Raw genomic sequence first — 72,089 nt, 5'->3', positions numbered from 1 at the left:
TCATGGGTTAATACATTTGATATCCATTGATAATTTTTGTGTGATTTTGTTGTCAGCACATTCAACTATATAAAGAACAAAGTGTTTAATAAGAATATTTCATTCATTCAGATCTAGGATGTGTTATTTTAATGTTCCCTTTATTTATTTGAGCCGTATGTATATATATATATATATATATATATATATATATATATAGTCTAGTGTGGGCTGGCACTCTCTCCAAACGGCAACAAATGACCCAGGTGCCTCCTGAAAAAGTCTAACGACTGTATGTAGCAAACGGAAGCAGTGGCACTCTCAGGCTTTACACAAAATAGAATACAGGACACGGCGGTCTCTTCTTAAAGTTTAACGTTTCGATAATTTAATATCGTCATCAGGATAACAAGATATGGATACATACACATAATATATACATACTCAATCCACCTCGTGCAAACCCTCACCGTGGGCGCCGGGTCCTCTGACGACACCCCCTTGCGTTGCGCACTTCCTGTGCGCCAGGCAGCTCCCGCGGTAACCTAGCAACAAAAACAACACATCGTGATTTACTGAGCATAATAACATACACAATATCCCACAGAGAGACGTCCAAACATACTCTGTAGTGAAACACAGTCAAGAGACACTGCAATAATCAAATGATCTAATATATATCAACATAACCTCCAAATGCACCCAGTCATGCAAAAATTATATTGTCAAATTTTACATTCTGAGCAAAGAATGATGCAGAGACAGACTGCACAGTCTAACTGTTACCACCGGTGCATGTGAATAAAACTGATGATATGCTGGCTACCTCGCTGAGAACCCACAGCGCTAAAACCCAGGTCATGCACCCACTCCAGGTTAATACATCACCCAGGGTGGTATGCACGGGCTGGATCCCAATGGTGTAGGCTATCAAGGACACACAGGGCATTTAAATAAAGCAATTCAGCGGAAGATACTCATTAAGTCCTTTGGGTGCAATCGTGTTGAGCCGATGTATCCAACGTGAGGGAGTCGCTCAACACGATCCAGCCCGTGCATACCACCCTGGGTAATGTATTAACCTGGAGTGGGCGCATGACCTGCTTGAACTTTAAGCAGAGACCGCCGTGTCCTGTATTCTATTTTGTGTAAAGCCTGAGAGTGCCACTGCTTCCATTTGCTATATATATATATATATATATATATATATATATATATAAGGAATTAGCAGAAACTCTCTTTGTAAACAGCCACCAGGGTGCCCTCCTAAAAAAGGTATATATGGATAATATGGTCCCCTGGTTTGGACTAGCAAGTCTTCTCCACAGTATAGGGACCAGGCGGCACTCCATGGATTTCTGAAAAAAACAACTTATATATCTTAAAAAATTTAGTGTATCATACAAACAAGCATTGTCCAGAGAACCCAATGTTTCAATGCCTCACAGGCGTTTTTCTTAAGGTGCTCAGGTGCTCAGTGCTGCAAGATATATATATATATATATATTTATTAAAACTCACAGCTTGGTACAAACTGGGGCTTTGAAGCACACTAGGATAAAGGGCACATAACATTACAAACAATAGATCTATATATTTGATTTTTTTACCATAAACAAACTACTTGGATTCACAGGGCTTTGAAAATAGTGCACCAGGGTTAAGCACACCAAACAGTATAATCAATAAATCTATATAATTTTTTTTAAACTAGGAGTTCAGTTCAGACTGTGTGAAGTGACAGGTCTTTGAAATACGCACACCATGGTAAAGTGCACCAAACAGTAGAAACAATAGATCTATATATTTTTCTTTTTTAAGCCCACATCTTAGATTAAACTTTGTGGAGTGACAGGGCTTTGAATATAGTGCACTAGAGTAAAGCACACCGAACAGTACAGACAATAGATCTTTATTTATTTTTTTACTTGCAGTTCGGTCACAAAGTCCTGTGGAGTCACAGGACTTTGAACAAAGCACACTAGGGAAAAGTGCACCACACAATACAAACAATAGATCTATATATTTTTTTAACTCGCTGCCAGTTCAAACTGTGTGAATTGGCAGGGCTTTGAAATAGGCACACTAGTGTAAATTGCACCAAACCACTTTTCCTTATGGGCTTTACCAAGAAGTGTGTGTATTTGAGTGGCAACGTGTATATTACTGTACTTGCTGTGTTTTTTGGCCAGAATCAAAGTTATGTTAATTCAGTACAAAGCAAAGCAGAGTTGGTTGTCCCTTTAGAGGCACTGACCCTATTTTGGGGTGTCCACACTTCCCTAAGGCTTCCAGTCTTGGGGTGACAAGTTTGGGAATCATTTCCATCATATGCCCTTGATTGTTCAGCCTTTTGCTGGTTGTTGGAAAATAGTGGGACACAATGCATTTGTCCCTTATTTTTCAATATCAGCCTAGGAGCTAGTTACTGATATTGGTGGAGGACGCCACAATATTTATTCAAATATTTTGTTATTCTTCCAATAATTAATAATTACTATAACAAAGCCTCTACAGATCATAGTGATCTGTACAGTGCTATAAATCTTCTGCAGGTTGATGGTGGATTCTATTAGTAATGGGTTCAAGTTGCTATCTAGTTGTATTAACTCTCAAATCTGGTGGTTAATAAATCCAGTACCTTTTAGACAGTGATGGCCAGCAGTAAAAGACAGCAAAATGATTCTTAGTAAATTTGCCTCCATGTCTGGGAAGACAGTTTTTTAAGAAGTCACATCTACTGTAATGATAGTGGCATGTGCATTAGTGTATTACTTTTTACAGTATTTTGTGTTTCTGTACTATTAAAATAAAATTAGTTATTATTGGATGTAAATGCAAAATCATATTAGTAAAACATATTTAATAAGAAACAAAATGTATATACAGTAGCAGACAGAGTATAACATTTTAGCAAGCACTTACAGATACCTATACTCAAGCAATTGAAAATTATCAATTTGTTCTTTGTGTGCCAAGTAGATTTATTCAAATCCAATACAGAGAGGTTACAAATGATAATTTTTATTTTTTGTTAAGAGTCCATCATGGGAACACTAACACACCTTCAAAAAGTATGAAAGAAAAAAACAGTTTTGTCCATCTTCTATAATAAATTCCATGTGGCTTGTAACTAGTTCTTCTTGTGGTCACTTATAGAAATGCATGCTACAGTATGCTGTTCTGTTTGTGTCTATTAAACAGATGTACTGTTCAGGTCAATGTGACCAGCATCATAAAATTATGCTTTTCACTATTATTAAATCAAGGAGCTATTCTCTAAACTTTAATTTTGGGTAAAATAAAGATATTATTCTTTAAAAAAAATTAAAATAAAAACAAAATATAAAAGTTTTGGAAAAAAATGTTTAATATAGGTATTTAGTAATTTGTATATTTAGATCAGTAATATGTATCAAGGGATTTACAGATATTTTTGTTGAACTTGGTATATGTAATGTCTGTTTTATTATAATTTTTTGGCAAACAAAATATGCATTTGGGTAATTTGACTGCTCCAACTCTCCCTGCAGAAATTCCTGGTTGAGTATCATAAGTAGTTGATTGGGGTTCTGTAGGGAATGCCAGGTGTAGGGATGGCAGCGGTCAGAATACTGACCATGGAATACAGATGATCAGAATCAGGGCCACCATCAGGGGGGTGTTGGGACAAAGCTGTCCTGGGCCCAGCATCTCTGACGGAGAGAGGAGGGCTGGAGATGCTCATGCAGCCACCTGCCCACCTGCCCGCTGCCGTATCCACCATTCTGCTGCTGTCCTCCAACCCTTCAGCAGCTCTGTATTGAAAAACTTCCCTCCCAAAATGGCCACTGCCACAGAGGAGACAGTTATTCAAGATATTAGAGGAGCCCTCTAGTATCTTAAATAACTGTTTTCTGTGTGGTGGTGGCCATTTTGGGAAGGACATTTTCAATACAGCTGCAGGAGGACGTAGAAGAGCAGCAGAACAGCAGGGATGAAGGCGGGCAGGTAGAGGCATCAGCATCCCGGGCACTATGGACAGCGCATATGTATGTATTGTATTACACACACACACTTAACTGGTGCTATTGTACAGTGGGGTGGGGGGTTCCTGCCTTTTTTGTCTATCCTGGGCCCCCGCAATTTCTGATGGCAGCCCTGATCAGAATTCTGACAGGGGAAGGTAAGTATACTTACCTTTTCCACCTGCTCACTAACCCTCCATGGTGGTGCCTAAACCTAACCCCCATTCCCTCAGCCTAAACCTAACCCTACCTCCCAGCAGACTAAACCTAACCCCCGGGCCACAGCCTTACCTTTCCCACTTGGTTAGCTTCTTATCATTACAGTTGGGGTGTACAGAAGTTCACAGGACAAAGGCATTGTACAGTATGCAGTTACATCAATGATATTATGAAATAGTATCATTGGACTTTGGTTCATTTTTAAATTGCAAGTGTACATGTTAACAAGTTGATCTATTGTATCCACTGCACCTTTTGTCATGTTATTATAAAAAATTACATTTAGATACTTATCTGACCTATCACAAACTCCTTTTTCAATATGTAAGGTGCTCAAAAGTATGATATTCTATTTTTTTCAGAACGTAATTCATTGTCAATGTGTTTTTACTGAAATAAAAAATTTAACTGCTGATTTGTGAATTGCTGAGGTTTTTCAGTAAAAAAAAAAAGTTAGTACCAAATAGTCAGGGGTGGTCTTCTGTATACCGGCGGTCGGGCTCCCGGCGCTCAGTATACCGGCGCCGGGAGCCCGACCGTCGGTATACTGACACTTATTTTCCCTCGTGGGGGTCCACGACCCCCATAGAGGGAGAATAAAATAGTGTGGCGCGCGTAGCGCGCCACCGTGCCCGTAGCGTGGCGAGCGCAGCGAGCCCGCAAGGGGCTCATTTGCGCTCGCCACACTGTCGGTCAGCCGGCGGTCGGGCTCCCGGCGCCGGTATGCTGGGCGCCGGGAGCCCGACCGCCGGCCAGCCGTAGTGAACCCATAGTCAGGGCTGTATTTTTATATGGGCTCATTGTGCAGTTGCCCAAGGGCACCGGAAGTGTAAGGTCCCTATGCTGATAGCCATAGGTCCCCTTTTTCCAAGGGTGCCAGATTTTTTTAAATCAGTTCTGGGGATCCAGAGATGTCTGATTTCAAAACAAAGGTCCTCATCCGAGCCTGTTAACTGCACTTCCCAGCCAGATATCTCAGGGTCTGTCTAATGTAGAGTTTTTTTATGAGGGTATATTCCAAAATCTGGGATTCTCATCTTTACATGGACAATGACATGTGTCCACTTTGCCCAGAACCAGAGATATCAGATTCCAATGAATATTAAGCCCACTTCACTACCTACCCTTCCCCTGCATATTAAAGACCCCCTTTCCACCCTGTAAATCATGTACTGGGGCACCTTTCTTCAGCCCAATGACCCCTTGTACAGTTTACTGTTCTCCCTCCAGTCACAGCTCCCACATTCTGTGCAGTAAAAGAGTAATTAGCAGAAATTACTGCTCCAGGTCCTACATGCTGAGTTGAAGATAGAACAACCACTACCAACTGCAGGACATCAAAGCTGCCACTGATAGCACACCCCACCCCTACCGCTGAAGCATGGGTAGGGGCCCAAGAGCATTGCTTTCCCAGGGGCCTACACTGCTTTTAAGACATCCCTGGAGGGAGGGAGGGTCAGGGGAAATCTGAGGAAAAGTTTTTTCATGGAAAGGGTAGTGGACAAGTGGAATAGGGTCCCATCAGCAGCAGTAGAGACTAAGATAGTTGCACAATTTAACCATGCATGGGATAGACATAAGGATATCCTTTCATAGAAATTAGGATTAAATTGGTTTTGAGTTAACAGTATCATACCTTCCAACATGTCTTTCTCCAGGAGGGACAGAATGCTCTGTTCCAGGACTTCCCTCTTAATTTATGATTCCCAGCACCTGTAGTGAAACACCTTTCTTATCCATTCACCTGTTCATCACAGGTGTCTGCAATCATAAATTAAGAGGCAAGTCTAGGAGAAGAGAATGCTGTCCCTTCTGGAGAGGGTCATGTTGGGAGGTATGCAGTATAATTAAAAAAGAGGGTCAAGTGGTTATTATCTGCTATAAATTCAATGTTTCTGTGTAACACTACAGTGATTTAGACTTATTTGTTTAACAGTAAATAATTTATATAAACAGAATATTTCAATACTTAATCAGAGTTAAGTTTAAGCAATCTATAGCCTTGCTGTGGGTAGATAGTTTATTGTGTGTCAGCTGATTTAATGATGTTCATTTGTTTTTTTGACTATTGTGTTGTAGTACATTTAACTAATATTGAATAATCAATTATCAACATGACCCCTTACATCAGGTAAAAAATGCTCTGCTGCTGGCCTTCCCTCTCATTTCAGGATTGCATTTAGCTGTGTTGAACTTGTTAACTGAAGGGAAAGATGTTTTAACACAGACAACTATGAGAGGTAATTCCAGGGGCAGATCATTTTGAACCTGACTGAATGGTCATGTTAGAGGGTCTTGCATTGTCCTTTGTCCTATAACAGTATATAACATGTTTGTTGCCTAGTAATGCCTTGTATTATATTTAGAAATGGACTGCACATGAACTTCATGACTTTCTGCTAGTCAGGAGCTGTGAATATTTGGTGGACCCCTCGGGAATACTTTGTACCATTGAAGATTTGAGTCTTCTCTGAAGTAGAGTATAAACATGATTTCCTTTTATATTGTTGTAATCTTATTTATCTTGTTACCAAATGTAGTGCAAAATGGCTGTTCCATGGATTGGTGAAGCAAATTTAAAGCTCAGAGGTTATAAAGAAGGTACATTTTGCCCCTAGGAAATATCTGAAATTTACCACAAACTCCAGTTTATTTTTATCTTTTGGGTAAAACTTAGACATTATCAATGAATGTGCTTTTAAGAACTATTATTAATATTTACATTATTCATAAATGCCATGTAAAAGATTAAATCAATTAACTGAATAAATTAATCCACAAATGTATAAAATAAAATTGATCACAAATTGGTTCCAATTTATAATAATAAGTGCAGGATAATTATACTCCTGGGTCATTGAGCTCTGCATAAATAAGGAACAGGATTCACATAGAAAAGAAGCTTTGTAGATCTGGGATATCATCTAAATAAAAATACAAGACAGGAAACAGGTGTCTGACATCAATAGCCATTTATACTCACTGATACCAGGAGCTCAGGCCCAGGTTCCAACATCTCAAGCAAAACACCCCGGCTTTCCAAACCACTCACAGTCCAGGTACTAAAGAAATCCATGCATGAGCATATGGTGGTGGTGGTGAGGGGGGGGGGGGTTAGGGGGGGCATATTTATTTCCTCAGTTAGTTTTATTTTACCAATCTGTGCTAAAGCAGGAAGGTCCCTAATGTCTGGACTGGACTGTGAGTGGACCATGAGGACCAAACATGGGAAACTATTATTTCCTTATGTTCTAAGCACAAGTTGGGTGGCCAGAGTTATGGTTTTTGAGAACACCCTACAATAATGTAATAATGTTCTTGACAATTACAGTTTATATGTATTAATGCTTCCAAATGTTTGAGCTGTAGAGCGGTAGAGTGCTGTTCAATTTTCTTCAGATCAGAATTATTTTTTTACTTTTTTTTAATTCTATTTACTTTAACTGTTTTCTATTTAGCGATTGAGTCCTATACAATGGACAGCTATTGAGATGTATTGAGTACCTGACTCGTACATACTGTACACAGAGTTTTTTCCTGTGTTATGGATGAGGGATTTCACATGTAAGTTAAGTTTAACCAAAAATTTGTAGACATCATGAAGAAATATTTTTCTGACAATTTTATGAAACATTTACAAAACTTATGACAGCAGATAAATGGGTTCTGACTCACTTATTAAGTTGATTGAGCACACTTTCTTGTTGGATAAAGGAAGTTTACATCCATATTGCTTTCTACATGGTTGACTATGGGTTTTATTTATGATGTGGCACCTTTTGCCAGCAGTTTCACCTGGTTTCATTATATAATGGTGACCACAAGCTTCATGTCCCAGGGCTTGATTCATGTTTGTAAGTAAAGCAAAATAACAAGTAACTTTGTTTCTGGAAAAAAGCATGTTGGGAGAGAAAATATTTATATTGTTTATGTGCTTCTGCATGTAGCCCACACATGTCACACAACTTTATTTTTACACTGCAATCTAGATTTCAGTTTGAGCACACCCCACCCAAATCTCTCTGCACATGTTACATTTGTCCCACCTGCAGTACAACATGGTTTTGCCCAATTGCTTGCTTTTTTTGCTTTACTTACAAACATGAATCAGGCCCAAGTTTGTAAATTATATATTGATGCAATGTAACAATGTTACAATGTATCCGTCATGATCCTGTTTTTCTTTTGGTTAAGGGGAAACTCTTGTAGTGCAGATTTGCTGCTGGAAGAAGGAGTCCCCTTGGCGTGGATAGCTTAAAGTTACACACTTTTATAGAACAATTGAGGGGTGATGAACAAAATGTGAATGGTCACAGAGTTGGAGAAAAAAGTAATGTGCAATACGAAAAGAGTTGTAAAATAAATTCAGCAGAAGAGGTGAAAAAAGTAAAACAAAACTGGACTGAAAACATGGTAATACTGGAATAATGAGTTGTGCTTTGCAATATGGTACTACCTCATCCCAATATGTCAACAGCAGATTTTGCTTTTGTTTATGGTATCTGGTATGTACAGTTTGAATTGTGGCAGTTACAATTATCCAACGTAGCTTATGCTGTTTCATTCATATATGAATTGAACAATTCCTTCATAACAAACTTTAAGGGTTCCCTAGGCAAAGTTTTTTATATTTTGACTTTAGGTTGACATTGTGTTTATTTTGTTTGAACTTGAGAACTGTCTGATCACTTCTAACCATAATACAACTATTTCACCACAGAGAGAGAATCCAATAAACGTCATAAACAAGACCCAAGTGATGGTCGTTGTGCTTTCTGGACTCACTACCAATGGTAAACTTGCTCCATTCCTCTTCATACTCTCCTTACACATTTATATGGTGACCATACTGGCAAATATTGGCATGATGACCATTATCTATAGCAGCATAACCCTTCACACTCCGATGTACTTTTTTCTGAGCTACCTCTCCCCGGTGGATGTTTTATACTCCTCAGTAGTAACTCCCAAAATGCTCTCTGACCTTATTTCCTCAAGTAAGACTATCTCATTTATTGGCTGTGCCCTACAGTTTTACTTCTATGCAGCCCTAGCATCTACTGAGGCTCTTCTTCTCTGCAGCATGGCATATGACCGATATGCTGCAATCTGCCACCCTCTCCACTATGTATTAATAATGACTAAGAAGAAAAGTTTATATCTGGTTCTCCTCTCTTTCTCCATTGGCTTCCTGCAGTCATCAGTGCAGACGAGCTGCGTGTTCAGTCTTGAATTTTGCAGATCAAACATAATAGGCCATTTCTACTGTGACATCCCCTCATTACTCAGACTGTCATGCTCTGACACATTCTCCTGTGACATGGTAACTACGACTTTGTAGGTGCTTGTGGTTTATGTTCATTGATGATAATCCTAGTGTCCTACATGCTCATTATATCTTCCATTTTACAGATTAAATCTGCTGAAGGCAGGCACAAAGCATTCAACACCTGCTCCTCACATCTTTTTTGCATCTGCATATTCTTTGGTACAGTAATGTCCTCTTATCTTCACTCTCCTTCCAGCAAATTGGAGAAACACGACAAAGTGGCTTCTGTCCTTTACTCAGTAGTAATATCCATGCTGAATCCACTGATATACAGCCTGAGGAACCATCAGGTGAAAATAATCATTATACAAGCAACACACAACCTTACTGATGTTAATACACGTTTGTCCCATATCAGGGTTCGGCCTGGGGTTCTCCTAGTCATGGCTGACCAACAAAGAGAAAATTTAACTTTGCACAGTTTGAGATAAGAAATTATCTGGTCAAGAAAGTGCCACAGAAAGCTGTGATTAAATAAAAGTCTGTCTGCATTTTAGAGATCAACGATTGGTTCCTGCATGGTTTCATGTAGTTTTCCTCATGCCTTCGGGGTTGCAATTGTCCTTGTCCTTGTGTACAAATATTGCCATCTAAGACAAAGCTGTAAAATGATGCATATGTGGGAAATCACTGCTGATGAAACATAAGGCTGATACAGTATGCTGAGATGGGTTGTAGTCAAGTTCCCAGTGGTCAGGATCCTGACAGTCAACATCCCAAAAGCAGAATCCCAACGGTCACAATGCTGATGTGTCCTGATAGTATTAGGGTTCAGGTTAGTTTTAGGGTAGTGATTAGGCTGCGGGATAGGACAGTTAGGGTTAGGCTGTGGGAGGGGATGGTTAATCTTAGGCTCCAGGAGGGAACAGTTAGGCTTAGGAAGGTAGGTTAGGGTTAGATTTAGAATACTCACCAGGATAGATTGACATTCTGAGCATCGTGATTCCACTGTCAGGATTCTGACTGCATGGATCCTGATGGCTGGCATTTCATACCCAACCTGCTGAGACACCTCATAATGTAAGTACTGTACCTGGACACTGCACTGTGTTATGTAATCCATGATATCTGAAAAATATTGACACATTGGGGAAAATAGGGGTCAATTCTACCCCCTCTATATCAATGAAATGCTGTTATTTACAGCCAAAAATGTATGATATTGTGTTTAATCTGGGGTCGTCAGAATTGTTACTGTATTTTTTATCACCATAATTCCTAACATCACAGAATTAAGTGATACACATGTTTCATTGGAAGAAAAAAATACCACACACACTCATACAGTGGTTCAGCCTTTTAATATCACATTTATTTAGTACACTTTCATATTTTTTATTATTATTTTTCATTATTATTATTTTTTCACTTGTACATATTTCGTAAGCTTTAACGTATATCAATAAAAGTTACATTTTAATTTACTATTGCTCTTCTCCCCTGTGGGGCGTTGACTTTTAGGAAATATCAGTGTATTCGCTTCTGAGTGTGCCCTAGTATGGAATACCTTTTCTCTCTTTAGTTATATTTATCACATGCACAACAGGTACAGTATGATGCAGAAAAGCAGAACATGGGATAAAGAGGAATATTTAATTTATAAGAACTGGTATAAATCCAAAACCAGAACAACCTTCATCACTAATGGGGAGAATCACCCTGGGTGGCTGAATGTTGGTAATGAGAGGAGTAAAGCTCAACTTTGTCCAGTGAATCCCAACACTAAGGAACGGGCTATTCTTTATAACTTTTGGCAGACCACATATACAATATGTTACAGTACCTCATACACCTATCCTCAAATTGTGCCAAATTACCACATTTGGCGCACCATGGACTTTACAACAAGTAACCTGACAGAAATGTTTTTACAAAATATGCATCTTATTACCATTGACAAGTGCAACAAAAGTGCATCTAAGTCATGCCATACGTATTGTGTCATATGGATCAACAACTCAGTGGGAATATGGCCACATATATACACAAAAAAACTGATTTCCCCCTTCATGACAAAGCATCTGGAAACCTGACACACTCCACTGAAACTACAGACAAAACCACATTAAAAGAAAATATAAGGATTGACTTTACCCAGATGAAGAGGGAAATGTGAAGAGACACAACCCCCCCCCCCCAAAGAAAATGTCCTCAATAAATCAAAGGCACAGGCTTTGTAGGGTGTACCTCTGCAGGCCCTTAAGGTAGTCCCTATGTACAGCATCTCCTGCCCTCATTCCAAGCAGCGTACAGAGAAGAGGCAGTCTCTTTTTAAATCCAAGATGGCCAATGTGAAATTGTTGTATCTGTATGGAACACTTTTACATCAGTCATCTTAGATTCACAGCAAGAGCCAGCTGAGATGTGGTGAGGAGAAAACAATGATCGCCACCCAGCAGGTAAGTATCCTAGGTCTGGTACTGTGGACAGGTATAGTCTATGTACCCGGGGGATTGGGCTGGGGTGATACTGTGTGGATTATGTCTGGAGAAGAGGGGTGTTGCTGTACACCACTGCCCCTGATCCTGCATGCACTTATGCCACAAATGACCGTGATCCAATGCAAAATTTTATTCTTAATCTTTCCCAACAAACATTCTTCATTCTGGTCTTTAACAAGGGCCTCTCATTTGCATTTGTTTTTACTATTTATAGTCTTAAATAAACATATTGGGTATACCCTAACATCACATTGTATCAATAAGATCCAGCCATAATATAGAATTTTGAATATAATGTAAAATATATCATGAATCAGTCCTAACCTGGAATCATGCCCGCACAGAAGCTCCATAGACATTTAAATTTTTAATTTGTAAAGAAAGACGTGTGATATTTGGAATATAGTAATGAAACTCCAAACCTTGTTACCTCATAAGGAAAGAGCCCTGAAGGATATAAAAGAAAATAGGACTGTATTGACACACTGATGGCTGGTGGGCAAGTATGGTATGGTAGTAATGGACTTGACATAATACATTACAGAAGTACAACCTTCTAAAGGATGAAATATCATACAAGAACCTTACCAGAGACTCTACAATATAGTTCCAAACTGACTTCATGTTCCTTTTTGAATGAGGCTTTGATCAAAATGATTAAAAAACATGAATAAGTCTGTACATTATGTTTCATCACAATCCCTTTATACCTTTATTTTACTTCTTGTCAAAAAGTAATTGAGACCCTATTGACTCCATTAGGGAGAACGATCATCTATGTGATAGATTTACCTAACTTGAGAGCCAATTAATTTATATAGTGAATGATTTTGCCTAGCAGATTGTATTATATAAATATTATACCAATGTCATTTTAATGATTTTATGGAACATCATTATGTAAACTATAGAGTGTAAACTTACAGTACCTCTTTTTCTGTCTATTATTCTTACAGTACTGTATATCTCATTTTATTACTTGGTTGTTCTCGACTGCTATATAATATGGAATATGTTGAAGAAATGTAAACACATGTTAATAAATAAACTATTTTAACTTGATGTTGAACTTAATTTTTATCAACAGCCGTTTAGAGTTCCTTGATTTAATATTAGCAAATAAGGAGACCAAAATCATAACAGAGAATTTCAGTAAAAATATAACAGCTTTAAAAATATTTTTGATAAGTTAACATCACTGTTAACCAATTTCCTACATTAACATAGCATTTTACATTTTAAATGTATGTCACACATGACTTACTTAAGAACACAAAGAAAGAACATAATAAAGTGGATTTAATGTGACAAAAAGTCATAAATCTTAAAAGGATAACAAAGTTAAATACAGAAATAGAAATGCAGAAAAGTTTTTAAATTAAAACAGAATAATACACATCAATTTAATAACACCTTTTTTTACTGATCTCATACACTGTAATTTGTCTAAATTTATTGCAAATTTTCTTTTTTTGTAACAACACTCAAAGAGTTGTGCTGTTTGCTAATCTGTTTGAAACCTGATTTATGGCAGTATCCATGAACAGTTGTAGTGATGGTTTCTTTTAAACTAACTCTCTTCTGGAACATAGCATAGACAAATCATTCCTTATAGTAAACATAGAGTCATGGTCTTAGGGAACATTGATTCTTTGTAGAGAGTCCTTATGGGAAGTGTTATTATCCCATTGTCCCATATTATATAGTTACTTTCAGTGGTTAGAAATGAATACATACTGTAGATCTTCATTAATATATATTTTACATAATTACATACAGTAGTTGATGAGGTTGAAATAAGACATATGTCCATCAAGTTCAACCTGTATTATAAAATGTTATATCATTTAAATGCTGTATCCCTGGATATTTCTTTCATCTAGGAATTTATCTAATCCATTTTTAAACTTATTGATTGAATCCACCATTACTACCTTCTCTGGAAGAGAATTCCAAATCCTTACTGCTCTTACTGTGAAGAACCATTTTCTCCATTGTGTATGAATTTTTTTTTCTTCTAACCTCAAGGGGTGTCCTTATGTCCTATGTAGTTTTTTTTTATAAATAGATCATTTGATAAATCCTCGTATTGTCCTTTTATGTACTTATTAATAATGTCCTCTCTCAATTGCCTTTTTTCCAGTGTAAACAAATCTAACATTTTAAGTCTTTCCTCATAATTCAGTGCCTCTAACCCCTTAACCAGTTTGGTGGCTCACCTCTGAACCATTTTGAGTTCTAAATTATCTTTTTTATAGTGAGGTGCCCAGAACTGTACACAATATTCCAGGTGTGGCCGCACAAATGATTTACACAGTGGCAGGATTACACTCTCATCCCTTGTCTCCATTCCCCGTTTTATGCATGCTAACAGCTTATTTGCTTTTGTTGCTGCATTTTGACATTGCGTACTGCTACTAAGTCTATTATCAATGAGCACCCTCAAATCTTTTTCAACTACCATTATCTCTACATTTTCCCCATTTAGTTTATAAGCTGCCCGATTGTTCTTAGTCCCAAAGTACATAACTTTACATTTGTCTTTATTGAACCTCATTCTCCATTTGTCAGCCCAGACCTCAAGTCTAGACTAATCATTCTGTAGAGACTCAAAATCCTTGTCTGAATTAATTACTTTACGTAGTTTAGTATCATCTGCAAAAATTAACAATGTGCTTTCTAGGCCCACTCCTAGGTCATTAATGAATATGTTAAACAGCAATGGCCCGAGTACTGAAACCTGCGGTATTCCACTAAGCACTGAGTCCCATTCAGAGAATATTCCATTAATCTCTACTTGCTGTTCCCTGTTGTTCAGCCGATTACTCACCCAAGTACAAATAGTGTTTCCTAACCCAAGCTCTCTTAATTTGAAAATTAGTCTCTTATGTGGGACTTTGTCAAAGGCTTTATTGAAGTCCAAAAAGACCACATCCACTGCTTTACCCTGATCAATATTTTTGCTTATTTTCTCATAGAAGCTTTTTAAATTAGTTTGAGGTCTGTCCTTCACAAAGCCATGCTGATTCCTAGTAATAAACTTGGAGGTATCCAAGTACTTTAGTATGTTATCCCTTAGTATACCTTCCAGTATTTTCCCTACTATAGATTCTAAACTTACCTGTCTATAGTTATCAGGATGAGTTTTAATACCATTTTTAAATATTGGGACTACCTCTGCTATACGCCAGTTCTTTGGAATCATTCCTTATCTAATTGACTCGCTGAAAATCAAATATAGGGGTCTCGATAGCTCTGAGTTAAGTCCATAAGAACCCTGGGGTGAAGCCCACCTGGCCCAGGAAATTTATTTATTGTAATTTTACTTAGTCTCTCATTTAACCAAGTACTCAGCAACGGGTCGTTATTATAGCTTAAGATGTGCTCTACTCTCGTCAACTGGTTCTCTCTCGTGAATACTGATGAAAAGAATTTATTCAATATATCTGCTTTATTCTATCATTATTAATCAAGACATCCAACTCGCCCTTTAATGGCCCAATATTCTCCTTTTTCAACCTTTTAACGTTTATATACTTAAAGAACATTTTTGAGGTTTGTTTTACTCTCCTTTGCGATTTGTTTTCCGTTTTCTATTTTAGCTTCTCTGATTTCTTTTTTGCATTTTAGGTTACATTCCTTGTAGAACTGGAATGTTCCGCCTTCCCATTAGACTTAATTGCTTTAAAAGCACGCCTCTTTTTATCCATTTGTTCCTTGACCTTCTTATTGAGCCACATTGGTTTGAATTTACTACTCCAGTTTTTGTTGACCTTGGGAATAAACAAATAAGTGTACTTATTGAGCAAAGTTGTAAAAACATCCCACATTTCAGCCGTATTCTGTATACAATTTCCAAATTGATGTCCTTCATTGCTTGTTTCAGCAACTTGAAATTAGCTTTTCTAAAGTTTAAAGTGTTAGTTAGACCCTTATTTTGTTGTTTTTGGAACCTGATCTCGACTGTGATCATATTATGATTGCTATTTCCCAATGTCTCCCTACTTTAGTATTTGATATTATCTCCACAATATTAGTTAGTACTAAATCCAGTTTAGTCCTACAGTAAGTCTAGTTGGTTCCTCGATTACCTGGGACAAGTAATGATCTTTTAGCATGTTTAAGAACCTGTTACCCCTAGCTGTATTTACTGTTTTGGTGTTCCAATTTATGTCCTGGTAATTAAAGTCCCCAACGATAATGACATCCCTCATACCTACAGCATTTTCGATTTGCTGCAAAAATTGTAATTCGTCAGACACACTAATATCTGCCAGTTTGTAGCATGTCCCTATTAAAAGCTTTTTTGTATCTTTACCCCCACTCGAAATCTCAACCCATAATGACTCCATGTTATCTCCAGTCCCCTCGTAAATGATCTCCTTTAAATATGGTTTTTAGAATGGCTTAACATAAAGACAAACACCCCCTCCCTTTTTATTAGTCCTATCTCTCCTGAAGAAGGTGTACCCCTCCATGTTTGCTGCCCAATCATGAGAATCGTCACACCATGTCTCTGTAATGCCTACTATATCATATTGGTCATTAAGTGCAATTGTCTCTGATTCACCCATTTTACTTGTTAGGCTTCTCGCATTTGTAATTATACACTTAAGTTTAGTAATTCCCTGATCCGCAAGTTTTGTTGTAGATAACGTTTCCTTAGGAACTTGAGTATTCCTTAAATCACTATCACTGACTATTTTTCTCCTTCCCCCCTCTCCACCCACATTACACTTTATACATCCCTCTTTTCTTCCCTCTCTAGTTGTCCCACTAATTCTTTCTAAACCCTCCCCCAGGCACCTAGTTTAAAATCTCCTCCAACCTTCTAACCATCCTTCCCCCCAGCACCACTGCCCCCTCCTCATTCAGGTGCAATCCATCTGGACAAAAATTATGGCGCCTGACTGAGAAGTCTGCCCAGTATTCCAAGAACACAAACCCCTCTTTCCTTCACCAGTCTCTAAGCCACACATTTACCTCCCTTATCTCCCTCTACCTCCCTGGACTAGCACGTGGCACAGGTAATAATTCAGAGAATATTACCCTAGATGTCCTTGCCTTTAGTTTCTGGCGTAGGTCCCTATAATCTTTTTAAGGACATTCCACCTACCACTTACTTTGTTGCTGGTGCCTACTTGCATCAAGACTGCCAAGTCATTCCCCCTCTCAAAAATCTTTCTACCCGGTCCGCAATATGCCGTACCCGAGCACCTAGGAGACAACAAATGGTATGGCGATCATGGTCCCAGTAGCAGATTGCCCTGTCTGTCTCCCTGATAATAGAATACCCTTTTACCACAATCTGACTAGGTACCTTGCATTCTCTTATCAAATTTGTGCCGGATGAACCACTCTTCCGGTTGCTAGAGGGAACGGTATCCTCCAACTCCGTCATTTCCTTACTGCCATCAGCAGAATCTTCATCCTATCGGGCAAATTTATTGGGGTTTGGTATTTCAGAGTTGTCCTGCATCCCCCTCTTTTTCTTCCTTCTAACCGTGACCCAGCTGGCTACCTGATTGTCCTCGTCCTCCTCTACCGGTGTACCCTCCTGCAACTCCACCACCATTCTATCTAAGCTCTTTTTGAGATTGTGACTATACCTCAGTCACGTAACGATTTGCTCTAGATCAGTTACCTGGGCTTCCAGGGCAACCGTTCGCATACACCTCACACAGATATATTCACATTGGTCCGGTTGCTCCAGGTGCGCATACTGTACATTTTGCTCAACATGTGAGATTCTCAATCACGGCCTCACACATTTTGTTTAAAAACTCTAACTCCCTGTTACCTTCAGAAAAACAATGCAGTACAATACAATCAATGTAAACTATGCGATACAATACGATACTATAGCCTAGCTGTGGTGAGAAACAATTTTCAACAACAGTAAAGTAATTAGTAACACAATGTATATTAATTAGAGATGAGCAGGTTTGGTTCCCTGAGACACGAACCTGCCCAAATGTCACCACCCGAGCCTGGATCCGAGTCAGGCTCAAGTTTTCCCACCTGGCTCAGAAACCAGAACGAGGCAAAACTTCATCATCCCACTGTCGGATTCTCACAGGGTTTGGATTCCATATAAGGAGCCGCACGTCACCACCATTTTTACTCCAGCGTTGGAGAGTGTAGAGAGAGGACGTGTCTCCATCCTCAGTGTCCTGCAACAGTTCAGTGTTAGTGTCTTGTGCTGCATCAGTCCAGTCACAGTGGTTGTGTCCTCTGCTACCATATGTCTAGTGTAGCTGTATAAGTCCAGTCCACTGGTGCTGTGTTGTGCTGCATCAGTCCAGTGGTGGTGTCTTGTGCTGCATCAGTTCAGTCACAATGGTGGTGTCCTCTGCTACCATATGTCCAGTGCTGCTGTATAAGTCCAGTGCAGTAGTGCTGTGTTGTGCTGCATCAGTTCAGTGGTGTATTGTGCTGCATCAGTCACATCACAGTGGTGGTGTCCTCTGCTGTCATATGTCCAGTGCTGCTGTATAAGTCCAGTCCATTGCAGTGGTGCTGTGTTGTCCTGCATCAGTACAATGGTGGTGTCCCTGTGCTGCTGTATATGTCCAGTGGTACTGCCATATATGTCTAGTGATACTGCCATATATGTCCAGTGATACTGTTGTATATGTCCAGCGGTACTGCCGTATGAATCCAGTGATCTTGCCATATAATACCAGTGGTACTGCCATAGAATTCCAGTGATCCTGACATATAATTTCAGTGGTACTGGCATATATGTCCAGTGATCCTGCCGTATAATTCCAGTGATACTGCCGTATAATTCCAGTGGTACTGGCGTATAAATCCAGTTATCCTGTCGTACAATTCCAGTGGTACTGGCGTAAAAGTCCAGTGATGCTGCTGTATAATTCCAGTGATCCTTCTGTATAATTCCAGTGATCCTGATGTATAATTCCAGTGGTACTGGCGTATAAATCCAGTCCAGTGATACTGCAGTGTATGTCCAGTTGTACTGCAGTATAAATCCAGTGGTACTGCCGTTTAATTCCAGTGGTACTGGTGTATAAGTCCAGTGATACTGCTGTATAAATCCAGTTCAGTGGTACTGCCGTATAATTCCAGTGATCCTGTCGTATAATTCCAGTGATAATGCCGTATAATTCCAGTGGTACTGCCGCATAATTCCAGTGATACTGTCATTAGCTACAGGAGTAATTGCAGAGGACTGGAAAAGAGCAAACGTAGTCCCACTGCACAAAAGTGGAAGCAAGGAAGAGGCAAACAACTACAGACCACTGAGTCTTACATCAGTAGTAGGGAAATTGATGGAAACACTCTTAAAAGAAAGAGTTGTAGATTATCTCAAATCCAGCATTTTACAGGATCCCAAATAGCATGGATTCACTGGGGGGAGATCATGTTAAACAAATCTTATTGACTTTTTTGACTGTGTGACTAAAGTGATGGATAAAGGTGGAGCCATGGATATAGCTTATCTAGACTTTAGTAAGGCTTTTGACACTGTTCCACATCGCAGACTGCTAAATAAACTTGAAAGTTTGGGATTGGATATTAGGATTATTGAATGGATAAAATCTTGGTTGAAGGATAGAAAACAGAGAGTTGTGGTAAATGGAGTGCATTCACAGGAGGGAAATGTTACCAGTGGAGTACCCCAGGGATCTGTACTTGGACCAGTGTTTTTTAATATCTTTATTGGTGACATTGAAAATGGCATTAAAGGGAAAGTATGCCTGTTTGCAGATGACACAAAAGCATGCAACAGGGTAGACACACCAGGTGGGGTAAAACAAATGATTGAGGAACTAGGTAGACTAGAGGAATGGTCAAGAGTGTGGCAATTGCAGTTTAATGCCAAAAAATGCAAAATCATGCACTTGGGTCTCAAAAATCCAAAGGCTAAATATAGCATTAATGTCACTAAACTGGAAACTACTGAGGAGGAAAGGGATCCAGGAGTCACTATTTCAGATGACTTAAAGGCAGGTAAGCAATCTAACAAAGCAATGAGGAAGGCAATTCAGATGCTTGGCTGCATTGGGAGAGGAATCAGCAGCAGAAAGAAAGAAGTAAAAATGCCACTGTATAGGTCATTGGTACGGCCTCATCTAGAATACTGTGTTCAATTCTGGAGGCCATATCTTCAAAAGGATATTAATATATTAGAAACTGTACAAAGAAGGGCAAATAAAATGGTGCATGGCCTACATCACAAAACATACCCAGAAAGACTAAGAAATATCAATATGTATAGTTTGGAGCAGAGAAGGGAAAGGGGGGACATGATAGAAACTTTCAAATATATCAAGGGTTTTAACAAAGTCCAGGAGGGAAACATTCTCCAAATGAAGAGAAGCAATAGGACACGAGGACATGCACTGAGACTGGAGGGGGGAGGTTCAGGGGAAATTTGCGGAAAAATTACTTCACAGAAAGGGTAGTGGACAAGTGGAATAGCCTCCCATCGGAGGTGGTAGAGGCTAAGACAGTAGAGAAATTTAAACATGCATGGGATAGACATAAGGATATCCTTACAAAGAAATAAGGATCAATTAAGGTTAGAGATAAAAAAGGGGGGGGGGGCAGACTAGATGGGCCAAGTGGTTCTTATCTGCTGACAAATTCTATGTTTCTATGTTTCTATGTTTCTATAATTCCAGTGATCCTGCTGTATAATTCCAGTGGTACTGGTGTATAAATCCAGTGATACTGCCATATAAATCCAGTCCAGTGGTACTGCCGTATAAATCCAGTTGTACTGCCGTATAATTCCAGTGGTACTGCCGTTTAATTCCAATGTGATCCTGAGGTATAATTCCAGTGGTACTGGCGTATTAATCCAGTGACACTGCCATATAATTCCTGTGGTACTGCCGAATTATTCCAGGGAGCCTGCCGTTTAATTCCAGTGGTACTGGCGTATAAATTCAGTGATACTGCCATATAATTCCAGTGGTACTGGCATATAAATCCAGTGACACTGCCGTATAATTCCTGTGGTACTGCCGTATTATTCCAGTGAGCCTGCCGTTTAATCCAGTGGGACTGGTGTATAAATTCAGTGATACTGCCATATAATTCCGGTGGTACTGGCTTATAAATCCAGTGATACTGCCATATAAATCCAGTCCAGTGATACTGCTGTATAAATCCAGTGGTACTGCCGTATAAATCCAGTGGTACTGCCGTTTAATTCCAATGTGATCCTGAGGTATAATTCCAGTGGTACTGGCGTATTAATCCAGTGACACTGCCATATAATTCCTGTGGTACTGCCGTATTATTCCAGGGAGCCTGCCGTATAATTCCAGTGGTACTGGCGTATAAATTCAGTGATACTGCCGTATAATTCCAGTGGTACTGGCGTATAAATCCAGTGATACTGCCGTATAAATCCAGTCCAGTGATACTGCTGAATAAATCCAGTGGTACTGCCGTATAAATCCAGTGGTACTGCCGTATAATTCAAGTGATACTGCCGTGTAGTTTCAGTGATCCTGCCCTATAATTCCAGTGGTACTGGCGTATAAGTCAAGTGATACTTACATATAATTCCAGTGGTACTGGCGTATAAGTCCAGTGATACTGCCATATCAATTCAGTCCAGTGGTGCTGTCTTGTGCTGCATCAGTCCAGTGGTGGTGTCTTGAGTGGCCATAAATCCAGTGGTGGTGTCCTGTGCTGTATATTATTTACTCCAAATAAAAGGCTTATATACATTACTTATATTATTATCCAAATAATTTTTACAGGATTTGCCCTGTAAAACCCTGTAGGGGTATGCTCGCCTGTGCTGCATATTATAATTGCTCCAAATAAAAGGGTTATTATTATCTAAATTAATTTTACAGGCTTTGTCGTGTGTCTGTGTGTGTGTGGTTTAGGAGTATGCTCTTCTGTGCCACCAATATTGTGCGTGTATTACATCTGGGCAAATTCCAGCACACCCCATGTTGTTTGTGATACACACTTGTGTCGCTTAGTTTAGTCATACAGCGACCTCAGTGCACTTCTTTTTCTTCTTTTCATAATGTGATGTTTGGGGCCTATTTTTTAAATCTGCCATCCTGTCTGACACTACAGTGCCACTCCTAGATGGGCCAGGTGGTTGTGCCACACACTTGTCTCACTTAGCTTAGTCATACAGCTACCTAAGTGCAACTTTTAGACCTAAAAATAATATTGTGCTGTGTGAGGTGTTCGGAATAGACTGGAAATGAGTGGAAATGAATGTTATTGGGGTTAATAATACCGTAGGATCAAAATTACCCCCACATTCTGTGATTTTACCTGTTTTTATGTTTTTTTCAAAAATCATCCAGATCAAAAACCAAAACCAAAACACAAAATGATGGTTTTGGCAAAACCAATCCAGATCCAAAACACGAGGCTGGAACCAGAACCAAAACCAAAACACAAAATACGAAAAGTGCCCACAGCACATCTCTAATGTATGAATGCAAAACAGTCAATACAATAATAAAAATAATACTTGCATGTCCGGGGGGATTCACGACCACCTGCAGCGGCACCTACTCACAGGTACCTGTTTCCCCTGTGTTGGCTCTTTCCTGCAGCCCTGCTCCAGGCTCCAGTCTCAGTAAGACTATGCTTCAGCCCTCCTCACAACTCAAGCCTCATTCAGACTCCCGCCACTTCCACCACCGGCACTTTGTCCGCTGTTCACCACCTATTAACACTTGTCTCCCCCGCTGCTGGGTCCACTATTTCGGCTCCCCCTGTTGCTCTCCCGGTGCCTGGCTTGCTCCGGTGCTCATCACTTCTGCTTCCGCTTTTCCACCTCAGCACAGGCTGCTCGTCCACCTCCTTCTATCACAGTCTGCTTGAGTAGCATTTATTTGATTCTTTATGTATATTATATGGAATACTTATTGAAATTGGATTGACCCAAGCAAATTCTCCCGGGGTAACAGGACTTTTATGTGGTCACATTGCATGCTTAGAAATAAATGTTGTTCTTTATATTCACAGTTGGCTGCCCTTACACATCTGCTGTGCATACACTTGCTTATATAGCCAGCATCACTGTTAGCTTGCATTTGCACCTGCTCTATCCTTGGTTCAAGAGTTCCAACTGACATCAGATAGATCTCTGAATATGTTCACCTCTGAGTAGCCCGAAAAGCTATCCACATGCCATGATTTGCCCCAAGACACTTTGCCTATTTGTGAGTGACCACTTGCCTCCCAGTTACACTCATTCAGCCACAACGAAGTGACTGAGATGCGTACGACCCAGAACTGACCGTAGGTGCTCAGAGTTGCATATTCTCAGGTACTATATGGCACATGCACACTGCTAAGAACTGTGAGATCCATCCTCAAAGTGGACTTGTGGGCAGTCCAGAGTCTCCCTACGGTATCTATGAGCACATTATGACTCTCATATTTACAGCTGATAATTAAGTGTATTTTTGCCAATGCTTTTGTACATTTTTTTTTGCACAGACAACACTGTGTAACATAGATTCACACAGGTCTAATGCAGCATAGAACCATTAGAAATCACATAAACTACCAGCACTTTTCACTTAGAGATGGGGAAAAAGTATCGGTAGGGAAGTTGGGAAAGAGGGAGGAAAGAAATGTGGATGAAAAACTCTTTGGGATAGAAAAGGATATACAGATGGGTCCATGTTTATCTTGACCTTTAATATGATTAACTGAGACTGGCCAGTTGGACTTAATCCCCTGCTGTGATGACTTAATCCCCTGCTGTGATGACTTAATCCCCTGCTGTATTGTTCTCTGTATTTTATTGCAGCTGAGAACAATAGATGAAGGGTTTATGTTAATAAATCATGTTGTGCCTAGGCGCAGCAAACTAGCCAATATAACTGTGGACCCATCTGTATATATATATATATAAATATATATATATATATACACACACCCAAGATATATCCAAGATCACCAACAGGGAGGGTGGAGGGAGAAGCAAAAAAAGAGAATGAAAGTGTTGGGTACAGCGGTGTAGTGAGTCAGATGACATCATCACAAAGGAAATATGATTTGGGTGTTGAACTCTCTGAGATAGTCTGCATGAATCTGGGACTCCTTAATACCCAAACATACCATCCAAATGGCAATAAATGTGTCTGCTGCTAATATATTGAAATGATCCATAGAGAAAAAAAAAAAACCCCCGACCAACACATTCCCCTATGGAGGGTTTTGTGCAAGATCACATTATATAACAGGATTGGCCCTGACCACATTATTTAAATGCTTTAGGAGAGATGACTTATAATTGGAGCAGGAAACATAAGAGAGAAGAAGTCAGATACTGGGATCAAACATGGTTGGCATAACCTATTATTGCAGAAGACATCCTGTACCACCATCACTATTAATAGTATCACTAATAGCATCACTGTCACCATGTACAGAACAGAGTGCCTACACCGTGGATCTTTTGCAATGCCAACAAACCAGCTGGATAATAGAGTGTGTAAGCATAGGGTTAATTATTGAATTTCTATATAGCTTACAAGTTGTAATACCTGTGTAGAGCTCCACTAAGGTATGGATGAGATTGTATTCATGCTAAGAACGGCCGTAACCTTTAGGGTCAGACAAGACATTAAGGGTGGGATGTATTAAGGGAAAAATGTGGTAAGAACTCCCATTTTTGGGGGTTTTACAGCATTTTCAAATGTACTAAGACCCAGCCGCCCACATATCAGTGCAGAGGGTATTCCCAAAGAAATCTACCAAACGAATGGAGGATCGGGCGCTTTTAGGTGGTGTGTCTCTAATGCTGCTGCTATAACGTTGTGGGGGTAGTCACACCCCAACCATACATCAAAGAAAACCAAAGGAAAAAATAGCAGCGCTAATGGAATACTATGAATAATTCTAATATGAAGGATTGAGTGAAAAAAATATTAAATTTAATAAAACATAAGTTTTAGGCCTCAGTAAAAATCGGATGCAAGATCCACATATAACAATTTAAAACAATGAAAACAGAAATTGAGGGTCAATGATGCATAGTTGCCTATCACATTAATATCCGCTCCTAGTATTATGCCTGGAACATATGGCAGATGAAAACAGACTGACAGCGCAGTCACACCAATGCACATTACCCAAAGACCGCTAGAGGTGTAGTCCCTTAAGAGTGTCTCTGATGTTTATACTCAAAAACCAGCCAGGTTCGGGGATCCTCATTTGGTACGGTGTCCTCTTTGTAGAGATGGGGTGACGGTGTTCCAAGTTGTTGGATGTTTTATCCCGTTTTTTCTGCAGATGGCAAAGTCCAGTATTTGGTCCGGATGTGATTTGGCAGCAAAAAGACAGCACAATTGATGACCCAAGTAGCCTCCTCCTGACGCGTTTCGCTGCAAGCAGTGCAGCTTTTTCAAAGGTGACTTAGATGGACAACTAACATGGTATTAATACCTTAGGTGATTACCAAACAATGAACAGCTGTTTCACACAATCCTTCAATTTGGTCCAATACCACATAAAAATTTTTAAAATTACCGCTTCTATGGGTTCTAAATGTGTTCCTAGGACAGACTCAGATGACTAAATTATGTTATTCAAAGGAATTTTAATATAAAAACGATTTCTTTTCTCAAATCCAAACCCTACCTGATGTATCGCTTCCGGGTCACAGGGGCATCTATTCCCATCACAAGTATCCAATCTCGTCAAATATTTTCAAAAACTTAAATACAAAGGTTCTCTACCTGCCCGCATGTCTTTACCTCGGTCAGCACAACCCCCATATGGGATGTATAAATAACAAACCTGAGAACTCACTTTACTTTTGTGTTCTAATTCGGCGTCCCATTTCCGCCCCTTGGAACGCATTTTGCGTTCCACCATTCAGTTTACCGGATGTTGTACCTGAACATCGTTTGTTTCTCCGGTCATGTGACCCCTGTTTCCATGATGCCTATGGGAATTGTAGTATAACCCAGATTGTTAAGGACAACCTCGTATGCAGCCTACACAGCGGGGCAGTCACACCTGTTGGCATGGTAACCCGCTATCGCTTCCTTCAATTAATATGAACCAATTATGAGAACAGATTATCATGAGGACAAATTTTGATTACATCTCCTTATCTGGGGAAGGGTTTATTCATATGACATATCTAAGAGTAGTTATATAGAGAAAACGGGGAGAGAGCGGAAAAAACCAGGAAGGATGGGGAAAAATAAAAACTAAAAAGCTGTTCTCTCCAAAAGCTTAATTAGTCATTTGCGACTTCCACAAAATATATAAATTTTATTTGTCATCTATATCTTTGTTTCTATTTATACTATTAATGTTGTTATGCACATAGCTTATTTCCTCTTTTCCTATTACAGCATAGGAATTTCTTATTATAGGTATGTGGGGGAGAAAAAGCCCGCTGTGAGTAAGAGTCCACAGAGCCGGCACATCCCCCGAGCCCGCCCCGGGCACAGCCGAGGTAACAGCCCAGGCCGCCGACAGGTCAAGTCGCACACAGCGGGGACAGTGGTCCCCCCCAACCGAAATGGGCGCGGATACACTGCACCCCCCACACAAGGATGCCGCCGACCTTCTCGACAGCACCCCTGCATGTGGAGCACACTGCACCCACACCCCCCTTCCCCCTATAACCGCTGACCCCCACCAAGCGCAACCCAGTCCGCCAACCCCTTTTTCCCGACCAGCACCCCACCATACCCCAGGCGAACCCGAGGGATGCAACGGCCCCACGAACCCCCACCCACAGCAGGCTCAAATAAGGGGGGCAGTACAATCCCATTTGTAGCCAAATTTACCAGTATCTATATGTTACTCAGATTACAGTATTTAATTCCACTGCCTCACTAAGGCCCTCGGGGAAAATACTGTTCATCTGGTACATCCAAAAGACCTCCTGTCTACATAATCTCTTGTATCTATCCCCCCCACGTATAGTGTGTGGTATATGTTCTAAGCCTAAAAGTCTTAGACATTTTGGATCTCCACCATGGATGTCGTAATAATGTTTAGAGACACTGTATGTCTGGATCTTATTGATGATGTTCCTCCTATGTTCTAGGAACCGCACTTTGAGTGCTCGGGTTGTGCGCCCTATATATTTTTTGTCACACCCACAAACCAACATATAAATGACATATGAAGTTTCACAGTTGATAAAACTACCGATTTCAACTAGTTTCTCAGACGTTTCAATCTTAATTACTTTTATTCGGTTAGAAATATGATTGCATTTTATGCATTTATTTTTCCCACATCTATGACAGCCCTTTATTTTTGCTTGATGATTCTTCAGCCAATTATTATTCCCACTTATATTCTGATTGTTTTCTTTAATGGTTTTAAGATAACTGGGGGCTAGTAAATTTTTAAGTGACTTGTTTTTACGAAAAATGAACCTAAGTTTTGGATTCAACATCGAGGACAATTGTTGATCCTGTCTCAAGATACCATAGTTTTTTTAAATTATATTTCTAATTTCCGCATGGCAGTTGTTATAAATTGAGATAAATAGTGATTTTGGGTAACCTCTGTTGAGGAACGCCTCTGTCATAGTTTTAGCTAAAACTATGATGGAGGCGTTCCTCAACAGAGGTTACCCAAAATCACTGATTAAATCAGCTTTGGAGGAAGTGAGACAGAGAAAAAAGGAAGATCTCCTAATACCTAAGGAAAAGAAGACAGATAAAATTAGTCCTATGGATGCGATAGCATTTATCTCAACTTATAACAACTGCCATTCGGAAATTAGAAATATAATTTCAAAAAACTATGGTATCTTGAGACAGGATCAACAATTGTCCTCGATGTTGAATCCAAAACCTAGGTTAATTTTTCGTAAAAACAAGTCACTTAAAAATGTACTAGCCCCCAGTTATCTTAAAACCATTAAAAAAACAATGAGAATATAAGTGGGAATAATAATTGGCTGAAGAATCATCAAGCAAAAATAAAGGGCTGTCATAGATGTGGGAAAAATAAATGCATAAAATGCAATCATATTTCTAACCGAATAAAAGTAATTAAGATTGAAACGTCTGAGAAACTAGTTGAAATCGGTAGTTTTATCAACTGTGATACTTCATATGTCATTTATATGTTGGTTTGTGGGTGTGACAAAAAATATATAGGGCGCACATCCCTAGCACTCAAAGTGCGGTTCCTAGAACATAGGAGGAACATCATCAATAAGATCCAGACACACAGTGTCCCTAAACATTATTACGACATCCATGGTGGAGATCCAAAATGTCTAAAACTTTTAGGCTTAGAACATATACCCCACACTATACGTGGGGGGGATAGATACAAGAGATTATGTAGACAGGAGGTCTTTTGGATGTACCAGATGAACAGTATATTCCCCGAGGGCCTTAGTGAGGCAGTGGAATTAAATACTGTAATCTGAGTAACATATAGATACTGGTAAATTTGGCTACAAATGGGATTGTACTGCCCCCCTTATTTGAGCCTGCTGTGGGTGGGGGTTCGTGGGGCCGTTGCATCCCTCGGGTTCGCCTGGGGTATGGTGGGGTGCTGGTTGGGAAAAAGGGGTTGGCGGACTGGGTTGCGCTTGGTGGGGGTCAGCGGTTATAGGGGGAAGGGGGGTGTGGGTGCAGTGTGCTCCACATGCAGGGGTGCTGTCGAGAAGGTCTGCGCCCGTTTCGGTTGGGGGGACCACTGTCCCCGCTGTGTGCGACTTGGCCTGTCGGCGGCCTGGGCTGTTACCTCGGCTGTGTCCGGGGCGGGCTCGGGGGATGTGCCGGCTCTGTGGACTCTTACTCACAGCGGGCTTTTTCTCCCCCACATACCTATAATAAGAAATTCCTATGCTCTAATAGGAAAAGAGGAGATAAGCTATGTGCATAACAACATTAATAGTATAAATAGAAACAAAGATATAGATGACAAATAAAATGTATATATTTTGTGGAAGTCGCAAATGACTAATTAAGCTTTTGGAGAGAACAGCTTTTTAGTTTTTATTTTTCCCCATCCTTCCTGGTTTTTTCCGCTCTCTCCGCGTTTTCTCCTTTTTCCCCCCCTTTCTTTTCCAAACACTGAAATAATAAGCCAGAACAACATGATATATATTGGTTTATTAGAATTATAGACATAGTAATACAGATATAGGAGCTAAGGAGATAAGTTAGATATATGTCCATCTATATAACTACTCTTAGATATGTCATACGAATAAACCCTTCCCCAGATAAGGAGATGTAATCAAAATTTGTCCTCATGATAATCTGTTCTCATAATTGGTTCATATTAATTGAAGGAAGTGATAGCGGGTTACCATGCCAACAGGCGTGACTGCCCCACTGCGTAGGCTGCATACAAGGTTGTCCTTAACAATCTGGGTTATACTACAATTCCCATAGGCATCATGGAAACAGGGGTCACATGACCGGAGAAACGAACAATGTCCAGGTACAACATCCGGTAAACTGAATGGTGGAACGCAAAATGCGTTCCAAGGGGCGGAAATGGGACGTCGAATTAGAACACAAAAGTAAAGTGAGTTCTCCTGTTTGTTATTTATACATCCCATATGGGGGTTGTGCTGAACGAGGTAAAGTCATGCGGGCAGGTAGAGAACCTTTGTATTCAAGTTTTTGAAAATATTTGACGAGATTGGATACTGGTGATGGCAATAGATGCCCCTGTGACCCGGAAGCGATACATCAGGTAGGGTTTGGATTTGAGAAAAGAAATCGTTTTTATATTAAAATCCCTTTGAATAATATAATTTAGTCATCTGAGTCTGTCCTAGGAACTCATTTAGAACCCATAGAAGCGGTAATTTTAAAATTTTTATGTGGTATTGGACCAAATTGAAGGATTGTGTGAAACAGCTGTTCATTGTTTGGTAATCACCTAAGGTATAAATACCATGTTAGTTGTCCACCTAAGTCACCTTTGAAAAAGCTGCACTGCTTTCAGCGAAACGCGTCAGAGGGAGGCTACTTGGGTCATCAATTGTGCTGTCTTTTTGCTGCCAAATCACATCCGGACCAAATACTGGACTTTGCCATCTGCAGATAAAACGGGATAAAACATCCAACAACTTGGAACACCGTCACCCCATCTCTACAAAGAGGACACCGTACCAAATGAGGATCCCCGAACCTGGCTGGTTTTTGAGTATAAACATCAGAGACACTCTTAAGGGACTACACCTCTAGCGGTCTTTGGGTAAAGTGCATTGGTGTGACTGCGCTGTCAGTCTGTTTTTATCTGCTATATGTTCCAGGCATATTACTAGGAACGGATATTAATGTGATAGGCAGCTATGCATCATTGACCCTCAATTGCTGTTTTCATTGTTTTAAATTGTTATATGTGGATCTTGCATCCGATTTTTACTGAGGCCTAAAACTTATGTTTTATTAAATTTAAGAATTTTTTCACTCAATCCTTCATATTAGAATTATTCATAGTATTCCATTAGCGCTGCTATTTTTTCCTTTGGTTTTCTTTGACAGAGGGTATTCCCGCCTTTTTATGGTGATACTCTATAGAAGTCTATGGGCTTCTTTCTGCAACCCGATGCACCCACTGCTCACACCAACCCCTCCCTTACCAATGTGTCCTAGCATCCTGCTCCAGGATCCCCCGACTCCTCTGAGCTCCTGCAGCAGCTGGTGGGGGTCCTCCTCTTCCTCCTCTCCATCCTCAAGAAGCCGGTGCACTCCACGCTTCCTGTAGCTGCCCTGGACCCATCCCCAGCTGCACAGCTCCTTTATTCCCTGCTACAAAGTGCCGGGGTCCCGGGTGCTGGTGGTGGTAGTGACCGGCACCTCAGGGGGTGCCCACCGGGTACGGCGTGGTCCTGCCCCACATGCAGGAGCAGATGATGGGAGACAGGTGGGCGACGGCCGGGGTCTTAAGGCTCCACCATACTCCATGCTGCAGTAGGTCGGGGTACAGTGGGCGCTGAGCTGCAGGGCTTCCCCAATGCGGGCCACCAAGGAGTCCACCTCTGCAAACCCACAGTTACCGACTGCTCCAGCAGCAGGAATGGATGGCATGGCTGACAGTCCTACTCCACTGCATCACAAACCCTCTCCTCATGACGATTGCTGATTCATATAAACAGGATCCAGACAATACAAACTTAACCTCAATGCCAGCAATGAAGAACTGCAGTATGGTACCTGCCTGTGAATATTGATCGAGTCCCTGGAAAGTGGAGGTGCTCACTGGAGAACCATGGCTTATGCTAAGAAGAGGAATAACTGGTCCGATAACTTAGACAAAAGTTGAGTATATAATTTGTTTCTTTTTTGTTACCATTATAATAAAGTGCAATTTGATTAGTATTCAATCCATGTGTAGTACTTTATAATTTCAATCAAAAGAAACCCACAATATATAAGGGTATATTTGGGAATAACAGGGGTAATGCAGATTTACCAGTGAGAAAAGAGTTTATGGTGAGACTTTACTACAGATATAGCTACAGAATATCCATGTGTCACTTTAAATATTTTATTTGGCCACCCTCCCATCCCAGCTCCCTTGAGAACATGTGGGTCATCAGGGGGTCTGATGTGTAAATAAAATTTTGGAATGAGACCACTGGCTCCCCCAAATTCATAGGCACTCTCAATATGACATAATTATGAGAATCTCCATGATTGTGGACCTGGTAAGGTAATTTTCTATTCTATCTAGCACAGGTAAAACGCAATGCAGCCTCAGATTGGGTGCACATTTGCACCTTGCGTAATATTAATAAATGACAATGCTGACCTACTGTATAAATTCATATATATAAAATTATAATCCAATATACATGAGTAAAAGAATAAATTGATGAATTGTGTTGGTTAATGTTGGGCTAAATTAATCTCTTATTTACAGAAAACACTAATTGGTTTTTGTCTGACTTACAATAATTGGTATGTTCTATGGGACAGGAGAGAATTATACTCACGGGTCACTGAGATTTCTATAAAAAAGGATTTTTAGTCACAGTAAGGAGATGCTCTGTGGATACCAGATGGCTGACAGTTATATGCAGACAAGTAAGTGACCCTCACACATACATTGTACATATGTATATATTTTATATGGGACAAGAAAATAATGACTTCAGTACCAGTGGTCCCGGAACAAGCTACAAACCCAGCCACCATGTCATTTGTATTCCTATTGCTTTTATATGTATTACTGTTTTTTTAAGTGATTTTTAGCATTTGATACTTTGGAATAATTGTAAAATATGTTCTCTGTTATTATTGTAACTGAGTGACAACCTGGGAGGAACAGAAACAAATGCCCCCCTCAGACTTAAGAGAACACAACTCTATATTTACAGAAACCAAGCAATGATAACTCATATTTAAGATTACACAATGTGTAATTCTTAGAAAATTGGTCAAAAGTCCAGCCAAAGTGCTGCCATACTGTATATTACTGCACAACACACTTCTAAAAAATATTTTAAAAAATTCTGTTGTTTCTGCTGGAGTCTTATTATCTCGTGGCAGTATAATCATCTCATGACGGTATCATTATCTCATGACAGTGAGGACACCAGTGTCTTTTTTTTTACATACTCAATCTTTATACAATTTGATGTTTTAAATACAATTTTCCATATGAAAAGGTAGATTGTAATTGTCACAGTAACTAAACAGACATGGGTATAAGATCAAACCGTTGCAAGTTGGGGAACTTTTAAAACTCCTCACATATTGTGCGTGGTATAATACCAATTCCATCCTGAAATACATACAGTATTTACTGTAACAGCGAGAAAAATAACTCTCAAAAGTGCAGTCTGAGAGATTTTCCATAACTTTCCTATAACATAGATTGGAAGTAATGTCTGGCAAATACAGAGGAGGATGCAAAGTCTCTTCAGAACGACTTAGTTAAATTAGAAGCATGGGCAGCCAAATGGAGAATGTGCTTCAACACAGACAAGTGTAAGGTAATGCACTGTGGTAACAAGAACAAAAATTACACCTACCTACTAAATGGGGTAAAATTAGGGAATTCTGTACTGGAAAAGGACTTAGGTGTCCTCATAGATAGCAAGCTAAGCAGTAGTACCCAAAGAAGGACTGCAGCAAAGAATGCTAATAAGATATTAGCATGCATAAAACGGGGTATTGATGCTAGGGATGAGGGTATTATACTCCCGTAATATAAATCACTAGTGAGGCCACACCTTGAATACTGTGTACAGTTCTGGGCACCGTACTACAAAAAGGATATCCTGGAGCTTGAAAAGGTACAAAGGAGGGCGACCAAACTAATTAAGGGCATGGAGACGATGGAATACAAGGAAAGGCTTGAAAGACTAGGCATGTTTACATTGGAAAAGTGGACACTAAGAGGGGATATGATCAACATCTACAAATATATAAAGGGAGAATACACAGAGCTTGCGCAGGACCTGTTTTTGGTTAGATCAACACAGAGGACTCGTGGACACTCGCTCAGGTTAGAGGAGAGGAGATTCCGCACAATACGGCGTAAAGGCTTTTTCACGGTAAGGACAATACGTGTTTGGAATTCCCTGCCCGAGGGAGTTGTAATGGCGGAATCTGTCAACACCTTTAAGAATGGGTTAGATAAATTCCTAATGGATAAGGATATTCAGGGGCATGGTGCATAGTCATGCATTATAGTTACTATAAATAGGGATAAAATGCAACGGCTGACAGCAGCATCAGTCAGAAATTTTAGTCAAATAATCATGCATAGGAGACCACAAAAAGGTTGAACTCGATGGACAATTGTCTTTTTCAACCTCAGATACTATGTTACTATGTATATTAAAATTTCAAATTGTAAAATTTCAAATTGTAAATATTAAAATGTAAATTTTTTATTTATTTCAGTGGTTCATAAACTCAGTTCTCAGGGACTAACAGTTCCGGTTTCCCAGGTCACCCAGCAGGAGCACAGGTGTAGTCATTACTCACTGACATTTTTAAAGATCCACAGGTGGAACTGATTTTTTCTCTTGTGATTTTATCATGAGACCTGGAAACCATGAGCTGTGATGGTTTCTGGGGACCGAGTTTGAGTTCCTATGATTTATTTTATTTAAAAAATATATATTTACCCTGTAAATAAATGCCCCATGCTTAATGAATATGAAAAATCTTTTTCGGGGATTGAATGTATGAATACCCTAATTTAAAGGCCCCTTATTACTTGCTGTCTAATTTTGTATTATGACCAGGTTCTACAGAATATTTTCAGATACTAATATCAACAAGAAAGAAACATAAAAATGAGAGAAGATTTAGTTCTACAGTAAGACTTTTGCGTAGAATAATTGAATAAGGCAAGCACACAAGTGTCACATTTAAACTTAAGGTAAGACTAAATACTTAATGTTACTTTGATTTATTATTCCTACAAGTACAGCAAACAAACAAGACGGAATCTAAGTGATGTTGAGAGTATCGTACAGTTTTTCTTTTCTGTAAATCTTAAAATAAACCAGACAGTGAATATCTAGTTTATCAGTAATTGCAAAAAGCAGCTAGAGGTGCTATTATCTATATTATTATTATTTGTATAGGAATTTATTCCACTCTGTCACTTCCTACACTATACTGGCTGTCTGTATCTTATCGCATCCAATATAGAATACTTTTGCTAACATACAAGACCATGAACGACACTACACCAACATACATCTCTCCACTAATCTCAAAATACCTTCCTGCCCAACCTCTTTGCTTTGCACATGATTTGCTTCCGCACACATTACCAGCTCCCAATCATGGTTACAGTGCTGTAGTTGGGCAGGGCTCAATCTGTAGAATGCCCTGCAATGCACAAGATTTTCTTCTAGTTTCCAAACCTTCAAGAGCTACTTGAAAACTCACATCCTCAGACAAGCTTATCAAATTCAAGAACCATCCACATAATCTCCATAAATTAATCTCTGAAGTGCCTCCCCTCTAAATAGTCCACACATAATTGTACATATATATGCCCTCTATCTACGCTCATGCATCTTGCTGACCCCAGGCTGACATTGCTCTGTGACTAGATCATACAGACCACCAAACCACCAAGAGCCTCTGCAGTCAGGCTGCACCACATAAAAGTCCTATTTCCCTAAAGAATGGCAGCTTGCAGCCATTTTTTCCTGGAAATATAGACAATTTTAAATATCAAAAAAATATTACATATAAATTATACTCAATTTTAAAATGAGGTTGGGTTGGCTCCTCCCCAAGGGAGGTTGACGGGGTCCATGGCGGTCCACTATACTTTGTTATAAATTTAATGTGGGCATTGCGGAAAAGAGCTTTTTGCAATCCATGTGGTGCATTGACATGTATACATTGACAAGGAAAGCCTTAGGAACACTATGTAGCAAATCAGCATATTGATTATTGGCCATCTTCATTCTTTTGGAAGCCTTACTACAGCTGGGTTCCTAATGCAGAGCCGAGGGGATGGATGGAGAAACCTGCCATAGTTTATGCCACAAAAGTCAGGTACACAGTATAAAGCTGCAGAAACATCCCCACCAGCTTTTGACAAGATGTCCCATCCAGCAGCTACACTGTCATTGAGCAAACTCAACACTAGGTGGCCAGAGCTCCTCATAGACCTATAGAGGAAGATTAGAGGCATAAATTAGCAATTAAGTATCAAGAGAGAATAATCGTTCATTTTCGAATACCTTAAATAGGTCCAAACAGTGTTATGTCGTTTTTGTTGATAACTACTAGATGACTGTAAGAAATAAAAGTACTTAGAAAAATTCTTACAAATTTAAGATTAGCTATTGTGGCTGATTTATTGTGATGTGGTCATTGTTTAACCCTTTCACTGCTGAAGGTTTTCCTCACCCCTGTGCTGAGGCCATGTGTCTGCAATTATCATAGTCCAACATCAATATCACTGATTTTTTAAGGGCACACACACAAAGTACACCCTGTTTTTCTGCAGAACACTTTGGGGCTGATTTTCAGTTAGACGTAGTGGTTATACCAGATTTAATTTTTTTTTTATTTTTTTTTTTTATACCCCTATCTATTTAGGCCTGGCAAAAAATACCTGTTTTTCACGCGAAAATACATAGGTCCAGCGAAAAGCCACAGACCTAAGTATTTTTGCAGCACTTATTGTAGGTCTAGGGGCACTTACAATATTGTGGATTATGTGTTGTGTGCCTGAGAAGCATAATCCCTGGTAAGTGTCGTTATCAGGTTAGGAACGTGCCACATCAGGGTTATAGGATAGCCATCGGCGAACCAATTAGCCACTGTAAATTACTGCAGCTAATTGGATACCCCTAATGGTCTCAGAGAATTGTTCAAAATGTATTGTGAATTTCAGGGTGGTGACAGGGAGGTGGCTTAGTGGACACACAGAGGTGTGAGTGCCGCTGACAGTTTTTGCAAACAGAGTTGTCATTTCAGTAAAATACCATCAGGCATTTTGATCATTTTAACACTTAAATTTTTTTTATAATTTGTATAAGAACTGGTCTCTAACACTTTACTTTATACTTAATTGCAATTAAATGAAAGTGAACCAAATTTTATTTTTTGTTTTATTCATAAACACCACAAAGAAATACATTGTGGTTCTAGCTTCAGTATTAATTTGCTATTCCAAAATTACAGCCAACAGGATTCCATATGCAGGACCTCACTAACAACAATCTACACTAGTATCTGATAATACATTTGATATTTGTTCTTTTGCATTTTTTCACCACTGTCAATTTACCATAAATACTAATAATATGTAGATAAAATATACTGCAGCCCGGCGAGGGTTACTACTGAATTTTTTAAACTAAGAAACTACTTACAAGCTGCATTAGGTACATTTATAATTTTACGCCTTTATAATCTGACACAATATGGGGAGCTTTAGCCCCAGCCAACCCCACTGGTGACACTCCTATCACTACTTTACTACCAATAAACAGGGCCATCAACTAAATAAACAAAATCTTGAAACAAGTGAAATGGGCAATGACAAGAGATGATAAATCTATTATAACAGTTATGTATATTAAATTACCGCACACAGTGACACAACAATCAAAATATTTCACTTATACAAGACAAGAATAAACCACAGCACTGTCTCTTTAAGTCCTCCCACTAAAACCCCTTCCTTCCAAAAGCAGCCCAATAAAACTCCTAAAATATACACAATAATGTGGGCGCTCTGAAAAATACAATTACAAACAGCTGCTGGTCTTGTAAAATATAAAGATATTTTTATTAATATAACTCCTGGTTGGTTCCTAAATCTCATATGTATCACAATAAAACATTTATCCCTTTAATAAAACATTTAAGAAGAACCAATGTCCCAAATGCTCAAGACTTGCTGACAGTCCTGCGAGTAGGCTGGTGGTTAATAAAGTTAGTATATGAATGCCGGCTGTTAGTAATTAAGCATGCAATTTTTGGCTTGGTACCAAATTAATATAGGCAGTTCGTTGTTTAAAAAACTTTTTATACTTCACCAGGTCCGGACTGGTCGATTGGATCCAATATTATGTGGCATATGTTATGAACAGTTCCACATCTGTGTTATAACTGGATATTAAATCTCACTCATATTTCCAGACAGATCGCTCGGTGGTACTTCCCCGATGCTGGGGGGTTATTTCAAGAGGTAGTGGTGATCTGTACCTTCTTACACCGCTTAGTCTGTCTGGTGGAGCGGTAAGGCAGCAAGCCCTGGTACAGATCACCACTACCTCTTGAAATAACCCCCCAGCATCGGGGAAGTACCACCGAGCGATCTGTCTGGAAATATGAGTGAGATTTAATATCCAGTTATAACACAGATGTGGAACTGTTCATAACATATGCCACATAATATTGGATCCAATCGACCAGTCCGGACCTGGTGAAGTATAAAAAGTTTTTTAAACAACGAACTGCCTATATTAATTTGGTACCAAGCCAAAAATTGCATGCTTAATTACTAACAGCCGGCATTCATATACTAACTTTATTAACCACCAGCCTACTCGCAGGACTGTCAGCAAGTCTTGAGCATTTGGGACATTGGTTCTTCTTAAATGTTTTATTAAAGGGATAAATGTTTTATTGTGATACATATGAGATTTAGGAACCAACCAGGAGTTATATTAATAAAAATATCTTTATATTTTACAAGACCAGCAGCTGTTTGTAATTGTATTTTTCAGAGCGCCCACATTATTGTGTATATTTTGGCTGTTTCTAGTTTAGGGGATATCCAGATCCCCAATTGTGGGCAGCTAGAAAAATAGAACAATACCATTCTGTAGAAATTATATTATTTGATTATTTATTTTTTAACCAGCGCCCACTATCTTCTGTACAATAAAACTCCTGCCTACAAAGCTGGATATCCCTACTCCACTAAAAGGTCCACTATAAGGACTCTTACATTTTTGAAGAACACATCTATAGGTGGGGGCCTGGGTGGCCTCCACTTCAGGGAACAGGAATGCCACCAGAATGTGGCAGCTGTAATAAATTGTGGGCAAGAGTCCTGTTCCCAACTACCTGGTGTAGTTTAATACTTATATCACATAGGCCTAATGTCCAGGTAACAGTATTTCTCTGACAGTGGCCTACTTAACCTATATCTAGTGACTTGGGCCTAAAGCACTTACAGTGGGCATGTGACTGAGGCATGCCTTGTTGTAGGGCAAAGTAGAGTGAACTGGCCCTACTGCCCAGGTCACTTTTGTATAGGGGCTAAGGCCTAAGGACTGCCTGCTGAAGGGCACATCAGTGCGAGTATGCTCCTACTGTAGTGGTCTAGTGAGAGTTATTAACAGCTTGCACCAATAAGAAAACTCTCCTATTCTCAGCTGGACTATTATGTCACTGCTTGCCTCCATTCTCAAAGCTCAACCAAGCCTGGATCTTCAAAGTCTGCACTGGAGCACTAGAACTGATGTCGTCACTATCCAAAGGACTCCACTGTTCTGCTCGGTGGCATCAGACTTCAGACACCACAAGTGGGCAGAGTTATAAGGCAGCAAGCCATGATTGCCTACTTCTGATTGGCTGCCACTCTGTGATTAGGTCACAGTCGACACCAAAATCAAAACACCACCACCACTTCCTATTGGCTGCCTGTCCACAAGGCAAGTTTAAACCATTGATTTACCATTGCTGGGAGCCGACAGGTTGTCCCGACACTGGACGCATGTTGACAATATACTTTCAGTGATAGTATCTGATACTTGATCCCAACACTGTCTGCTACCATAATGCTACCGGACGACATCTCTGCATCCATGTGACTTTTGACTAGACATTGCTGAAGCCACTTAAAGAAGTGAGCAATATTGATTAGATTTTAATTTTAAAGTTTTCTATCTAACAGGATTACAGTCCATATATACAGTATTTACATCCAAAAAAGATGATTGGCTTAATTCAAATTTGCATAATCACATTTTGTTTTTTCATTTTTAAAGATTACTGAAATGATCTGGTGTTGGGTATTGCTTTAGCAAAGTTAATTTTACAGGTTTAAAAATTGAGAATTTGTGATATCAATTTTCATTTCATCATTAAAGAGAGAATTAATGAACATCACAAACAATACCCAAGTGAGAGAGTTTGTGTTTTCTGGACTCACTGACAATGGAGAACTTGCCCCGTTCCTCTTCATACTCTTCTTACATGTCTACATGGTGACTGTAGTGGGAAACATCGGTATGATGGCTATTGTCTATATTACATCTAAACTGCACACTCCGATGTACTTCTTCCTGAGCTACCTCTCCCTGGTGGACCTTTTATACTCCTCAGTTATAACTCCTAGAATGCTCTCTGACCTTATCTCCACAAAGAAGGCGATCTCATTTGTTGGGTGTGCCCTTCAGTTTTTATTATTTGCTGGACTAGCAGGTACTGAGGTGATACTTCTCGCAAGCATGGCATATGACCGGTATGTTGCCGTCTGTCACCCTCTTCATTATATCTGTATAATGACTAAGAAAAAATGTTCGTGTCTGGTTATATTATCTTTCACCATTGGCTTCTTGCAGTCATCCACGCAAACAAGCTGTGTATTCAGATTACAATTCTGTGGCTCCCACATTATAGACCACTTCTACTGTGACGTCCCTCCACTGATCAAGCTGTCCTGCTCTGACACGATCATCTGTGAGATTTTAACTATTTTTGCTATAGTGTCCTGTGCCCAAGGTTCATTTCTAGTCATCCTGATATCATACACATTAATAATTTCTTCCATTCTACAGATGAAGTCTGCTGAGGGCAGACAGAAAGCATTCAGTACATGTTCTTCACATGTCATGTGTTCCTCCATCTTCTATGTGTCAGTCTTCTTCACTTATCTACGCTCCCACTCCAAAGTGATTGAAAACCAAGACAAGATGGCTGTTGTCTTCTACACAGTAGTGACACCAATGCTGAATCCTCTTATATACAGCCTGAGGAACCAAGAGGTGAAAAGAGGCATTATACGACTAGTGCACAAACAGAAGTAGATACACTATAATTCTGTCTTTTATAAGGAGTTCTGGTTCTTTATATTATATATAATCTTATGAAATTAATTATATTGGCCACCTAGCACCAATTTTGTTATAATACGAGGTGTGGCTATTAAAAAATGAAACTATCTCACAGCTTTCTCAACAGCTCCGTTGTTTTCTTCTATATTATTATTATTATTATTATTATTATTACAATTATTTATTATTATCCTTTATTTATATGGCACCACAAGGGTTCCACAGTGCCAAGTTACAGAGTACATAAACAAATAATCAAACAGCAACTTACAGTTGAAGACAATATAGGACAAGTACAGGGTAAATAAACATAGTTACATCAGTAGATGACACTGGAGTAAGTATCAGGTGGCAGAAGACTTCTGGATTTGGTACAGCTGAAGATTATTAAAATAAGAAAAAGGATAACCACATGAGGGAAGAGAGCCCTACTCGTTGCGAGCTTACATTCTAAAGTGGAGAGGTAGACAGACAGGCATGACACAGATGGGGTACATAGAGAACGTGGAACAGAGGGTTAGGATAAGATTTGGCTGGGTTTGGTGAAGAAGTGGGTCTTGAGAGCCCGTTTGAAGTTTTGTAGAGAAGTGGAGAGTCTGAGGAGGAGAGGAAGGGAGTTCCAGAGAAGTGGTGCAGCACGTGAAAAATCTTGGAGATAGGAGTGGGAGGAAGTAATCAGAAGACAGGAGAGTCGGCGTGCATTATCAGTGAAGAGGATGGATGGGAGTGTAAAGGGAGATAAGGTCAGAGATGTAGATGGGAGAGGAGTGGATGAGGACTTTGTGAGTGTGAAATGCTTGAAATGGATACTGAAAGGTAAGGGGTGCCAGTGAAGTTCCTGTAGGAGAGGAGAGGTGGACATAGTGCATTTGGTGAGGAAGATGAGCCGAGCAGCAGCATTAAGGATAGATTGGAGTGGAGAGAGGTATTTGTCAGGAATTGCAGTCAGGAAGAGATTACAGTAGTCCAGTCTGGAGATGACCAGTGATTGGATTAGTATCATCCTGGGTCAAAAAGGGTCTGATCCTGGAAATATTTTTTAGATGAAAACGGCAGGTTTGTGAGAGGTCACGTTAGTACTTGCCTAATAGTTTATTTGTCGATGATTTCCATTCCTGCTATCATTTGGATGCTGAATTGCTCGTTAATTTGAACAATTTTCTAAATTATTTCCATATTTTCATTTGTTTTTGATGTGTAAGGCCTTCCCGGGACATTCATCATCTTCAACATCCTCACGATTGTCACTAAGGGCTTTATTCAGGTTTGTTAGCAAACCAAAAATGTAAGTAATTGGGCAAAACCATGTTGCACTGCAGGGGGGCAGAGGTAACGTGTGCAGAGACAGTTACATTTGGGTGGGGTGTGTTCAAACTGAATTCTAAATTTCAGTTTAGAAATTACGTAGCCAGTATTTACCCTGCACAGAAACAATATAACCCACCCAAATCTAACTCTCTCTGCACATGTTACATCTGCCCCACCTGCAGTGAAACATGGTTTTACTTCCTATATCACAGGACCCATTTGTGCTGCACTCAATGGGTCCTGCACATGAGCAAAGAACCAATAATAAGTAGCAACATCAACTGGACCAGAATGAGGTCCAATCTTCTGTACAATAAGCACCTCACATCACCTTCCTCAGCTCCTTCAATGTCCAAATGACATAAAATGTATATCAAGACTTAAAAAGGTGCAGAACAAAACAAACACATTCACAACACTGAGGCGTCTGAATAAGCATTTCATAAAACACAATAAACCATTGATATCACTGTCCCAGGAGCATACAGAGGACACAGTACTGAATCTCATTCAGCAACTACATGTACGCAGGTTAGACATCAGGTATAGTGTATGGAGGTAATGCATGTACACAAATGTGTTTTCTGACAAAACTATAGCACCTATCAAGTTGCTGATGAAGTTCAGGTGGTGCTGCATGGTGTCAGTGGGCACAGGTGGGGCTGCATAGAACCAGTATAAAAGGGTGGGACCACAAACGAGATGCATAGTACCAGCGTATACAGGATGGGGGTATGGGGGGATGCACGCTGTCAGTGTGCACATGTGGGGATGTATAGTACCAGACAGTGGCGGATTTTACCGGTGGGATGCAGTACTATCTATTGGCTGAAGGTAAAATCCACCAAACCTCAGTGTCAGTGAAGATAGATGCAGTCGTGCCTGTACTGGCTTCTGTGATTGGCACTGACTTCCTATTGGTAGCCCTACCTGTCAGTCACTGACAGGGCCAGTTTAAGGTATATGGGGGCCCTGGACAACAAACTTGTGGGGGCCCCTATCAATAAAAGTGATATAATGGCAATGTTATAAAAATAAAGTATAATTTATCAATCAGCATTGTGACTGTATTCAATTCAGTAAGAAAGAGGATACAGTATATATACTTTTTAAACCAAAATGCAAATCACACTTTACATAATATACTCTAATGTTCCAAATATCTTGCTTACCTGGGGCTATATATATATATATATATATATGTACATACATACAAACATATATACATACAACGTATGTATGTATATAGCTATATATAAATTGTCACGAAACCGGTGCTCACATGGTCACACGTGGAATACTTGGCCAGGTGCCCTCCAGTCAAACTCCCCTTGGTCAGTGTGTTGAATATCGATTTCAGGGGCGGCAATCCGTATTAAGTCAAATAGACACAGTGTAGTTTTGCAAAACATCACAGTGTCTATTTTATTTATTATGGAATGCCGCCCCTGGAATTGAGGTGTATAATATATATATATATATATATATATATATATATATATGTAGACCAGGGTGCGGCACTCCGTCGAAATAATTCAATGCAGTCGGTTTAGTAGAAAATCAACGTTTCAATGTCAATACATTTTCGTCAGGATTACAAACAATACAAGGACATACATACCTTAAATAGTAACACCCGTGCTCTTGTCGCGGTTGTCAGCGGGTTCTCCGCCCCGGACCGCCGCTTTGAGATGACGTCATCACGCAAATAGCGTGTGGCGTCAGTGCATACCCATCACCATAGTAACCAAATAACCAGGAACTGTCAACGATAATAACGTGTGTTACATATAATCGTATAAAAATAAATGGTAATATATCTGAGCAGGTTTGTTCTGAGAAGATTTTTTTCTATATATAATCAATCCCTACTATCACCCCCATTAGCTTACAAGTCTGGTAGATAATATCACAATCATCACATAAAGTAGCGACGTATTAATCATCTCCTAGTAAGAATCCCATACTAGAATTAGATGACCGCTGACATCTAAATCGTACCAAGACGGATAAAACAACTAATGATGTGATTAAATAGTGGATTATCTCCCAATACTCAAAAATATATCTCAATTAGGTAAAACATGAAAAAGATAAATGTTCATTGAGACCCTTTGGACTAATAACATCTAATCGATGTATCCATCGAGTCTCGCATTTCAGTAATTGTAAATTACGGTCTCCACCCCTTCGTGTTAGTGGAATGTGGTCGATCATTCTATATTTCAGATTAGGTAACCCATGACCCTTCTCAGCGAAATGGCGGGCTACGGGTTGTTCACTAGTGCCACTAGCAATAGCTAATCTTATAGAGTGGCGATGAGCTGCCATTCTCTCCTTGAATTTACATTGGGTCTTTCCTATGTAGGAGAGACCGCAGGGACAAATTATCTGGTAAACCACATGTGTACTATTGCAATCCAAGTGATGTCTGATCTGGTATATTTTCCCTGAATGTGGGTGATTAAATTTATCCCCCTGCATTAAATAATTACAGGTAGTGCATCCACATTTAAAGCATCCCCATCTCTTTGTAGATAAAAAATGTTGTTGTCTTGTTGATCCTATATCTGAAATATCAGTACGGACCAGTAGGTCCCTCAGGTTTTGTCCCCTAGTAAAGCAGGGCATAATTCTGCTTTCAGATAAATTTAAAGTGTCATCGTTTTTAATCAAAGGCCATAATTTCTTGGCTGTTGTAATGATCTTGTCAGATGCACAATTATATCGATTAACAAATGGCAATGTATGCAACAAGGGTTTACGTGGTTTTTTCTTCAATAAATCCGTCCTATTAAGGGACATCACTTTTTGTTTAGATGACATTAACAGTTTATGGTCATATCCTCTCTGTACAAATTTATTAATGAGTTTATCAATTTGTAAGTTCGCTGCTTCAGTATTATCATTGATGCGGCGTATTCTAATCATTTGAGAGAAAGGGAGACCCATTTTCAATTTCCTAGGGTGACCACTATTCATATGCAATAATGTGTTGCGATCAGTATCCTTGGAGTATACTGTAGTGCTAATCCCCTGTGAGGTAATTGAAATGGTAACATCCAAAAAGTTTAATTGCTCCTGGCTCATCTTAGCTACTAGTTTAACTGGGTTATCAGATGTATTATGTGTTTGAATTAACTGCAGGAATGTGTCTTCAGAACCTTGCCAGATAATGAACACATCATCTATAAAACGAGTATACATCAAAATATTTGACTTAATAGTTTCATCTGTAAAGAAAATATCCTCCTCCACCTCAAACATGAAACAATTGGCATATGCCGGGGCCATAGAAGACCCCATCGCACATCCAGTACACTGTAAATAATATGAACCATCAAATAAAAAATAATTTTTCGTCAACACAAATTCCAATAATTGCAACAAAAACTGTATATATGAAGCAGAGAAATGATTTTCTTTGATTAGCAAATTTCTAACCGCAGTTATACCAAGATTATGGGGAATCACCGTATAGAGACTGGCTACGTCAATGCTAATGAGCCAGACTCCTGTCGGTAATGTCCCCACAGGAGTCTGGCTCATTAGCATTGACGTAGCCAGTCTCTATACGGTGATTCCCCATAATCTTGGTATAACTGCGGTTAGAAATTTGCTAATCAAAGAAAATCATTTCTCTGCTTCATATATACAGTTTTTGTTGCAATTATTGGAATTTGTGTTGACGAAAAATTATTTTTTATTTGATGGTTCATATTATTTACAGTGTACTGGATGTGCGATGGGGTCTTCTATGGCCCCGGCATATGCCAATTGTTTCATGTTTGAGGTGGAGGAGGATATTTTCTTTACAGATGAAACTATTAAGTCAAATATTTTGATGTATACTCGTTTTATAGATGATGTGTTCATTATCTGGCAAGGTTCTGAAGACACATTCCTGCAGTTAATTCAAACACATAATACATCTGATAACCCAGTTAAACTAGTAGCTAAGATGAGCCAGGAGCAATTAAACTTTTTGGATGTTACCATTTCAATTACCTCACAGGGGATTAGCACTACAGTATACTCCAAGGATACTGATCGCAACACATTATTGCATATGAATAGTGGTCACCCTAGGAAATTGAAAATGGGTCTCCCTTTCTCTCAAATGATTAGAATACGCCGCATCAATGATAATACTGAAGCAGCGAACTTACAAATTGATAAACTCATTAATAAATTTGTACAGAGAGGATATGACCATAAACTGTTAATGTCATCTAAACAAAAAGTGATGTCCCTTAATAGGACGGATTTATTGAAGAAAAAACCACGTAAACCCTTGTTGCATACATTGCCATTTGTTAATCGATATAATTGTGCATCTGACAAGATCATTACAACAGCCAAGAAATTATGGCCTTTGATTAAAAACGATGACACTTTAAATTTATCTGAAAGCAGAATTATGCCCTGCTTTACTAGGGGACAAAACCTGAGGGACCTACTGGTCCGTACTGATATTTCAGATATAGGATCAACAAGACAACAACATTTTTTATCTACAAAGAGATGGGGATGCTTTAAATGTGGATGCACTACCTGTAATTATTTAATGCAGGGGGATAAATTTAATCACCCACATTCAGGGAAAATATACCAGATCAGACATCACTTGGATTGCAATAGTACACATGTGGTTTACCAGATAATTTGTCCCTGCGGTCTCTCCTACATAGGAAAGACCCAATGTAAATTCAAGGAGAGAATGGCAGCTCATCGCCACTCTATAAGATTAGCTATTGCTAGTGGCACTAGTGAACAACCCGTAGCCCGCCATTTCGCTGAGAAGGGTCATGGGTTACCTAATCTGAAATATAGAATGATCGACCACATTCCACTAACACGAAGGGGTGGAGACCGTAATTTACAATTACTGAAATGCGAGACTCGATGGATACATCGATTAGATGTTATTAGTCCAAAGGGTCTCAATGAACATTTATCTTTTTCATGTTTTACCTAATTGAGATATATTTTTGAGTATTGGGAGATAATCCACTATTTAATCACATCATTAGTTGTTTTATCCGTCTTGGTACGATTTAGATGTCAGCGGTCATCTAATTCTAGTATGGGATTCTTACTAGGAGATGATTAATACGTCGCTACTTTATGTGATGATTGTGATATTATCTACCAGACTTGTAAGCTAATGGGGGTGATAGTAGGGATTGATTATATATAGAAAAAAATCTTCTCAGAACAAACCTGCTCAGATATATTACCATTTATTTTTATACGATTATATGTAACACACATCGTTGACAGTTCCTGGTTATTTGGTTACTATGGTGATGGGTATGCACTGACGCCACACGCTATTTGCGTGATGACGTCATCTCAAAGCGGCGGTCCGGGGCGGAGAACCCGCTGACAACCGCGACAAGAGCACGGGTGTTACTATTTAAGGTATGTATGTCCTTGTATTGTTTGTAATCCTGACGAAAATGTATTGACATTGAAACGTTGATTTTCTACTAAACCGACTGCATTGAATTATTTCGACGGAGTGCCGCACCCTGGTCTACAAATGTAAGTGTGAGGATTCTATTTTCACGTGTGATGGCACCCGCAGCAGTTTTGTTATTTTGAAAGGAGTGCTGAACACCACCGCAATTTATATATATATATATATATATATATGCAACAAGGAGAAGCGGCACTCACGGCTGGATACAAATGGACACAGAGACCACAGCAGTACGTATCAACGTTTCAATTCCAATGAATTTTCGTCAGGATACAGATCTGTATCCTGACGAAAATTCATTGGAATTGAAACGTTGATACGTACTGCTGTGGTCTCTGTGTCCATTTGTATCCAGCCGTGAGTGCCGCTTCTCCTTGTTGCATATGTTTAAAACTTTGTTGCTGAGGGCACCGGGCGCTATAACGTTGATTAAGTGAGTGCCGGTCTTCCATCTTGTTTATATATATATATATATATATATATATATATATATATATATATATGCTGTGGGAAAGCCCGGCACTCACTGGATACAACGTACAATGGACCTGGGTGCCCTCCGAGATGATGGTAGTATATAGGAAAAAGTAGGCGGCACTCCAGGATTTGATCAAACAAAGCTGTGTATTAAAACATCACAAAATACAGAGCAATCCGACGTTTCGGGGCCCGTAGCCCCTTCTTCAAGGTGTATGTGATAAGAGTGTGAAGCTTACCTTATAAGCCGTGAATACCCCACCAACCGAGCGTGAGGACGGACGCCTCCGGCCACTCTGTCCCCGCCGCGATCCCTGGACTTCCGGGGTCTGCTGCGGATGACATCACGCGTCCGTGCGTCGGGTTGCTATGGTAGCAGCCGGCGCATAGGATCGCGCTGGCCGGGGCTGTCAAAACACAAATGAGTGAAAAGGAATTTAGACAGTGAGGCACCCATGCATATCGTGTCTATATTATAGTACAGTGGAAAGGATATTCCTGAAACATAGACTGTAAGATAGGAGCATGTAAATGGGGTAACTGTGTGAACTAATTGTAAAGACTAGGAGGGAACCCCCTAATGTCGGGAGTCATACTAGCCTGACTGGAGAAGCTGCGGATAGCCACGGTGCCAATTAGTGATCCCCCACCACACATATTAACTAGATGGGGCCTGATTATGATGTCACCGTGGGCTAGGGTGCCTATAGGTCTAAACTATGGCTCCCATGTTGGTAACAGGTAAAGCAAACAAACAATGGTTATGTACGTATTCCCACACTGCTGGTTTCTGTGGAGGATGATGTAGGATCCATCTTCTTGCTCCCATCATGTATTCAGACCCGCTTCAGTGCAGGGAATTCCATGCAATGTTCTCATTTAAGCCCATAGGGCTTATGGTGTTAAGTTTAAAGATCCATCTTGCTTCTAACATGAGGAGTTTTCCTCCTCTGTCTCCTCCTCGGATGGTATCTGGTACTTGATCAATGAGAATGTGTTTAAGTGAGTTCAAAGGATGTCTCTTCTCAGCGAAGTGCCTGGCTATGGGCTGATCGATCTTCTTCCCCAATAATGCTTGGCTGATGGCAGATCTATGTAGGGCCATGCGTTCTCTTGCCGTCCTGATGGTTTTCCCTACATAGCCTTTGCCGCATGGGCATGTTATGAGATAGACAATGTATTTGGACGTGCAAGTTAAAACTTGCCTGATTTGTCCCACCTTATCAGATAGGGGGAACTTGAAGGACGATCCTGTCAACATATGTGTGCACGTAGTGCACCCTAGGCACCTATAGCATCCAGGTTTTTTATTTTTAGTTAGAAAGTTGGAGGGAAGAGTGTCACTGAATCCTGTTATGTCTGAGTGGACTATACTGTCCTTGATGTTCTTTCCCCTCAGGAAGCAGGCCATAGGTCTCTTGGATCTGAAACATTTGAGATCTTCATCTGTTCGCACTATGGGCCAGAGGGCTCTCACTGCTCTCTGGATTACCGGGCTGGTAGTAGTATATGTGGTCTTCCATGGAATTACCTGTTGAGTTGATTCTACCGACTCGGCAGATGATGTGTCTTGGATGTTCATTGAGAGGATCTCCTCCTTTTGTTGTTTAAGTAGGGACCAGTCATATCCTCTTTGAACAAATCTGTGGATTAGACAGTCGAGCTGGGTTACCAACGTCGTTCTGTCACTGTTAATACTAGCTAATCTCAACATTTGAGATTTAGGTAGACCTCTGATTAAAGGTCTTGGGTGGTGACTATTAGCCCTCAGGAAATTATTTTTGTCTGTAGGTTTCGTGTAAACTGACGTAGACACGACTTGGTTGGAACACATGACATGGACATCCAAGTAGTCAGCCTCTGTGGTACTGGATTTAAAGGTGAACTTGATGGGTGAGTTGGTGGAATTAATCTGACTCATCAGCTGTATGAACCTCTCTTCACCACCTGTCCATAACATGAAGATGTCATCTATAAACCTGGTGTATAGTAAAATGTGCTCCGATATATTGTCGTCTAGGAAGAAGAACTTCTTCTCCTCTTGGAACATGAAAATGTTGGCATAAGACGGAGCGACTGAACTCCCCATGGCGCAGCCTGATCGTTGTTCATAGAATTTCCCGTTGAATAGGAAATAATTTCTCCGCAGCGTCAATTCCAGTAGTTGAAGAAACAACCCATGCCCAATGCATTGGACGTCTTCCTGTAACAGGAACCTCTTCATTGCCTCTAGTCCCTCGGCATGAGGGATGCTTGTGTACAAATTACACATGTCCATTACACATAATAAGGTGTCAGGAGGGACGTGTTGGAGGCTTTTTAATGCGTTCAGGAATTCAGTGGTGTCCTTGATGAAAGTAGGTTGCTTTTGGACAAACCTCCTGATTCTACACCGAATATATTCTCTGAATTCCTCAACAATAGAACTCGTTCTACTTTCGACCCCCCCTCAACAAACGCCTCCATTAAGACCTTTACACGGCTGCTGGATACCTCAGTGGACAAATATTCCAAAGCATCTAATATAACCCACTTCAATATGTCTCGGGCAGAAAAAACAGCCCTCAAAAATCTTAGTGGTTACACAGATGTGGTATTCAGACCAGCGGACAAAGGAGGGGGAATCGTAATTCAGGACCTACCGGATTACATCAGTGAAATTGATAGACAACTGGCAGACCCCAACACTTATTCCACACTAACAATGGATCCCACCGCCCATTACAAGCGGGAATTGGATGACATTCTGGATAAAGCTAAAGAGGATCAAGAAATTACCAATAAACTTCACAAAGCTCTCGTACAGCAATTTCCGGTCGTACCAATTCTATTCACCACACCGAAGATCCACAAAAACCTGACAAAACCCCCCGGGCACCCCATCATCTCTGCAAGAAATTCTTTATATCAGCCAATATCCCAGTTTCTGAACTTTATCCTACAACCCCTTGTCCAAAAGCAACCTACTTTCATCAAGGACACCACTGAATTCCTGAACGCATTAAAAAGCCTCCAACACGTCCCTCCTGACACCTTATTATGTGTAATGGACGTGTGTAATTTGTACACAAGCATCCCTCATGCCGAGGGACTAGAGGCAATGAAGAGGTTCCTGTTACAGGAAGACGTCCAATGCATTGGGCATGGGTTGTTTCTTCAACTACTGGAATTGACGTTGCGGAGAAATTATTTCCTATTCAACAGGAAATTTTATGAACAACGATCAGGCTGCGCCATGGGGAGTTCAGTCGCTCCGTCTTATGCCAACATTTTCATGTTCCAAGAGGAGAAGAAGTTCTTCTTCCTAGACGACAATATATCGGAGCACATTTTACTATACACCAGGTTTATAGATGACATCTTCATGTTATGGACAGGTGGTGAAGAGAGGTTCATACAGCTGATGAGTCAGATTAATTCCACCAACTCACCCATCAAGTTCACCTTTAAATCCAGTACCACAGAGGCTGACTACTTGGATGTCCATGTCATGTGTTCCAACCAAGTCGTGTCTACGTCAGTTTACACGAAACCTACAGACAAAAATAATTTCCTGAGGGCTAATAGTCACCACCCAAGACCTTTAATCAGAGGTCTACCTAAATCTCAAATACATCATCCTCCACAGAAACCAGCAGTGTGGGAATACGTACATAACCATTGTTTGTTTGCTTTACCTGTTACCAACATGGGAGCCATAGTTTAGACCTATAGGCACCCTAGCCCACGGTGACATCATAATCAGGCCCCATCTAGTTAATATGTGTGGTGGGGGATCACTAATTGGCACCGTGGCTATCCGCACCCGACATTAGGGGGTTCCCTCCTAGTCTTTACAATTAGTTCACACAGTTACCCCATTTACATGCTCCTATCTTACAGTCTATGTTTCAGGAATATCCTTTCCACTGTACTATAATATAGACACGATATGCATGGGTGCCTCACTGTCTAAATCCTTTTCACTCATTTGTGTTTTGACAGCCCCGGCCAGCGCGATCCTATGCGCCGGCTGCTACCATAGCAACCCGACGCACGGACGCGTGATGTCATCCGCAGCAGGCCCCGGAAGTCCAGGGAACGCGGCGGGGACAGAGTGGCCGGAGGCGTCCGTCCTCACGCTCGGTTGGTGGGGTATTCACGGCTTATAAGGTAAGCTTCACACTCTTATCACATACACCTTGAAGAAGGGGCTACGGGCCCCGAAACGTCGGTTTGCTCTGTATTTTATGATGTTTTAATACACAGCTTTGTTTGATCAAATCCTGGAGTGCCGCCTACTTTTTCCTATATATATATATATATATATATATATATATATTTATTATTATTTTTTTTCCTATCTATCTATCTATCTATCTATCTATCTATCTATCTAAACACTCATATACTTTATATATAAAACAAAAATGAAGGATGCACTCAATGAGTCAATGAGTAAAAGCTAACAAGCACATTTTTACTGAAAATTGTTATGTCTGTTTTGCTGTAATGTAATCTTGAGAAAGGGGGTTGTACCCCGAAACGTCGATCCTTGAATCCAGCTTTGTATATTCGTTTTCTCAAAGTCTCTGAGTGCAGTCTGCTTTTTTGGAATTTGTACATGACTTTTTTGATGAAGCACCTGAGCCCTAAGCCTATGATCAAATGAGTGCCGGCTGCCTGTGGACATTATATATATATATATTTATTATTATTTTTTTTCCTATCTATCTATCTATCTATCTATCTATCTATCTATCTATCTATCTATCTATCTTTCTATCTATTGTTAATTCTCTTTGTGAGGTTAACTAAATTAACCATCTTGTTGCTGTTTGGGTTGTTAGGTAAAATTAATGAATTGAAAATGGATTTATAAAAATCAATTATTATTTATTCAAAGGCCACGCCCGTATACAGGGGAGAGGTAGCATTCTCTCCGCCTGGGTTAAATCCTTTTAACAACCAGATACACGTATCAACAATGAGTTTTATATAATACACAGTTACGCCCATTTTGTATATCCCTCCCATATGATTTCATACCTCAGGAATACATTGTTAGGCAATATTGGGACAATTGTCAAGAATACTAAAATATACTCGTGAACTTCAACTGTGTCCATATTAGGAATTACATCTGGTCTCTATGAGCTTTTAGAAAGTGCGTATGTGGAATTAATACTTAGCCAACAAAGTTGTTTTTCTCGTCTCTCAGTGTGTAAAAAGTTCAAGATGAATTTGATATATCATCTAGCTAGAATCAAGATGGATTCTCTTATGCTTCTACTAGTGAATATGAGAACCCTTTGCTACTGTGATTATTGGATGTATACATAATATACGTACTATCCCGTAGTGCACACACATAACTGTTAGGCCTTCAGCAGGTTGCCTCAGTCCCAGTATTCGACAGCATCTATCTATCTATCTATCTATCTATCTAAACACTCATATACTTTATATATAAAACAAAAATTAAGGATGCACTCAATGAGTCAATGAGTAAAAGCTAACAAGCACATTTTTACTGAATTATAAAGCTCACATAAATCTCAGTTAAAATTCATCAGCATAGAAACCGTTCCCCTAGTGCTTCCGAATAGTCACCAGGTTCACTATACTGTGTCTCTAAAATAGTCAGCACAGTCCTATGTTCATCAGAACTAGCATGTGAGGTCAGCACATCCATTACATCCTCCAAACCACGGGCAACTGATTTCATCACCAATGGACTTAGTCAGGGAGTTGGACAAAGTCCATTGGTGATGAAGCGCGTTGGAACGATTTGCCAAGTCTTGTTAATCTGATTATTAATTATTTGTACCATTCAGTTGAGATGTACCCCTGATGAAGTCTCGCTACAGAGACGAAACGCATTGTGTTATCTGTACTATGATGTTATCTCCATACCAACATTAAGGAGAAGGAGGAGAATATTGTGAATCACCCACAATTGTTTGTCAATGCTAAAACACAGAAAGCTACGAATGTGAAACAAAACATCTCCCCTCTAATGATTTGTGCTATTATTTTGTTTTAATACATTTTTTAAGATGGAACATGTAATCAATTGTTTTTAGGGCGTAAGCCTTTAGTACACTTTCTGGTAATAAATTGGGTGTTGATAAGACACTTTGGCGCCAGTTCTCCTATTGCTATATATATATATATATATATATATAGCTCCATATAAGAAATGGCACTCAGATTCGACATTGTCAGCAAAAAACAAAACTGTATTGAAGTTGAGTAATTTTGGTGACAGCACTCCATCCTCAGAACGTTACAGCAGATGAGACAGATCATCTGTCTCATCTGCTGTAAGGTTCTGAGGATGGGGTGCTGTCCCCGAAAGTACTCAACTTCAATACAGTTTTGTTTTTTGCTGACAATGTCGAATCTGAGTGCCATTTCTTATATGGAGCTGTGAATTGGATTATGCCGCACAAGGGCATGCAGTTTTGGACAAGTGAGTTCCGGCAATATATGTATTTATATATAGAAGAAAGGAAATCAGCGGCACTCAGCAGACTTGTAGTAAAATAAAAGAGTATTTAATCCAGTCCTACGCCATTTCGGGTACTGCGCCCCATCTTCAGTGGTGTATGATTTGTCCCTGAAGATGGGGCGCAGTCCCCAAAACGGCGTAGGACCGGATTGAAGACTCTTTTATTTTACTACAAGTCTGCTGAGTGCCGCTGATTTCCTTTCTTCTATATTGGATCTTGCCTTTGATCCTCGGAGGGCACCGCAGCAAGTAAATTGATACCCTTACTTTTGAGTGCCGAACCACAGCAGGTACCTGGATTTATATATATATATATATAGATATATATGTTAGAGATGTGCGGCGGGCACTTTTCATTTTTGTGTTTTGGTTCTAATTCCACTTTCGTGTTTTGGTTTTGGATCTGGATGATTTTTGAAAAAAAGATAAAAACATCTAAAATCATAGAATTTGTGGGTAATTTTGCTCCTACGGTATTATTAACCTCAATAACATTTTCACTCATTTCCAGTCTATCCTGAACACCTCACACCTCACAATATTGTTTTTAGACCTGGCCCATCTAGGAGTGGCACTCCAGTGGCATACAGGATGGCAGATTTAAAAACCAGGCCCCAAACAGCACATGATGCAAAGAGGAAAAAGAGGTGCAATGAGGTAGCTGGATGGCCAAGTTAAGTGACACAAGTGTGCGGCACAAACACCTGGCCCATCTAGGAGTGGCACTCCAGTGGCATACAGGATGGCAGATTTAAAAAACAGGCCCCAAAGAGCACATGATGCAAAGAGTAAAAAGAGGTGCAATGAGGTAGCTGGATGGCCAAGTTAAGTGACACAAGTGTGCAGCACAAACACCTGGTCCATCTTGGAGTGGCACTGCAGTTACAGACAGGATGGCACAAAAAAAGCTAGTCCCCAAACAGCACATGATGCAAAGAAGAAAAAGAGGTGCAAGATGGAATTGTTCTAGAGCCTTCCGACCCTCCCTTATGTTGTATAAACATAAGATGCGCACTTTAACAAACTAATCATTTCAGCGACAGTGTCTGCCACACGACTGTGACTGAAATGACTGGTTGGTTTGGGCCCCCACCAAAAAAGAAGCAATCAATCTCTCCTTGTACAAACTGGCTCTACAGAGGCAAGATGTCAACCTCATCAGCATCCTCCAATTCCTCACCCCTTTCACTGTGTACATCCTCCTCACAGAGCATTAATTCTTCCCAACTGGAATCCACCATCACAGGTCCCTGTGTACTTTTTGGAGGCAGTTGCTGGTAAAGGTCTTCCCGGAGGAATTTATAATTCATTTTGATGAACATCATCTTCTCCACATATAGTGGAAGTAACCTCCTACTCCGATCGCTGACAAGGTTACTGGCTGCACTAAATACTCTTTCGGAGTACTCACTGGAGGGAGGGCAACTTAGGTAAAATAAAGCCAATTTGTGCAAGGGCCTCCAAATTTCCTCTTTTTCCTGCCAGTATACGTATGGACTGTCTGACATGCATACTTGGATGCTGTCACTCATATAATCCTCCACCATTCTTTCAATGGTGACAGAATCATATGCAGTGACAGTAGACATGTCAGTAATCATTGGCAGGTCCTTCAGTCCGAACCAGATGTCAGGTTTCGCTCCTGACTGCCCTGCATCACCACCAGTGGGTAGGCTAGGAGATCTTATCCTTTTCCTTGCAGCCCCAGTGGTGGGAGAAATTGAAGGAGGAGCTGTTGATTGGTCACGTTCTGCTTAAGTTGACAATTTACTAACCAGCAGGTCTTTGCACCTGTGCACACTTGTGTCTGCCGGAAAGAGAGATACAATGTAGGCTTTAAACCTAGGATCGAGCACGGTGGACAAAATGTAGTGCTCTGATTTTAACAGATTGACCACCCTTGAATCCTGGTAAAGAGAATGAAGGACTCCATCCACAAGTCCCACATACTTTGCGGAATCAATCTGTCTTATCTCCTCCTTCAATTTCTCCAGCTGCTTCTGCAAAAGCCTGATGCGGGGAATGACCTGATTCAAGCTGGCAGTGTCTGAGCTGACTTAACGTGTGGTAAGTTCGAAGGTAAGTTCGAAGGGTTGGAGAACATTGCACAAGACAGAAATCATTCTCCACTGTGCTTGAGTCAGGTGCATTACCAGTCCTTTGCCTATCTTCCCCACCTGCAGTGAAACATGGTTTCACTTCCTATATCACAGGACCCATTTGTGCTGCACTCAATGGGTCCTGCACATGAGCAAAGAACCAATAATAAGTAGCAACATCAATTGGACCATAATGAGGTCCAATATACTGTACAATAAGCAACTCACATCGCCTTCCTCAGCTCCTTCAATGTCCAAATGACATAAAATGTATATCAAGACTTAAAAAGCTGCAGAACAAAACAAACACATCATCGTACTGGATCTCATTCAGTAACTACATGTACGCAGGTTAGACATCAGGTATAGTGTATGGAGGTAATGCATGTACACAAATGTGTTTTATGACAAAACTATAGCACCTATCAAGTTGATGATGAAGTTCAGGTGGTGCTGCATGGTGTCAGTGGGCACAGGTGGGGCTGCATAGTACCAGTATAAAAGGGTGGGACCACAGCGGATATGCATAGTACCAGCGTATACAGGATGGGGGTACAGGGGGATGCATGCTGTCAGTGTGCACATGTGGGTCTGTATAGTACCAGACAGTGGCGGATTTTACCTGTGGGATGCAGTACTATCTATTGGCTGAAGGTAAAATCCACCAAACCTCAGTGTCAGTGAAGCTAGATGCAGTCGTGCCTGTACTGGCTTCTGTGATTGCCACTGACTTCCTATTGGTAGCCCTACCTGTCAGTCACTGACAGGGCCAGATTAAGTTATGTGGGGGCCCTGGACAACAAACTTGTGGGGGCCCCTATCAATAAAAGTGATATAATGGCAGTTATAAAAATAAAGTATAATTTATCAATCAGCATTGTGATTGTGTTCAATTTAGTAAGAAAGAGGATACAGTATATATATATTTTTCAACCAAAATGCAAATCACACTTTACAAAATATACTCTAATGTTCCAAATATCTTGCTTACCTGGGGCTATATATATATATATATATATATATATGTATATATATATATATATATATATGTAATAATAGTACAAACAGCCCGGCACTCCCTTGGATGGCAACGTGCCCCGGTGCCCTCAGTGGAATATGGATACACAAAAACACAAGGAACTGCGGCACTCAGGGACTAGTGTAATGTCAATGTATTTGGCAAAAGATTACATCCATCGACGTTTCGGGGAATTTAACCCCTTTCTCAAGATGTAGAGGTAATAATAATATAAATATATGTACATACATACAAACATATATACATACAACGTATGTATGTATATAGCTATAAATAAATTGTCACGAAACCGGTGCTCTCATGGTCACACGTGGAATACTTGGCCAGGTGCCCTCCAGTCAAACTCCCCTTGGTCAGTATGCTGAATACTGATTTCAGGGGCGGCAATCCGTATTAAGTCAAATAGACACAGTGTAGATTTGTAAAACATCACAGTGTCTATTTTATTTATTATGGACTGCCGCCCCTGGAATTGGGGTGTATCTAAAATATATATATATTTTTTTCCCTATCTATCTATCTATCTATCTATCTATCTATCTATCTATCTATCTATCTATCTATCTTTCTGTCTGTCTGTCTGTCTATCTAACTATATGTATATATTTATATATATATATATATAAACACTCACATACTGTATATATAAAACAAAAATGAAGGGTGCACTCAATGAGTCAATGAGTAAAAGCTAACAAGTACATTTTTTACTGAATTATAAAGCTCACACACATCTCAGTTAAAATTCATCAGCATAGAAACCGTTCCCCTAGTGCTTCTGAATAGTAACCAGGTATACGCTTCACTATATACTGTGTCTCTAAAATAGTCAGCACAGTCCTATGTTCATCAGAACTGGCATGTGAGGTCAGCACATCCATTACATCCTCCAAACCACGGGCAACTCATTTTGTCACCAATGGCCTTAGTCAGGGAGTTGGACAAAGTCCATTGGTGATGAAGCGCGATGGAACAATTTGCCAAGTCTTGTTAATCTGATTATTAATTATTTGTACCATTCAGTTGAGATATATCCCTGATGAAGTCTCGCTACATAGACGAAATGCATTGTGTTATCTGTACTATGATGTTATCAACATTAAGGAGGAGGGGAATATTGTGAATCACCCACAATTGTTTGTCAATGCTAAAACACAGATTGCTACGAATGTGAAACAAAACGTCTCCTCTCTAATGATTTGTGTTACTATTTTGTTTTAATACATTTTTTAAGATGGAACATGTTATCAATTGTTTTTAGGGCGTAAGCCTTTGTATACTTTCTGTTAAAAAATTGGGTGTTGATAAGACACTTTGGCGCCAGTTCTCCTATTGCTATATATATATATATATATATATATATATATATACAGGAAAAAGCATCCGGCACTCTGATTAAATGGACAATTTGCCTGGGTGCCCTCCAAGAATCATATATACAGAGTATCCTTCCCAACCTGTTGCTCAGGTTTGCGGCGAAGGAACAGGCGGCACTCCAAGGACTTGTGTAAAAGCTGGTTTAGTATTCAAAACATAGTGAAAAATGCAAACAAACAAAATGCAGGTATCTTACGACGTTTCAAGGTATGGCAGCCTTTTCATCAGGTAAGTAAACCCTGGTGCTGTGGAGAAAAACGAACCAAACTAAACCCAGAGAACCTCACCTGTTTAAATGGTGTGCAGAAAGACGAGGAGTTCCCGGCGTCTGTAACCGGCACTTCCAGGTGGGTCACGTGAGCAGCTCACCGATGACGCGTCGTAACCTAGCAACGCGTCCGTGGTTATGCAGGCGCCGGGGAAACCTGTCAGTGGGACGCAAACAAAGTGTGAAAGGCATGTAAGCTTACATGCAGGAGGAGACCACAAATGAGTGAATGTGAAGTGGAGGTAGTGAATATAGATGAAGCGAGTAAAATGATTAAAAGTCACTATTCACCAAACTGTCAGACAATAAAGAGCACATGTATGCATAAACAGAATGTAAAAGACTTAGACATTAAGCATGTACAAACATATGAGTACTTTGTGACTGAATATCCTATGTATGTAAAAGCTTGTTCATGGTATATAATTGATAAAGCACTGTGCGTTGGCTGTCATCTGTCTCTAGACAGCATGGGGAAAACGGGGAGGAAAGGGATGGGGAGGGGGAAGGGGGGGGAGAGGGAGAGAACGAGGGAAGAAAAAAGGGGCCCACTGGGAGAGAGACATAGAAATAAATGCAGTTATTAAGATAGCATAATGGAAAGTCCCTCATGAAAGGAATATATTCCACGTAAATTTTTCATTAAGACCCTTGGGGGATAGTGCATCCAGAAGGAAGATCCATTTTGATTCACATTTGGATAGTGCCCGTTGTCTGTCGCCTCCTCTTGGTGGTACCGGGATGTGGTCGATGATTTTATATCGGAGGCTGGACAAAGGATGGCCACATAATTTGAAATGGCGTGCTACTGGTTGATCGATCTGTTTGCCATTTAAAGATGCTTTTATGGTCGATCGATGAAGCGCCATTCTATCACGCAAGTTTCTAATGGTTTGTCCCACGTACAACATGCCGCATGGGCAAATGATGATGTTAACAATAAACGGAGTAGTGCATGTGAGCACATGTCGTATTTTATATTTATGGCCAGTATGTGGATTTGAAAATTCATGACCTGTTTCCAAATATTTACATGTGGTGCAGGATGCACATTTGTAGCACCCTGGTTTTTTGATCTGAATAGTCGAAATTTTAGAGTGATCCTTAGGGGCTATGTTGGTTTTTACTAGAATGTCTCTAATGTTTGGTCCCCTTTGGTAGCTCGGCATGAGTGTGGTATTTTTGAAGCAAGGGAGTTCTTTGTCACCTGAAACAATGGGCCACAGGCCTTTGGTGGCTCGTGGTAGGACTTTACTAGCGGTGGTAAATTGGGTCACAAATGTAATGCGTGATCCCAGTTGTTTGTTCGACGTGCTGTATAGCAACTGGTCTCTCGGAATTTGTAACACCTCATCTCTTGTCTTGGTTAGTTCTCTAAGTTTGTACCCCCTGTCAGCAAATTTGTGGATCATTTGTTCCAGTGTCTTAGCTAAAGTGAGCTTATCGCTGGATATACGTGCTGCCCTGAGCATCTGCGATCTTGGGAGACACCGGATCAATGTTGGCGGGTGGCAGCTGCTGTGGTGGAGCAGCGTATTATGGTCCGTGGGTTTCGAGAATAACTTAGTTTGGAGCTGGTTATGTACAATCTCGATTGTTACATCTAAGTAGTTGATGCTGGTGGCGCTGATCTGATAAGTAAATTTGATGGGGGAATCTTCGATGTTAATTTGTTTAATCAAGTTGATGAGATCTTCCTGTGTTCCTGACCAGATAATGAGCAGATCGTCGATGTAACGTGTATAAAGTAACATTTTCCCAACTGTGTCGGGTGATGAAAAAAAGAACAGATCTTCCTGTTGGAACATAAAAACATTAGCAAATGATGGGGCCACTGAGGACCCCATCGCACAGCCAGTAGTTTGTATATAATATTGACCATGATGAATGAAATAATTCTGTGTTAAGGTCTTAGACAATAGCTGCAAGAATAGTGGAATGGGTATGGCATCAAAATGGTGTTTGAAAAGGAACAGTTCCATCGCAGCCAAACCACTGCTGTGAGGGATGACCGTGTATACATTTTTGATATCTAAGGTGCATAGCAAGGTATTAGAAGGTATAGTTCCGAGGTGCTGCAATTTGATCAATAATTGAGTAGTGTCCTTCAGGAACGTGGGTTGTTGCATAATGTACGGCTGTACAAGGTGGTCTAGAAATTGTGAAATTGGTTGTAACAGTGATCCTCGTGCTGAAATGATAGGTCTCGGTGGTGGATCGTGCGGGTCCTTATGAAGTTTGGGGATGGTGTATAGGACCGGTGTGATAGGGTGATGGGTAATTAGTGAATTGTACGTTCTTTTATCCAAATGTCCCAAGTTGTGTGCTTCTGTTAGAATTAGATCTAATTCTCGTTTGAACGAATCCGTAGGATTGCCGGGTAGATGGCGATATGTAGATTGATCTTGGAGTAGCAGGTCAATATTGTTGATGTATTTATTAATGTCCTGGATGACGATACCGCCTCCCTTATCCGCTGGACCGAAGACGATATCTGTGTAGTGAGATAAATCACGTAAAGCCTTTTGCTCTGTTCTGGAAAGATTTGGAATAACTTTAGGCTGTGCTGCATGATATTTGGTAACTGCCATGTCCATTAACCGGTTAAATGATTTCAATGAAGCATTCGTTGATGTGGGATCGAATGTGGTTTTTTTAGAGGTTATCCTACATAAGTTGATGTCATTTAGAGAATCATGTTGGTGTTGGAAGAATTCTTTTGTTTTTAAAGTCCTGTGAAGGCCATACAGATCCACCTTCCAATCGAAATCACGGTGATTATGTGTGGGCACGAAAGACAGCCCTTTGTTGAGAACCTTTAGTTCAGTGTCTGTGAATTCCCGGGACGATAAATTAAATACTATTTTTTCCCTTTGTTGATGGGTGGTTTGGAAGATCCTTTCATTTTGGCCCCCACGTCGCGTTCTTCCTTGTTGAGATATTCTACTTTTGAACGTGTGGCCCTGGCTAAAGGGGTACGTGATGTCTGTGGGTCTTCAGAGTCGGTGACGAGGAAGTCACTATCGCTGTTCGATTGGGTTCTGTTTCTTCTTTGTGATGTCTGTCTATCCCTCCAGGAGATCCGAGATCTGGAACGAGTGGGTGTATCGGATCCCTGCAACCACCGGTATACCCTTTGGTCTTCATAATCAGATGTTACAACAGTGAGTTTCTTCTGTTTAAATTTGATTAGGTCTTGACGATAAGCATTGCATTGTTGTTCCAATTTTTCCCATTGGGGCTGGTGTTTCTTATCCTCTAATTGTGTTTTGTATTTAGTGGCCGCAGCTGCTAATTTCGACCTGGTAGCCACTAGTGTAGATCTTGCTTCTTCTATGACTAATAACATAAGATCGAAGCTACACTTATTCAAAATGGATACCCATTTGCGACAGAACTCTGCGCTATTGCAGCCTATGATGGGTTTTCTCTGGGTTTAGTTTGGTTTGTTTTTCTCCACAGCACCAGGGTTTACTTACCTGATGAAAAGGCTGCCATACCTTGAAACGTCGTAAGATACCTGCATTTTGTTTGTTTGCTTTTTTCACTATGTTTTGAATACTAAACCAGCTTTTACACAAGTCCTTGGAGTGCCGCCTGTTCCTTCGCCGCAAACCTGAGCCACAGGTTGGGAAGGATACTCTGTATATATATATATATATATATATATATATATATATATATATATATATATTAGAGATGTGCGGCAGGCACTTTTCGTTTTTGTGTTTTGGTTCTAATTCCATTTTCGTGTTTTGGTTTTGGATCTGGATGATTTTTGAAAAAGATTTGGGGGTAAATTTGCTCCTACGGTATTATTAACCTCAATAACATTTCCACTTATTTCCAGTCTATTCTGAACACCTCACACCTCACAATATTGTAATATTGTTTTTAGACCTAAAAGTTGCACAAATGTGTGGCACAAACACCTGGCCCATCTAGGAGTGACACTGCAGTTACAGATAGGATGGCACTTAAAAAAACTAGTCCCCAAACAGCACATGATGCAAAGAAGAAAAAGATGTTCAATGAGGTTGCTGTATGGCCAATCTAAGTGACACAAGTGTGCGGCACAAACACCTGCTCCATCTTGGAGTGGCACTGCAGTTACAGACAGGATGGCACAAAAAAAGCTAGTCCCCAAACAGCACATAATGCAAAGAAGAAAAAGAAGTGCAAGATGGAATTGTCCTTGGGCCTTTCCACCCTCCCTTATGTTGTATAAACAGGACATGCACACTTTAACAAGCAAATCATTTCAGCGACAGGGTCTGCCACACGACTGTGGCTGAAATGACTGGTTTGTTTGGGCACCAACAAAATAGAAGCAATCAATCTTTCCTTGCACAAACTGGCTCTACAGAGGCAAGATGTCGACCTCATCAGCATCCTCCAATTCCTCACCCCTTTCACTGTGTACATCCTCCTCACAGAGTATTAATTCGTCCCAACTGGAATCCAACATCACAGGTCCCTGTGTACTTTTTGGAGGCAATTGCTGGTAAAGGTCTTCCCGGAGGAATTTATAATTCATTTTGATGAACATCATCTTCTCCACATTTAGTGGAAGTAACCTTCTACTCCGATCGCTGACAAGGTTACCGGCTGCACTAAATACTCTTTCGGAGTACTCACTGGAGGGGAGTCAACTTAGGTAAAATAAAGCCAGTTTGTGTAAGGGCCTCCAAATTGCCTCTTTTTCCTGCCAGTATACGTACGGACTGTATGACATGCCTACTTGGATGCTGTCACTCATATAATCCTCCACCATTCTTTCAATGGTGACAGAATCATATGCAGTGACATAGACATGTCAGTAATCATTGGCAGGTCCTTCAGTCCGGACCAGATGTCAGCTTTCGCTCCTGACTGCCCTGCTTCACCGCCAGTGGGTAGGCTAGGAGATCTTATCCTTTTCCTTGCAGCCCCAGTGGTGGGAGAAATCGAAAGAGGAGCTGTTGATGGGTTACGTTCCGCTTAAGTTGACAATTTACTAACCAGCAGGTCTTTGCACCTGTGCACACTTGTGTCTGCCAGAAAGAGAGATACAACGTAGGCTTTAAACCTAGGATCGAGCAAGGTGGCCAAAATGTAGTGCTTTGATTTCAACAGATTGACCACCCTTGAATCCTGGCAAAGAGAATGAAGGGCTCCATCCACAAGTCCCACATATTTTGTGGAATCACTCTGTCTTATCTCCTCCTTCAATTTCTCCAGCTGCTTCTGCAAAATCCTGATGAGGGGAATGACCTGATTCAAGCTGGCAATGTCTGAACTGACTTAACGTGTGTTAAGTTCGAAGAATTGGAGAATATTGCACAAGACAGAAATCATTCTCCACTGTGCTTGAGTCAGGTGTATTACCCCTTCTTTGCCTATATCATAGGTGGATGTATAGACTTGAATTGCCTTCTGCTGCTCCTCCATCCTCTGAAGCATATAGAGTGTTGAATTCCACATTGTTACCACCTCTTGCTTCAGTTGATCGTGGGGCAGGTTCAGGAGTGTTTGCTTGCGATCCAGTCTTTGGCACGCAGTGGCAGAATGCCAAAAGTGTCCCGCAATTTTTCAGGTCACCGACAGCATCTCCTGCACACCCCTGTCATTTAAAAAAAAAATTCTGCACCACCAAATTAATTGTATGTGCAAAACATGGGACATGCTGGAATTTGTCCAGATGTAATGCACGCACAATATTGGTGTCGTTGTCCGATATCACAAATCCCCAGGAGAGTCCAATAGGGGTAAGCCATTCTGTGATGATGTTCCTCAGTTTCCGTAAGAGGTTGTCAGCTGTTTGCATCTTAAGGAAAGCGGTGATACATAGCGTAGCCTGCCTAGGAATGAGTTGACGTTTGCGAGATGCTGCTACTGGTGCCACTGCTGTTGTTGTTGCTGCGGGTGGCAATACATCTACCCAGTGGGCTGCCACAGTCATATAGTCCTTAGTCTGCCCTGTTACACTTGTTCACATGCCCATGGTTAAGTGGACATTGGATACAACTGCATTTTGTAGGACACTGGTGACTCTTTTTCTGACGTCTGTGTACATTCACGGTATTGTCTGCTTAGAGAAGTGAAACTTAAATGGGATTTGATACCGGAGACACACTATCTCCATCAATTCTCTAAGTCACAATCAAATAAAGGTGGATACCAGATGCACCTCTACCATCAACATAGCTGTCAAGGCCTCAGTTATCTGCTTTGCAATAGGATGACTGCTGTCATATTTCATCTTCCTCACAAAGGACTGTTGGACAGTCAATTGCTTACTGGAGGTAGTATAAGCGGTCTTGCGACATCCCCTCTGGGATGGCGATCGACTCCCAGCAGCAACAACAGCAGCAACAGCAGTCAAACCACTCAAGGATCCTATGAAGGAATCCCGGTTAGGAGAGGACTCCTCAGTCTTGACAGTGACATGGACTGCAGGACTACGGACATTCCTGACTGATGAGGAAGTTGACATTGAGGGAGTTGGTGGTGTGGCTTGCAGGAGCTTGGGTACAGGAGAAAGAAGGGATTTAGGTGTCAGTGGACTGCTTACGCTCTTACCCAAAGTTTCACAACTTGACACTGACTTCTGATGAATGCGCAGCAGGTGACATATAACGGAGAATGTTCTTTGGTGGTCAACATCCTTACCCATACTTATTACAGATTGACAGGCAACACACGGCTTGACACCTGTTGTCTGAATTTGTAGAGAAATAATTCCACACCAAAGATGTGGCATTTTTTGGTAGTTTGCCCAGGCATCAAAATGAGTTTCTTCATCCCACGGACAACAGGTGTCTCCCACGCTACCTGACTTAAACAAACCACATCACCATCAGAATCCTCCTTGTCAACTTCTTCCTCAGCGCCAGCAACACCCATATCCTCATCCTGGTGTACTTCAAAAGTGACATCTTCAATTTCAATATTAGGAACTGGAAAGTGGGTGCTCCTTCCAGCACTTACAGGGGGCGTGCAAATGGTGGAAGACGCCACCTCTTCTTGTCCAGTGTTGGGAAGGTCAGGCATCGCAACCGCCGACACACTTGGATTCTCCTTGGGGATTTGTGATACCATCTCAGAACGCACAGTACTTTTCTGTGCTCTATCCAGCTTAACTCTTTTAATTTTTCTAGTGAGAGGATGAGGGCTTCCATCCTCATGTTAAGCTGAACCACTAGCCATATACACAGGCCAGGGCCTCAGCCATTCCTTGCCACTCTGTGTCGTAAATGGCATATTGGCAAGTTTACGCTTCTCATCAGATGATTTAAATTTCTTTTTTTGGTTCTTTTTACTGAACTTTGGCTTTTTGGATTTTCCATGCTCTCTACTATCACATTGGGCATCGGCCTTGGCAGACGATGTTGATGGCATTTCATCGTCTATGTCATGGCTAGTGGCAAAAGCTTCAGCACTAGGAGGAAGTGGTTCTTCTTGATTTTTCCTTATTTTATCCTCAACATTTTGTTATCCATTATTTTTGGGGAGTTATATGAGACAATATGCAGCACAGGAATGACTGGAATTACTTGTGAGACAGGACTATACCACTAGTCTGATGCAGCACAGCACAAAAATACTGTAAGGGACATGTGGTTGTTGTTATTAGTATTATACGGCAGCAGTGGACATATAGCAGCAGCATATATTGTCATTGGAATGACTGATGAGACAGGACACTACCACTGGTCTGATGCAGCACAACTAGTGATGTGCACCGGACATTTTTTGGGTTTTGGTTTTGGATTGGTTCCGCGGCCGTGTTTTGGATTCGGACGTGTTTTGGCAAAACCTCCCTGAAATGTTTTTGTCAGATTCGGGTGTGTTTTGGATTCGGGTGTTTTTTTACAAAAACCCCTCAAAACAGCTTCAATCAAAGAATTTGGGGGTCATTTTGATCCCATAGTATTATTAACCTCAATAACCATAATTTCCCATAATTTCCAGTCTATTCTGAACACCTCACACCTCACTATATTATTTTTAGTCCCATGTGGCCGATACAAACACCTGGCCCATCTAGGAGTGGCACTGCAGTGTCAGACAGGATGGCACTTCAAAAAATAGTCCCCAAATAGCACATGATGCAAAGAAAAAAAGAGGTGCACCAAGGTCACTGGATGGATAAGCTAAGCGACCCAAGTGGCCGACACAAACACCTGGCCCATCTAGGAGTGGCACTGCAGTGTCAGACAGGATGGCACTTCAAAAAATTGTCCCCAAACAGCACATGATGCAAAGAAAAATGAAAGAAAAAAGAGGTGCAATATGGAATTGTCCTTGGGCCCTCCAACCCACCATTATGTTGTATAAACAGGACATGCACACTTTAACAAACCCATCAATTCAGCGACATGGTCTGCGTGTGGACTATGACTGAAATGACTGGTTGGTTTGAGCCCCGACCAAAGAAGAAGCAATCAATCTCGCCTTGCACAAACTGGCTCTACAGAGGCAAGATGTCCACCTCCTCCTCATCGTCCGATTCCTCACCCCTTTCACTGTGTGCATCCCCCTCCTCACAGATTATCAATTTGTCCCCACTGGAATCCACCATCTAAGGTCCCTGTGTACTTTATGGAGGCAAATGCTAGTGAATGTCTCCACAGAGAAATTGATTATAATTCATTTTGATGGACATCATCTTCTCCATATTTTCTGGAAGTAACCTTGTACGCCGATTGCTGACAAGGTGAGCGGCTGCACTAAACACTCTTTCGGAGTACACACTGGGGGGGGGGGGGGCAATTTAGGTAGAATAAAGCCAGTTTCTGCAAGGGCCTCCAAATTGCCTCTTTTTCCTACCAGCATACGTACGGACTGTCTGAAGTGCCTACTTGGATGCGGTCACTCATATAATCCTCCAACATTCTTTCAATGGTGACTGAATTATATGCAGTGACAGTAGACGACATGTCAGTAATCGTTGGCAGGTCCTTCAGTCCGGACCAGATGTCAGCACTCGCTCCAGACTGCCCTGCATCACTGCCAGCGGATGGGCTCGGAATTCTTAGCCTTTTCCTTGCAGCCCCAGTTGCGGTAGAATGTGAAGGTGGAGCTGTTGACGGGTCATATTCTGCTTGACTTGACAAGTGTCTCACCAGCAGGTCTTTGAAACCTATCCTTTTCCTAGCAGCCCCAGTGGTGGGAGAAATCGAAGGAGGAGCTGTTGATGGGTTACATTCCGCTTAAGTTGACAATTTACTAACCAGCAGGTCTTTGCACCTGTGCACACTTGTGTCTGCCGGAAAGAGAGATCCAACGTAGGCTTTAAACCTAGGATCGAGCACGGTGGCCAAAATGTAGTGCTCTGATTTCAACAAATTGACCACCCATGAATCCTGGTTAAGCAAATGAAGGGCTCCATCCACAAGTACCACATGCCTAGCGGAATCGCTCCGTTTTAGCTCCTCCTTCAATCCCTCCAGGTTCTTCTGCAAAAGCCTGATGAGGTGAATGACGTGACTCAGGCTAACAGTGTCTGAACTGACTTCACGTGTGGCAAGATCAAAGGGTTGCAGAACCTTGCACAACGTTGAAATCATTCTCCATTGCGCTTGAGTCAGGTGCATTCCCCCTACTTTCCCTATATCGTAGGTAGCTGTATACGCTTGAATGTCCTTTGCTGCTCCTACATCCTCTGAAGCATATAGAAGGTTGAATTCCACCTCGTTACCACCTCTTGCTTCAGCTGATGGTGGGGCAGGTTCAGGAGTGTTTACTGGTGCTCCAGGCTTCTGCACGCAGTGGCTGAATGCCGAAAGTGGCCCACAATTCTTTGGGCCACCGACAGCATCTCTTGCACGCTCCTGTCATTTTTTAAATAAATCTGCACCACCAAACTCAATGTATAGGCAAAACATGGGACGTGCTGGAATTTTCCCACATGTAATGCAGGCACGATATTGGTGGCGTTGTCCGATGTCACAAATCCCCAGGAGAGTCCAATTGGGGTAAGCCATTCTGCATGATGTTACTCAGTTTCCGTAAGAGGTTGTCAGCTGTGTGCCTATTATGAAAAGCGGTGATACAAAGCGTAGCCTGCCTAGGAACGAGTTGGCGTTTGCGAGATTGCTGCTACTGGTGCCGCCACTGCTGTTCTTGCTGCTGGAGGCAATACATTTACCCAGTGGGCTGCCACAGTCATATAGTACTGAGTCTGCCCTGTTCCACTTTTCCACATGTTCGTGGTTAAGTGGACATTGGGTACAACTGCATTTTGTAGGACACTGGTGACTCTTTTTCTGACATCTGTGTACATTCTCGGTATCGCCTACCTAGAGAAGTGGAACCTAGATGGTATTTGGTACCAGGGACACAGTACCTCAAGCAATACTCTAGTTCCCTGTGAAATAATGGTGGACACCGGAAACACGTTTAACACCACCTATGCTGCCAAGGCCTGAGTTATCCGCTTTGCAGCCGGATGACTGCTGTGATATTTCATCTTCCTCACAAAGGACTGTTGGACAGTCAATTGCTTACTGGAAGTAGTACAAGTGGTCTTCCGACTTCCCCTCTGGGATGACGATCGACTCCCAGCAGCAACAATAGCAGCGCCAGTAGCAGTAGGCGTTATACTCAAGGATGCATCGGAGGAATCCCAGGCAGGAGAGGACTCATCAGACTTGCCAGTGACATGGCCTGCAGGACTATTGTCGTTCCTGTCTAAGGAGGAAATTGACACTGAGGGAGTTGGTGGTGTGGTTTTCAGGAGCTTGGTTACAAAAGGAAGGGATTTAGTTGTCAGTGGACTGCTTCCGCTGTCACCCAAAGTTTTTGAACTTGTCAATGACTTATGATGAATGCACTCCAGGTGACGTATATGGGAGGATGTTCCTAGGTGGTTAACGTCCTTACCCCTACTTATTACAGCTTGACAAAGGCAACACACGGCTTGACAAATGTTGTCCGCATTTCTGTTAAAATAATTCCAAACCGACGAGGTGATTTTTTTTTGTAATTTGACCAGGCATGTCAATGGCCATATTCGTCCCACGGACAACAGGTGTCTCCCCTGGTGTCTGACTTAAACAAACCACCTCACCATCAGAATACTCCTTGTCAATTTCCTCCTCAGCGCTAGCAACACCCATATCCTCATCCTGGTGTACTTCAACAGTGACATCTTCAATTTGACTATCAGGAACTGGACTGCGGGTGCTCCTTCCAGCACTTGCAGGGGGCGTGCAAATGGTGGAAGGCGCCACCTCTTTACGTACAGTGTTGGGAAGGTCAGGCATTGCAACCGACACAATTGGACTCTCCTTGGGGATTTGTGATTTAGAAGAACGCACAGGTCTTTGTTGTGCTTTTGCCAGCTTAAGTATTTTAATTTTTCTAGTGGAAGGCTTCCATCCTCATGGCAAGCTGACCCACTAGTCATGAGGAACATAGGAGAGGGCTTCAGCCGTTCCTTGCCATTCTGTGTCGTAAATGGCACATTGACAAGTTTACGCTTCTCCTCTGATGCTTTTAATTTAGATTTTTGGTTCAGTTTACTGAACTTTTGTTTTTTGGATTTTACATGCTCTCTACTATGACATTGGGCATTGCCCTTTCCAGGCGACGTTGATGGCATTTCATCGTCTCGGCCATGACTAGTGGCAGCAGCTTCAGCACGAGGTGGAAGTGGATCTTGATCTTTCCCTATTTTACCCTCCACATTTTTGTTCTCCATTTTTTAATGTGTGGAATTATATGCCAGTAATATATCTATAGTAATGGCCTACTGTACCGTACTGCTATATATTATATACTGGTGGTCAGCAATATTATGCACTGTCCTCCTAATATATATACTGCGCTCAACAACTAAAATGCACCACAGGTATGGATAGATAGTATACTTGATGACACAGAGGTAGGTAGAGCAGTGGCCTACTGTACCGTACTGCTATATATTATATACTGATGGTCAGAAAAATTATGCACTGTCCTCCTACTATATATACTGCGCACAACAACTAAAATGCACCACAGGTATGGATGGAAAGTATACTTGATGACACAGAGGTAGGTAGAGCTGTGGACTACTGTACCGTACTGATATAATACTGGTGGTCACTGGTCAGCAAAATTTTGCACTGTCCTCCTACTATATACTACAGTACAACACAGATATGGAGCATTTTTCAGGCAGCGAACGTATAATACTGGTGGTCACTGGTCAGTAAAACTCTGAACTGTACTCCTACTATATAATACTGGTGGTCCCAGTCCCCACAATACAGCACACTGAGCACAGATATTTGCAGCACACTGAGCACAGATATGGAGCGTTTTTCAGGCAGAGAACGTAGATATTTTCAGCACACTGAGCACAGATATTTGCAGCACACGGAGCACAGATATTTGCAGCACACTGAGCACAGATATTTGCAGCACACTGAACACAACTGAGAGAACGCTGCATGTCCGCTCCCTATCATTTCCAATGCACGAGTGAAAATGTCGGCGACGCGTGGCTCCTTTTATAGAATACTAATCTCGTGAGAATATGACAGCGGGTTGATGATGTTCGGGCGCGCTCTGGTTAACCGAGCAAGGTGGGAGGATTCGAGTCTCCCTCGGAACCGTGTAAAATGGGTGAAGTTCAGGGGGGTTTGGATTCTGAGGAACCGAACCCGCTCATCACTAAGCACAACAATACTGTAAGGGACTTGTGGTTGTTGTTATTATTATTATATGGCAGCAGTGGACATTTAGCAGCAGCATATATCATCATTGGAATGACTGATGAGACAGGACACTACCACTGGTCTGATGCAACACAACACCACTTTATACAGCTACACTGGATATATGGCAGCAGAGAACACCAACACTGTGACTGGCTGGACTGAAGCAGCACAATACACAGACTACACTGGACTGGACTGAACAAGCACAACACAGTACTACTTTGTACAGCTACACAGGCAAGATGTCACGATCCAGGTATCTGGACGCCATTACTTACCCTTCAGATGCCTCCTAAGGCTGGCTCAGCGTTCCAGGACCGGATTCCGCTGTTCCTGAGTTTCCACATGCAGAATGTCAGAGTGGTGATTTCATCAGCCGCGGCCTCCGCT

General features: G+C 40.8%; 1 protein-coding gene and 1 pseudogene across 1 annotated transcript; both read left to right on the top strand.

Annotated features, from left to right (window-relative positions):
* Window positions 1-8,964: 8,964 nt before the first annotated feature.
* Window positions 8,965-9,965, top strand: LOC134933965 (olfactory receptor 5AP2-like; annotated as a pseudogene).
* Window positions 9,966-39,507: 29,542 nt separating this feature from the next.
* Window positions 39,508-44,507, top strand: LOC134933963 (olfactory receptor 5AP2-like). The gene is made up of 2 exons (XM_063929496.1): window positions 39,508-40,419; window positions 44,487-44,507. Exons 1-2 carry the CDS (start codon window positions 39,508-39,510, stop codon window positions 44,505-44,507), a joined length of 933 nt encoding a protein of 310 aa, XP_063785566.1.
* Window positions 44,508-72,089: the final 27,582 nt, after the last annotated feature.

Source organism: Pseudophryne corroboree, chromosome 6, assembly GCF_028390025.1.
Source record: "Pseudophryne corroboree isolate aPseCor3 chromosome 6, aPseCor3.hap2, whole genome shotgun sequence".
NCBI lineage: Eukaryota > Metazoa > Chordata > Amphibia > Anura > Myobatrachidae > Pseudophryne > Pseudophryne corroboree.
The sequence above is the reverse complement of the archived record's forward strand: the minus strand, read 5'-3'. Positions and strand labels throughout refer to the sequence as shown.

What these genes read in the sequence shown, in the direction of transcription:
- LOC134933963 (XM_063929496.1), top strand. Translation starts at nt 39,508, where the DNA reads ATGAACATCACAAACAATACCCAAGTGAGAGAGTTTGTGTTTTCTGGA. An exon ending in AAAGAGGCATTATACGACTA is followed by an intron (nt 40,420 to 44,486) that starts GTGCACAAACAG and finishes TGATCTTGTCAG; the next exon opens with ATGCACAATTATATCGATTA.